General features: G+C 40.4%; 2 protein-coding genes and 1 long non-coding RNA gene across 3 annotated transcripts; 1 reads left to right on the top strand and 2 right to left on the bottom strand.

Annotated features, from left to right (window-relative positions):
* The first annotated feature begins 24,229 nt into the window (after window positions 1–24,229).
* LOC124253943 lies at window positions 24,230–35,102 on the top strand. Its single transcript, XM_046687790.1, has 6 exons — window positions 24,230–24,249; window positions 25,541–25,610; window positions 26,942–29,276; window positions 29,445–29,665; window positions 32,122–32,170; window positions 34,382–35,102. Exons 1-6 carry the CDS (start codon window positions 24,230–24,232, stop codon window positions 34,969–34,971), a joined length of 3,285 nt encoding a protein of 1,094 aa, XP_046543746.1. The 3' UTR covers window positions 34,972–35,102.
* A 16,199-nt stretch (window positions 35,103–51,301) lies between these two features.
* LOC124253904 lies at window positions 51,302–59,365 on the bottom strand. The gene is made up of 3 exons (XR_006892328.1): window positions 59,307–59,365; window positions 52,330–52,458; window positions 51,302–51,401 (listed from the first exon to the last, which is right to left on the bottom strand). It is a non-coding gene; the product is annotated as an uncharacterized LOC124253904 (long non-coding RNA).
* A 3,524-nt stretch (window positions 59,366–62,889) lies between these two features.
* LOC124253930 (sodium-dependent proline transporter-like) lies at window positions 62,890–68,664 on the bottom strand. The gene is made up of 5 exons (XM_046687780.1): window positions 68,661–68,664; window positions 68,324–68,456; window positions 64,906–65,053; window positions 63,988–64,122; window positions 62,890–62,997 (listed from the first exon to the last, which is right to left on the bottom strand). Exons 1-5 carry the CDS (start codon window positions 68,662–68,664, stop codon window positions 62,890–62,892), a joined length of 528 nt encoding a protein of 175 aa, XP_046543736.1.
* Window positions 68,665–72,089: the final 3,425 nt, after the last annotated feature.

Raw genomic sequence — 72,089 nt, 5'->3', positions numbered from 1 at the left:
CTAGTTAAGCTTGAAATATATCTAACAAAGTTGTAAAAAGGGTATTCACAATTTAAACCTACTAACGTGAAGGTATTGATCTCTGGATCACATAACCTACCCCTTCCTCACTTTGGAATGCCTCAGAGACTCCCCCTCTGATTCTGCAATTTGAAGATCACATTTCTCCTCTGCCAAGCTCAACGTGTCTTGGTCCCGTTCGTAGTTGTCTGCATTATGTAACATTAAAATGTTAACAATATTATTCTCCAAATGATTGTATTCTTAAATTCAAAACTGAGCTTAAGAAATAATATTTTTTCTTCTGAACTGATAAAGTATTTAAAATTCTACTAGATTTAGTTATCACCCTAACAACACACATAAATTATTAATTTACAATATTTCATATGCAGAAACTTTTGTAAAATAAAATTAACTTACCAGGCATAAACTGGATTGGATAGGATTTCCACGTCTAACATGACCATCTGAGACTAACACTTCTGAGTCTCTGAATATATATAATATTGATAAAATCAAACAATTCCTTTTAAACTGAGAAGGAGCTCCAGTGAGATGGGAGATTCCTGAACCTAAGTAAATCTAGACTTGCTTAAATTGGTCTTTATCATTGCAGAAAAGCATAGACGGAAGTAAAAATAATGCAGTTCAGGAACTATGAGACAGGCTAGACCTTTTCTGACTTTTTTAACGGTCTTTGTCAACTTGAACTTGAGTTGAAGGGAAAAACTTGTGCCATCAAGTCAATTTGAATGGAATTTAAGAATACCCATAATATCATAGTTTCAATTTATTCACACAATATACAAAGTTATGTCTTTATTCATGGGTTTCCTCTAATTCATGTTCAGGATTTTGTTAGTCATAAATGCATAAATGTCAAAACTCACCAGTTTTTCAGGGTTCTTTTTAATTTTTGTTCTAAGTTACTATTCATAATAACGATCATCGATCCTATGATTTATATCATTACTGTCTGCTCAGTGCTGTTCAGAGATGTTGATATTAGTCAACAGTGCAAACTATTAGCCGATGATGGGCCAATGATGAATAGCACACTACCTGAATAGATGCATCAAAGAGGCATTTCTGAAACTGTTGTTATGGCTTTGTAAAGGTAACTTACATCAGGAAGAGGCTTTCATTCTTACTGTTTGTATTGAAAGAAATGTTAAACTTCACCTCCATTTTTAAAAAAAGAAAATGTTTGTTTAAGAAACCCCTGCTTTGAACAAATTTACCCTTTTATGCAATTTGACCGCTAAGGTAACCTAACAAAACATAAAAGACTAATAACATATCCCTGCATAGAAACAGTTGGTCTATTGACCAACCAATAAGTTATAACATGTCTTAATGTCTTTAGTGAGATTCATCCTTGCTTTTTCAGTTAATCTTTTTCTGTCCACTGTTGTTTACCCTCTTTCCTTATGTTACACAATGTACAGGATTTACACTTTAGAAATGTTCCTGCATTAAACATACAAAGATATATCTGCAATGGAATTACGAAAGCTCAAAAAGGGAACTCTGACAGTATTCATGCTCAATATTCAATTAACAGATTCAAGTGCATCAGTACATGTATTTGTTTGTCAAATTGAAATGGAAAATCTCTAGCATTTGAAACTATATCAAGTTTGGACCAAGTGCAGAAAAATACAACGAAACCAACATTTATGGTTGTCAGTTGAGTCACGCTCTGAGTAGGAGGATGTATTGGTCATAATTATGCTGGCTGAGTGGCAGTGGCATGTAGACAGACAAGGTTATAGTCCTGGGCCAAATGCAAGAAAAGTTTTTATCTTTTAGCATCTCTCAGCAGCAGTTAATGTGTTATCTGGTTATTAGAAATTCTTGTCATAACCAGCCACAAAATGTTTCAGGTTACTAAAAACAAACAAGGTTTGGCCCAGACAGCCTTTACTTGTAGGTAATAAGGTGGTAGGCTACAATCTTTGTATTCATATGGAGATAATTATTATTATTAGCATGAAAATGGTCCAAAATATACATTTCATCACTATACACTGATATTTTCACTCTGATAGACCAGTGGAGGAGATACAAAGCACATAAACACCCAAAGGGACAGGGTTGAAAGCAGGAGTACAAAAAGCTATATTTGAAAGTTACAAAACTCTTGATATAAATAATGTAACTGAAACATATTATGGTCAAGAGAGCCAATGCATATTTCCTTTGCATGAACAATTTAGGAAATGTGTAGCTTATAAAAAATTGTGTAGCTCAGCTATCAGAGGAAACAGCAAAGAGCAACAATGGAGAGTGCCATTATGAAACTATAACTACAAGTCTTCCCCAACACTGCAGTATCAGCTCATTATTTGAGCAAACCCAAGTCAATGAGTATTAACCCCATGGTCTAACAGAGGGTGACAAGCACTGATGCAGTCAAAATATGCAGTGTGGGTGATAAAACCGATTGTAATGCGTTATGCTATCTCTACATTTGGCCTATAAGTAATTTTACTGAATTCAAGTCTTACAGATTTGGTTAGTTCCTGAAATGAGTAATGGTTATTGACTGGTTTCTGGGTTTTATTTATCTATTAGATGGTAGATATATATTTAAAATAATAATTTAATGATGACTCACTTATGGCCTTATAGTCTGTCTCACAGTCCCTGAACCACAATATTATTTCCCCGGAGCACCTTTAGAATACAGCACCACAACTTCTCGTGAGGACGATCTCTGCCGTAGGTCACATGTCATTAAGACAAGCAACCAGTTTGTGAGAACCCGTCGGACGCGAACCCGCGACCTTCGGATTGTTAGCTCGACAGCTAACCGACTGAGCTACGTCCACACTGTTACACAATGTGCAAATTTATCGAGTCATTCCTGTGACGTCACGGAAATGAACGGAAAGGGTCGAATAGGTCACGGACAATTACGAATGCTACGGGTAGACTTGGTGTCTCGTGATTTTATTCTTCGGACAATTGCCGAATGGATCCGATGCAATTTGGCACACTCGTCCGATTCCGTAATCTACAAATTAACGTGTGGCGTGGAATGAGCCGATATGCCTCAAACTGAAAAGGGTTGTTGGCGTCGAAGCGTCAGGCGTAGATTTCACGGTGCATGCATGAATTGCGGCTTTTATATAAATCGGTGATTTTGTGACAGAAAAGTGATGTAGGGAGCACTGTAAGGATAATGTGGATCGCACTAAGGAGCGAGGTAGACATGAGCATGTGTAGTGGCGGCACGAGGGTGAGTTAGCCTTGAATCATTACTGAACAAAATTTATGTTGCGTGTGAAAGAGGCTTGAGTGGAAATTCCAGGCCAATTTCCAATAGCCCAAAATTTCTACATTAACCCATTTCAGAATGTACTTTCGACGTTTTTGGTTTCCCGTTTTTGTGTGAAAAAAAAGTATTACAATGCAAAAAGGAAAAACAACAAATGGTACTCACGTATTACACCGGACATGTACCTGCTATATTGGATTAGGTCCCTAAACCTAACCCTAACCCTAACCCTAACCCTAAACCCTAAACCCTAAGCCCTAACCTCAACCCCAACCCCTTGAAATAATCTTAATAAATAGAATGCATTGACCGAACCACCGGACATGTACCTATTATATTCCATTAGGTCCCCAACCCCAACCCTAACCCGAAACCCTAAACCCTAAGCCCTTACTCTAACCCTAGTCCTTGCCCTAGCCCTAGCCCTAACCCTAACCCCAATCCCATGAATTAATCCTAATAAATAGAATGCATTGACCGAACCGGCACAAACACGACTGACGTGTCTAGTGTAGATCTAATGCATTATTACCACTTCGAAAAATAAAATAATAATAAAACACTTTTCTATGTAATGGTGTAAATTACTGAATGACAAAAATATATATGTAAATAAAAAAAATTAAAAAATACAAAATACACAAAACATAACACCTCAGCAGTCCGTAATACAAATAAATATGAGCGTATTTGTGAAAAAAGAAAATATTTCAAACTGGTGCTTGCAAAATATTGCGCATCCTCCGGTAGACAACTACTGGAAACTCTCAACATCGTTGGGCTTATGCAATGACATAGCTCGTAGAGATGAAACACCAGTGAGCGGAGCTTATACGCACTCGCTGAGCCAGACAACCGTGTTGCCATGCAGGCGTCATAGGGCATTGTTTCGAGAACGTGCTTTCGAACAAAATCACATTACATTACGTAAAAGGGTATTATGACGTATTTTTAAAGTTTGTGGTGCTGTATTCTAAAGGTAGGCCATTTCCCCTACTGCCTTGCCCGTAAATGAAGCAAGTCTAGATTTCCTCAGGTTCTGGTTTCCCCGGGGCTCCTTTTCAATTTATAATGCGTTTGTTTGTTAATATCATTTTTTTTATATTCAGAGACTAAGCGATAGTCTAGGTGTGGATCAAGCGACAACATGATACGAGACCTCAGAATCGCGATCAAGTTGCTAGCAAACAGTTTCTTCCAGTTGCGAAATCTTGAAATAGATTGTGTCATGGGACAGGCCTCGCCTTTGATACAATTTAACATGCAGCTGTTTTCAACAAAATACTCCGATTACGATACATACCATGCATTTTCCATAGCTTTGTGTTGCCAAGTCACCTCCTGTAGTGCGCGAAAACTGTAGCATACGGGATCCGATTTGACACAAAACGTGAACGGGCCTTCGTGTGAAACATGAATTCAATTTATTTACAGATTATTACATTGTTATTTTGATTGAAGTATCAAATGTTTTAAGTATTTAACCGTGTTCTTGGTGGCATATTAGTCTTGTCTGTCAGCTCCCACAATATCTACAGACATTATTGAATTATTAGCTAAGTGCTCATTTCGACGTTGCCGCTTTTGAACTTTCACGTTTTTGACGCACAGGAGCGTGAAGGCAAATCGCCGAAAGGTTCTGCGAGCGAAAGAGTGATGTTATGGCGAACACTTAACGATGTGTATATTTGAAAAAACTGTACAAAACCTAATAGCATATATCTAGACAATAATTTCTCCATTGACTATTACTGAACATATATCCAGGTTTTAGAGAATTTTATAGAAAACCCCGTGTCGCCGAAAGGTCGCAGACGTTATATATCTACATATTTTTTTTGTTTTCTCAATAACAGCACTGAAGTTTTATAAAAAATACAAAAGAAGCACACCCGAAGGTCCTGAGACCAACTTCTATCCAACCATCCACTTTGGGATAGTTATTAATGAAAATGAACATAGTTGTGACATGCAGATATTTAGGCGACACAAATATATCATTAGGGCGACAGCTGTCGCCTAAAGGTCGCACAAATGTCGCCCAAAAGTCGACATTGTCTATATATATATATATATATATATATACACACACACACACTTCAAACGTCGTTTGCTGAAACATATACTTTAGTGTAAATGCAAGCCGCAGGTACGTTGTTTGAAAACAGTATGGTTGATGTGAAATAAGCATATATATAGGGGATGGCCTAAAAGTCGGGCCGGGACGGGCCAAGGCGGGCCAAATCTATTATTGGCTAATATACAAATTAACGAAAACCATGCCTACAATTAATCAATGCAATATGCACTCGGGATAATAATGATCAATCGGAAGCCACAAACGCGTACCATAATAACTTTATTACGAGTAAATCGGCTAAAACCCAGGAAGACGAGAGGCCTGTGAACTGGCTGACCGAGGTTACGTCTAAAAGTGGAATCGTTAAACGAAACGGGATTTAAAACGTATAAATACTTCAGCCAATTCCGATACACATTTCCGTCTGCCCGAAAATGTTTAAACATGTATATCCAATCACATACCACCCCATAAATTCACTATTCATCGTATTTAAAGCATGACCACATTTAAATCATACGATCTCTTCCCCACACTCTCAACATTATCTCGGCCACAATTTTCCGCCCGGCTTGGCTCGAGCCGTCAAAAGCAACTTAAACGTAACGCACGTATCTTAAATTGTGTTTAAATCCATAGACTGGTATTATATCTACCTGAATATCGCTTTGTACTGTTATAAAATGCAACATGTAAAGAAAACTGCTCCGTTAAAGCAGGGAGACTCTATAAGAGTTGTAGAGTATCCCTGGTTAAAGTGAAGCCCTTGTCTCTCCCCAAACACAACATAGCCTCAATCAAAAGTGTTTAGTCTCTGTTCAGCTCGGCTTGGCCCGTGCTGTCAAAAACACCTTAAACCTCACACATATATCCTGATTTGTGTTTAAATCCATAGATTAGTGTTATATATACCTACATATCACTTCACAGAGTCTCAAAGCGTTGTATTTGAAGCAAAAACGTTGCTGAAAGTGAAGCCCTATTTTCTATACATTCTCAACAAAGACACAGTATCACAAGCTTTCGGTCCGGCTTGGCCCGGGCGCTCAAACGCACCTTATACCTAACAGATGTATCTTGAAATGGGTTTAAATCCATAGATTAGTATTATATCTACCTAAATATCACTTTATAATGTTATCAAATGCAACATGTAAAGATAACTGGTTCGTTAAAGTTAGCCCTTTTCTCTCTCCATTCACAATATAGTCTCAATCAAAAGTGTTTAGTCTCTGTTCAGCCCGGCTTGGCCCGTGCTGTCAAAAACACATTAAAACCTCACACATGTATCTTTAAATGGGTTTATATCCATAGATTAGTATTATATCTACCTACATATCACTTCACAGAGTCTCAAAGCGTTGTATTTGAAGCAAACACCTTGCTCAAAGTGAAGCTATCTTTTCTACATATTCTCAACAAACAGTATCACAAGCGTTCGGTACGCCTTGGCTCGGTCTCTCAAAAACAACTTAAACCCCACACATGTATTCTGATTTGTGTTTAAATCCATAGGCTGGTATTATATCTACCTGAATATCAATGTGTGATGTAAAAAAATGCCACATGTAAAGATAACTGGTTCGTTAAAGTTAACCCTTTTCTCTCTCCATTCACAATATAGTCTCAATCAAAAGTGTTTAGTCTCTGTTCAGCCGGGCGTGGCCCGTGCTGTCAAAATCTACTTAAACCTCACACATGTATCCTGATGTGTGTTTAGATCCATAGGCTGGTATTATATCTACCTGAATATCGCTTTGTACTGTTATAAAATGCAACATGTACAGAAAACTGCTCCGTTAAAGTGAAGCCCTTGTCTCTCCCCAAACACAACATAGCCTCAATCAAAAGTGTTTAGTCACTGTTCAGCCCGGCTTGGCCCGTGCTGTCAAAAACACATTAAAACCTCACACATATATCCTGATTTGTGTTTAAATCCATAGATTAGTATTATATATACCTACATATCACTTCACAGAGTCTCAAAGCGTTGTATTTGAAGCAAAAACGTTGCTGAAAGTGAAGCTATTCTCAACAAAGACACAGTATCACAAGCTTTCGGTCCGGCTTGGCCCGGGCGCTCAAACGCACCTTATACCTAACAGATGTATCTTGAAATGGGTTTAAATCCATAGATTAGTATTATATCTACCTAAATATCACTTTATAATGTTATCAAATGCAACATGTAAAGATAACTGGTTCGTTAAAGTTAGCCCTTTTCTCTCTCCATTCACAATATAGTCTCAATCAAAAGTGTTTAGTCTCTGTTCACTCCGGCTTGGCCCGTGCTGTCAAAAACAACTTAAAACCTCACACATGTATCTTTAAATGTGTTAATATGCATAGATTATTATTATATCTACCTACATATCACTTCACATTCTGTGCACAATCCGACATTCTTCGACTGTTTCCTACCTTAAAGTTCTCCATGTCCCACAAGAGATCGGGAATGTCAGCCACCTTGGCTCCGGACAGAGACCTTGTCACGATCCCTTGTTTCTGCGTATAACGTCCAACATACTTCAGCAACGAGTCGCCAACAAGTAATGCAGACGTTTTCAGATCAGATGATTTGAATATAGGCTGCTACTGCCCAGCTTGGCCAGTTTTATATGGATGCATTTGGAGAAAGCTACGCGAGACACTGTGGATTTAATGAAAACATACTTCTCCCACTGCTCTCTCTAATACTTCTATTGTCTGTATGCGTGTTCAGGAAAACAGGATTATCTGAAACGCTTGAAGTTTACAACATCAGGAAACGGCATCTCAGAGTAACCTTTGGCAAAGCTCTCACAGTGAAAACAATGTTCTCCCGAGCCTGAGCTGGGCAAGACAGTGTCATTGCCGTGGATGTGTTTTCATACTTTCGTATGTTCAAATTATATAACCATAACATCTCATACGGCAAGTCATTTTAGCTGATACCTTCTGATATTTATTAAATAACTGATATGTTCAAATCATGTCATGAATAGCTTCAGCCGGCTATCTATATCTGTACTAGTATGAATTGATGTTTATACTGTGGAAACTGTACGGAGAACATCCTGTATTCTGAAACCACTAAAAAAAAAACCTCTTTCAAGCATTTCATGTCATATAATTGGGTATAATATCTTCTGATATTTATTAAGTTAATTATATGTGTAAATCATATCACGAATAGCTTCAGCCTGCCATCTGTATCGGAACTAGTATTCATTAATGTTTATACTCTGGAACATAACACGAGTGGAAGCATAAATAATTATATATATATATATATATATATATATTTATTTATGCTTCGTCAGCCTATATATATAACAGAACAAATGTCTCATTTTTAGCATTACTAATTTAGTAAGTGATTACATGCCCCTCTGTGATAAACGTTATGAAGAAACGGTGGAGTAATAATAAATAACACTGTAGGCCCCTGAACGGTAATTAAGGGCAACAATGGAGTATGTTAATTGAATCACAACACCTAGCTGATTGCAATTAGTCAAGGGGCAATTAAGCAAGCTGGATACAGGTGTAATTAACAGGTGTATTAATTTCATTAGCCCGCACAGAGCCAGATTGAACACTTGGCTTCACTTTAAGCAACGTGTTAGATTCAAATACATGTACAAAGCTTTGAGCCTCAATAAAGAGGTATTTAGGTAGATATAATACCAATCTATGGATTTAAACACAAATCAGGATACATGTGTCTGGTTTAAGGTGTTTTGGAGAGCCCGGGCCAAGCCGGACCGAAAGCATGTTATACTATGTGGTTGTATAGAAATTAGGGCTTAACTTTAAGCAACGTGTTTGCTTCAAATACTACGCTTTGAGACTCTATAAAGACGGACTTACGTAGATATAACACTAATCTATGGATATAAACACATTCCAAGATACATGTGTGAGGTTTAGTTTGTTTTTGACAACACGGGCCAAGTCGGGCTGAACAGAGACTAAACACTTTTGATTGAGGCTATGTTGTGAATGGAGAGAGAAAAGGGCTTCACTTCAACGGAGCAGTTTTCTTTACATGTTGCATTTTGTAACATCACACAGTGATAATTAGGTAGATATAATACTAATCTATGGAATTAAACACAAATCAGGACACATGTGTGAGGTTTAAGGTGTTTTTGAGAGTCCGGGCCAACCGGACCGAACGCTGTGATACAGTGTCTTTGGTGAGAATATGTAGAAAAGAGAGCTTCACTTTCAGCAACGTTTTTGCTTCACATACTACGCTTTGAGACTCTATGAAGTGATATTTAGGTTGATCTAACACTAATCTATGGATATAAACACATTTCAAAATACATGTGTGAGGTTAAAGGTGTTTTTGACAGCCCGGACCAAGTCGGGCCGAACAGCGACTTAACACTTTTGATTGAGGCTATGTTGTGAATGGAGCGAGAAAAGGGCTTCACTTTAACGGAGCAGCTTTCTTTACATGTGGCATTTTGTAACATCACACAGTGATAATTAGGTAGATATAATACTAATCTACGGAATTAAACACAAATCAGGATACATGTGTGAGGTTTAAGGTGTTTTGGAGAGCCCGGGCCAAGCCGGACCGAAAGCATGTTATACTATGTGGTTGTTGAGAATGTATAGAAATTAGGGCTTCACTTTAAGCAACGTTTTTGCTTCACATACTACGCTTTGAGACTCTGTGAAGTGATATTTAGGTAGATCTAACACTAATCTATGGATTTAAACACATTTCAAAATACATGTGTGAGGTTAAAGGTGTTTTTGACAACACGGGCCAAGTCGGGCTGAACAGAGACTAAACACTTTTGATTGAGGCTATGTTGTGTTAGGGAAGAGAAAAGGGCTTCACTTTACCGAACCAGTTATCTTTACATGTGGCATTTTGTAACATCACACATTGATATTTAGGTAGATATAATACTAATCTATGGAATTAAACACAAATCAGGATACATGTGTGAGGTTTAAGGTGTTTTGGAGAGCCCGGGCCAAGCCGGACCGAAAGCATGTTATACTATGTGGTTGTTGAGAATGTATAGAAATTAGGGCTTCACTTTAAGCAACGTGTTTGCTTCAAATAGAACTCTTTGAGACTTTATAAAGACGTATTTAGGTACATTCTATTCTAGAGATATAGACACAAATCAGTATACATGTGTGAGGTTAAAGGTGTTTCTGACAGCCCGGAGTCGAGCCGAGCAGCGACTTAACACTTTTGATTGAGGCTATGTTGTGTTAGGGAAGAGAAAAGGGCTTCACTTTACCGAACCAGTTATCTTTACATGTTGCATTTGATAACATTATAAAGTGATATTTAGGTAGATATAATACTAATCTATGGAATTAAACACAAATCAGGATACATGTGTTGGGTGAAAGTTATTTTTGAGAGCCCGAGCCAAGGCTGACCGAACGCTTGTGATACAGTGTCTTTGTTGAGAATATGTAGAAAAGAGAGCTTCACTTTCAGCAACGTTTTTGCTTCAAATACTACGCTTTGAGACTCTGTAAAGTGGTATGTAGGTACATATATTACTAATCTATGGATATAAACACATTCCAAGATACATGTGTGAGGTTTAGGTTGTTCTTGACACCACGGGCCAAGTTTCCCCTAAATTGTTGGGAATGGAGAGAGAAAGGGGCTTCACTTTTACTTTACTTTATGAAGTGGTATTTAAGTAGATATAATACCATTTCGTGTTTCATGTGTATTAGTAAATATAAGCATATGCATACGCGCTAGCTATCTGATTTGGACTGGTATTGTTTACAATGAAAACACATACGAATTTTTGTGTTTGTGAATGCATACTTTGTTTGATCCTTAATAACATATAACAAAATGTTGTGATTTCAAATATTTCTTTTAATATACATAATCATGTCATATTTGCCCATTGACACTCGCCGATATCCACGTCTCTTTAACATAAACATCCTGTGCTCATTCAGCATGAGACAATAAAGGTTAATTAGGGAACCCCAATATCTTAATTAAGGAAAGAAAAGCAGTCAAAACACTGTCACTTCCTACCCAGGACCCCAGGATGTCACACGCTAAGAGAAGTAAGCAACCTTCCCTCATAGACATATCAAGGAAAACACATAACAACAAGACGGTGTCTTTTCTACAGGAATCTCGGTATGTAGTCATTGTTGTTGTTTGGGTTTTTTCACCATTAACTATATATTTTCAATCAAACTATGCATTTGTGAAGGCAAGAAAAGTATCGACCCAAATGTGCAGGTTTCGTTTTAATATTCTGCAATCCATTTTTAGTATTACCCGGTGGCCCGGCCAGTCTGCGCTGGCACTTTCTTAGACCCAGTCGATCAATTCTCGCTACACCGCATCCTGCGAAGCAGCTCCTAACAAATGACTTTGCTGGCACTGTTTGGAATTTGCACATGACGCACATCCGGTTGTGGTTTGGCGCCAAGTGCAGACTACATAAAGACTGAAAACGTTCGATTAAGGACGATAAAATGGATGAAGAAGTGTCAGAGGTAAGTCTTTTTATGTAATAGATGTCTTAAAAGCTATCTTCCTTGAGAAGAAATGCTACATAGTCTTGTTTGCGGAGCACCTTTAGAATACAGCACCACAACTTCTCGTGAGGACGATCTCTGCCGTAGGTCACGTGTCATTAAGACAAGCAACCAGTTTGTGAGAACCCGTCGGACGCGAACCCGCGACCTTCGAATTGTTAGCTCGACAGCTAACCGACTGAGCTACGTCCACACTGTTGCACAATGTGCAAATTTATCGAGTCATTCCTGTGACGTCACAGAAATGAACGGAAAGAGTCGAATAGGTCACGGACAATTACGAATGCTACGGGTAGACTTGAGGCGTGTTCAGAACCGCGAGCGCCCGCGAACGCTAGCGAGCGCTCGATCCTGAACGCCTGTGCCCGTTCGAGCGCCCGCGTGCGCACGCGAACCATCTCACAGCTGCCTCGCCAAGCGAACTAAGATGGCGATCATGTTTAATGTCATTCGTCACCACTCGCCCCTTTCCGTTACCTCCAAAAAGAAGGCATGGAGGATATTTTATTAATGTTGTCAGATTACATGTATATTTCATCGAGAGGTCTGACAAAGTTGATATGTTCACGAGTGGCGTAACGATTGACAACATCAACAAAATATATTCTATTTAATATATTTTGATCATTGTTTATAAATGATCGAGACATCTTTTTTCGTAGTTCGCATTTCGTAGTTCCAGGCAACAGTGATATATTCTACTCAGTGAAAATTAAAATACCATTTTTTTCTTTTCACCAATCTTTACAGTATTTCACCCTTAAGAATATAATAAAAGAAGCTATTCGGCTTGTCCCGGAACAACACGACTTGGTCACGAATGGTTTATTGTAACCAAGCGCTCGCGTCCGTTCAGGGCCGATGCGAGCGCTCGCGGGAGGCAATCGCGCGGGCGCTCGCGGTTCTGAACACGCCTCTGGTGTCTCGTGATTTTATTCTCCGGACAATTGCCGAATGGATCCGATGCCATTTGGCACACTCGTCCCATTCCGTAATCTACAAATTAACGTGTGGCGTGGAATGAGCCGATATGCCTCAAACTGAAAAAGGGCATTCGTAACTACTCGTGTCATTCCGGCAAGCAGGTCACGGAAAGAGGCGAGTAGTTACGAATGTGAAAAGGGTTGTTGACGTCAGGCGTCAGACGTAGATTTCACGGTGCATGCATGAATTGCGCGCTTTTATATAAATCGGTGATTTTGTGACAGAAAAGTGATGTAGGGAACACTGTAAGGATAATGTGGATCGCACTAAGGAACGAGGGAGACATGAGCATGTGTAGTGACGGCACGAGGGTGAGTTAGCCTTCGAATCATTACTTTACAAAATTTATGTTGCGTGTGAAAGAGGCTTGAGTGCAAATTCCAGACCAATTTCCATTAGCCCAAAATGTCTACATTAACCCATTTCATAATGTACTTTCGACGTTTTTGGTTTCCCGTTTTTGTGTGAAATAAAAGTATTAAAATGCAAAAAGGAAAAACAACAAATGGTACTCACGTATTACACCGGTGATGTACCTGCTATATTGGATTAGGTCCCTAACCCTAACCCTAACCCTAACCCTAAACCCTAAACCCTCAGCCCTAACCCTAACCCTAACCACTTGAAATAATCCTAATAAATAGAATGCATTGACCGAACCACCGGACATGTACCTACTATATATTGCATTAGGTCCCCAACCCCAACCCCAACCCTAACCCTAAACCCTAAACCTAACCCTAGTCCTAGTCCTAGTCCTAGTCCTAGTCCTAGCCCTAGCCCTAGCCCTAGCCCTAACCCCAATCCCTTGAATTAATCCTAATAAATAGAATGCATTGACCGAACCGGCGCAAACACGACTGACGTGTCTAGTGTAATGCATTATTACCGCTTCGAAAAATAAAATACTAATAAAACACTTTTCTATGTAATGGTGCAAATTACTGAATGACAAATATATATATGTAAATTTAAAAAATTAAAAAATACAAAATACACAAAACATAACACCTCAGCAGCCCGTAATACAAATAAATATGAGCGTATTAGTGAAAAAGGAAAAATATTTCAAACTGGTGCTTGCAAAATATTGCGCATCCGCCGGTATACAACTACTGGAAACTCTCAACATCGTTGGGCTTATGCAATGACATAGCTCGTAGAGATGAAACACCAGTGAGCGGAGCTTATACGCACTCGCTGAGCCAGACAACGGTGTTGCCATGCAGGCGTCATAAGGCATTGTTTCGAGAACGTGCTTTCGAACAAAATCACATTACATTACGTAAAAGGGTATTATGACGTATTTTTAAAGTTTGTGGTGCTGTATTCTAAAGGTAGGCCTTGTTTGCTACTCGATATTGCGATATATTCTTAGAAGACATGTATACTCGGACCTCGTTGTATCGCGGCATTCATGGTATCGCGGTCAAACGGTATTTCGGGTTTTCCGCGCGAGACACGCCTCCTAGCGGTGATTTGCATATGTAAATCGACAGCCAGACGTCAGTCGCTTGTTTACTTTTTAGAAACCAGCAGGATGTGTCGAATCTTCGTAAGCATTATGCAGCAGAAATATTAACATTAAACTCTTGAATCTAATGGAATCTGTCTGAACCCCATTCATCAAATACACGCTATAATATGTACGTGTCGTATATGACCCTTCCCACTCGATCTGAACTAGGTCGTCTGCATCTCATTGTTGCCATATAAGGTAGCGGAAGTGACGTCATGAGCTATATTTATCTACCGGTGAATACCAAAATATGTAAATGAAATAAGGACACAAAACGTAAATATGATCCCTGTTCACTGAAAACGATTTTGCACACTCTAACAAACTAGAAATTTAGAAAGGATTTTATTATACTGATGTTCACATAATTTTTTATTCATATTATAACATTATTTCAAATAATATTTTGCATTGAAATATTGTTGAAATCATGCCTGAAATAAAACAAAAAACAACAGCATGAACAAATATTAAGAAAATCATGATGAAAATGATGTATTTTGGAAGTTTGGTAATTTCCTGGAATAAAATTTCATAATGGATACAGTTTTGTGCACAAAAAATACCTCAACTGATTTCACATTAAGGTGAGTTAAACAATTTCATTTTTTGTTCCCTTCTTCGCCTTGCAATCCGAGTTTTAGTGTTTACCGCGATACGATGGAGTTCTATCCTTTGGTAGATATTAACCGGCTTCGTTCGTTTAATGGCTCTCGCTGACACACTATCAAAGTTAAATTAATATTCTTTTCACAAATGTGTTGATTAAATGTGATGTTAATCGGATTTAATAATAGAATAGGCCTTAAAAGTGTTTAATTTCATTTACGATTACGGATATGTCAAGTACCGCGATACAGCGAGGTCGCAGGCTACATTTCGATGTTGTTATGATGTGGCAGCCTCGGATTCTACGAGCTCTTGAATATATTTGGACACGTTATAATATATACATGTATATTCTGTCCGTCCTATCTCCCACGATTCTTCTTCCAATAGGACTTTCATAGTAACCAGATAATAGTTACACAAGCTAAATCATAAATTTGAAAGACATGTCTCACTCTCACACGATCCGTCCTCATTCGTGAATATACACCACATTTTCTTCTTGCCTGTCCAAGCTATGCTACAGCAGTTGGCCATAAGTGAGTCATATTCACATAGACTTGCTTGTTGATTAACTCTTGCAAGAATAATTTTCATATGAATTTAGTTTTGAATTGCTTTCAATACTTATCTACCAGCTGGGAAATCATAGCTACATACACATAATTTACATTGTATTTTCCGATGATTATTAAGAAAACTGCAACTATATTATACAACATATATTAGACATACCAATCAGGTATAACATGGCTGTCTATGGGATAGATTAAAAGTTGTACTTACATATGGTGCTTAATCAAGTGTCATTCGATAACTAATCAACAGAAAGATGAAAATTTGAAAGAAATTATGCACATGCACATAGCTGAAGATGATTTCCAAGATGTTTGCAAAATATCAAAATAGAATGCCTTCTACTCAATTTGTGAATATTATTCTTGCAATTGTTAATTAAGATGTAAATCTATGGAAATTTCACTAATGGTGGCTCACTTATGGCCAACTATGTGTTAAGAAATGATGCGTTATATTACAAAAATGGGCATAGCCTCAAGACAGTTCTATATGAAATATCTGATCTTGATAGATTAGCCATCTTACAATCAGTGTTTACCTCTTCATAACAACTTCTGGTAGATTTGATGCCAAATCTGGTGAAGAATTGCATTTTACCTTTTAAAGATATATAAGTTGTTATCATGAAAATGCTCTTGAATTATTAATTATCTTTTGATTGTACATTACCCTTTGGTTTTTCATGTGATTATTTTGTATGGAAAGTTTGGTTTGTTTACCTTTGTAAATTGTATTGGAGCGCCATAATATAAGTTTCTAATTCTAGCTTGTTTGCCAATAGTTTTGACAAAAAAATATGTATAAACCACGTAAGCAAAATGAATAGGCGTTCATGTTATGTTATATGACCCTATATATGATGTCATGAATATTGTTGTACAGGTAGACAGTTTCTTCACTGAAGCAGAAATTGAAGAATGTTGCAGGGGGACCTCAGTATGGATCTGTCCTGTTTGTCACAAAAGTTTGTCAAGGAAACAGACTCTGAAAGCGCATCTTAATTCTGTGCATTCAGTGAGAGGTATGAGCATGTAAACTTTATCATAATGTTCCACTTGGTTCTAAATTATGAAGAACTTAAAAATAGAGGGGGAAATGATAATATAATACTTGGCATTGATTATTACTTGAAACAATAATGAGTCACTACAGAATAGTTGATAATAAGTTAATTAAGAGTAAGTGAGTTAATTTAGTTTTACGCAGCACTCAGCAATATTCCAGCTATATGGTAGTGGTCTGTAAATAATTGTGTCTGGATCAGACAATCCAGTGATCAACAACATGAGCATCGATCTATGCAATCGGGATACGATGACACGATGACCACCTGACCCCGTTAGTCATCTAGTTGGGAAGTACAATACAGAGTATGACAGTGGTACAAGAATCATTATCGAAATGTCGCTCTCACGAATAAAGGAAGTTGTTATCCATAAAGTTGGTTCTATATCATAATAGTTACACAGGGATGCCAACTATACGATTTTATTGTAGTCGCTACAAATTTTAGCCTCAGACTACACCACTACGATTGTACTAGAAATTCTATGAAATTTGAAGAAACGTCATCAAAATTTAGATACATGGACAAAAACATACATTTTCGTCAATTAAATACATTTTTACCTAAAAGAAACGACATGACTGACTGACTGAGTTTGGTTTTACGCCGCTTTTAGCAATATTCCAGCAACATCACGGCGGGGGACACCAGAAATGGGCTTCACACATTGTACCCATGTTGGGATTCGAACCCGGTTGTTCATGGTGACGAGCCAACGCTTTAACCATTAGGCTATCCCACCGCCCCGAAACGACATGAAGAAATGTAATGCTGATAATTTGGAAATCTGCTGTTGGACATACATGTATATGCAATGAAAGTTTCACTCTTGATTATTATCTTTCTCAGAATCCATCATGATTTTAAGTATTTAGTTGACTACTAAATTTATGGTCAAACTACCAATTTTGCTCCTTGAAACTTTGAAACACTTTGGGGTTGGCATGTCTGGTTATACTTCTCTCCCATTTTATGATATTTAGCAATGACAAATAGGCTCTATTTTGTATGCACAATTCAATCATTCAAAAGATAGGAGTATAATAAGGTATGTGTTGCCCTTTCATTATGAAGTTAGTTTGTAAACAACTGCAGTTTCGGAAAGAGCTATCTAAATTGTTCAGTTGTTTCTGTTCAATTTGTTTTAGCTGGAACTGCATCGAAAAGATACAAGCTGTATGATTATTGTCCTACTGCCAGGATTCCAAGATCAACGCAATCAAGATGGTAAGTTGAGATTCAGCGGATTTCATGCAATGTGTGAGCTATATGTATCAGCAGTGTTGCATATAGGGCTACAGACTTTCAAGGCAGGCTTTCTATATAAATATATATAATATATTCCAGGGTTCGAAATACCCTATGTATTAGAGTGCCATGGCACGGTAAATATCGAAATGGCACAGATAAAAAATGTACTTGGTGCCCTTATGGCATGCCTAATTTTTAGAGACATAGCACACCTGTTGTCATTTAATCCCCAAACAAAACACTTAAGCAAATGACAAACAAGCAAATACATTTATTGACTTTTACGCCTAGGAAATCACTGGAATTATGATGGATAATGTAAAGAAATCTGGTTGTTTTTCCATTGAGAGTGTTGGGAGTACTGATAGTTCGGTTAGTGAAGAGTAACTTGTGTATGTTAGATATATTGAAAAAAGTGAACCTCTCACACGATTCTTAGCTATTAAAGGTGTTGGGAAAGCAGAACAAATGTAACATAAGAAAGCCATCTTAAGCAGAAGACATATCAGTGATAATCGAAAACTGGTTGCGTTACATTTGTTGTTTTCTGACAATAAATTTCAACAGATCATCATCCTTGCTACAGTCATTGATTCTAAAAACATGTGGGCACACTTGATTTCTGAAAGGCACACCTAAAATATTTGCCTGGTGCCCTAAGGCACACTTAGAAAAAAGAGTATTTCTATCCCTGTATTCTATTAATATAAAAAAAGACTGTTTTCCCATGAAAGACCAATTTTTGAAATTACATGTAGTGAATGGATGTAGTTTTATATCTTATAAGCAAACATATGTCAATAGTGTAAGACTGAAAACAAAAAACATCAGAGAGCATGATAGTTTTTGCCAAAATCTTACCTTCAATGTAGATTTTAACACTGTGGGCCTATGAGGATTCATAAATTGCATATCTTAGTATTTGCAATAAAGGAATGTGCTTCAAAGGGAATACTGTTTTTCTTCAGGGTACAAAATGTTCACAATGTGAAATAACTTTGCTTGGGTGTTGGGGGGGGGGGGTAAATCAATACTTCCCTGTCAGTTGTATGTTATTGACTTTATTGGTATCAAACAGTGCCTACTTCATTGGACAAGTAATTAATTGCAGTGTATAAGACCATTTTTTAATATATTGCAATACCAGAGTTCATTCTAGGCCCTTTTGCTATTCACGCACTAATATTTAACATGGTGCACTGTTAGGGTACGGGCAGAACGCCTGGCACCTCAAGCAAAACTCAAGAACATGTTTGGTTTCTCTTGTTGATTTAACCTCTATTGAAAGTTTTAAAAAAGGAAGTAAATTCATAGTAGTAACTAGTAGTGTGTTGCTTTAAGTCACAGCAATTTGACATGACCCACAATATTGTCGAAATTGCCCACATAATTGAGGACTGCTGGGCCATGGGCTCACTTTATAGAAATGCTTGAATGAACACTGCAATACAATTATTTGGTCAGTACTCATCTTGATTGAATGGCATATCATGGAATTGCTTCAGGAGATAAGCATCTTTCATAGTTTTTTTTACTTCCAGGAACCTGAAAGAGAAGGAAGTTGAACAAGAAAAGGATTGTGCAGAGAATGAAACCATCATGACCCCAAGCAGTACTCAATCCATGTATGGATGTGATCACTCTCTAATTAGTAATCAGGATGCAGCAATAAGTTCATGTAAAGATAAAGAGGAAGAAGATCGTCCAGTGTTTTCTAATCAGAATGTACCAGGTTATGACGCAAAGCAACATTATTCCCACATCAGCATCATATCAAGATGGATCAGAAACTTCAGCAGCTACTGTAATTCAAGAGGAATTGGAAGAAAACTTGCATGACAATGCTATTTCGTTGGCGGATGATGGTGTAAGCAATTCCTATTATGCAGAAGATAAAGATGCTGAAGGAGACAATTTTCTGCTTGTGGATATGGACTGTAGTGATGACTGTTCCCGATGCTGAAAGTTCTTCAGATGAGTCTGCTGTCTCATCAGAGGAGGATCCATCTTTAGACAATAGCTCACTACTAGGTCCACCTTTGTATGTGTTTCCTCCATCAGATACTTTGCAAAGGTCACCGATATCACATCAACAACATATGCTATTACTGTGTGCCTATGCTATTTCACAAAAATTGTCAGGTGTGGCATTTCAGCAGCTGTTGAATGTAATAAAACTACATTTGCCAGAAAATAGCATTTGTGAAGGAAATGTTTTGGAACTGAAAGAGAAACTGGCAAATGAAGAGATAATTTTTCATGACATTTGTAGGGTTTGTGGAGCTTTATTTAAAGATGTCTTGATGTGTAGAACCCCAGGTTGTGGAGCAAGAAAGATTACAGACACCGACAGGAAACGTGTATGTTTTGCAACAAGCAATTGTGAGGAACAGCTCCGCAATATTCTTCAGAGACATGGAAACTTTGAAAAAATTCAAGAAGAAATTGAAAAGAGGGTCACCGATGCTGACAATGCATGTATTTGTGATGTCACTTCAGGTAGTATGTACAAAGAGTTGTGTGAGCCTGGCAATTTCCTGGACAATGTCAATAATACCCTAAACATCACATTAACCTGGAATACTGATGGAATTCCGTTATTCAAATCCTCAAGTGTTTCTCTTTGGCCAGTGTATCTGGCTATAAATGAACTTCCCCAAAAGGAACGTTTCTTGAAGAAGAACTTTGTTGTTTGGGGAATATGGCAGGGAGACTGTAAGCCATCAATGAACACGTTTCTTTCACCCTTTGTCAAAGATATGATGAAGTTATACAGAACAGGTTTCCCTGTGAATGGAAAGATTTGTCGAGCAATGCTGCTTCTTGGCTCGATGGATCTTCAAGCCCGAGCATATGCCATGAATTTTGTGCAGCACAATGGAGCGAGTAGCTGCCTTTACTGTGAGGAACCTGGCAAAGTTGTCACATCAGGGAAAGGGCATTGTCGGTGTTTTCCATACAGTGATGAAGTAACCATGAGGACAAAAAGTTCAGTGTGCGAAGCTGCTTCTGAGGCAGTGTCAAGTGGGAAGGCTACCCATGGTTTCCATGGGAAAAGTGTACTGTTGTGCTTGCCTTTCTTCCAGCCACAGCAGCATATTGTTATTGACTATATGCATGGAGTTTTACTTGGAATTAACAAGAAACTTTTTTCACTCTGGTTTGATGCCAAGTTCTACAAAGAAGTTTTCTTCATTGGAAACCAAATTGAAGACATAGACCATCTCCTGAAAAGAATCAGACCTCCGTATTTAATAAACAGACTGCCTAGAAAACTGAAGAACAACTATCATCGCTGGAAAGCATCTGAAATTCGTTCTTGGTTTCTGTTCTACAGTATTCCTTGTTTACAGGGCATCCTACCTCATACATACCTTAAACACTTTGCTTGTTTAGTGGAAGGAATCCATCTTCTCTTGATGGAATGCATATCACCGCAGAATCTGGTCAGAGCAAAGACCTTACTTCATGCATTCTACAAGAATTCAACAGATTTGTATGGAGAAAACTTTGCTGGACTAAATGTTCACAATCTATGGCACTATGCAGACTGTGTGAAGATGTGGGGGCCATTATGGGCATGGTCGTGCTTTGGATTTGAATCCTGCAATGGAGAAATCTTGCAGTCCGTGCATGGGAGAGGAAATGTTTGTACGAAATATTTTGGTCACTCCATGCAGAAAAGCAAATAGAACTTGGAATGAAAAGCATGCCAAAAGGACAAGTGAAATCTTACTTCCAGAAGGTGTTGCTTAGTAGCAAAAGAAAACCGCCCAAAACTGCACAAGCATATCAATGCGAGTATATTCCACCCCTCCAAGATCTTGTGGTTGAAGATGACTTGCTGAGGGATATGGATGTCAATAAAACAGAGGTGACAACTGCAACTGAAGCATCCCAAGCCAAGGTTTTGAAGATTGTTCGACATGGTTTTGTCTTCTACAGCAAAGCATGCACAAGAGTAAGGAAAAGAAATTCCTACACAGCTCTGCTCGAAACTCCAGCTGCAGATGGAGGAAGGGCCATCATCATTGACTACTTCCTTGTGAATAAGATGACATATTAAGTGATTTGCAGTTGGACATACAATGCGGTAGTGGGACCAGCATTGTCACGTCAATGTTGTCATATACAGAAAGTGGAACAGATACGTAGGTAAGTTATCTTAACATAATTCATTCAAGAATAGCATGGCCTATGATGTTGGGTGTCCAAGCCACAAAGTGTGAGTTATCTAGGAGGGTCATCTCTGCGGGCAACAAAGTTAATTAAATCTAGATGTTATCTGTGTGCTTTTCAGGGTCTCCAACATCATATAACAGAAAGTTGTTATAATAGTTAATGACTGTTTCTTGCAACATTGGTTTTTAAAAAAAAATGATCAATTGTAAGCTTTTTAATGACACACAATACATCTTGCTGTAGCACCAGTAGACATTTTACACCAAACACTCTGGCAACCCGTCTAATAGTTGTGTAACCGTTTTAATATTTCCTTCCGTACCATTATCAGATGATCAGATCCAAGTAAGTTTTCACAATTGTACTTAAATTATTCCCATGACAAAAAAATATGTACCAGTACATATTCCAACAGTATTTCATTGTGAAATGAAACTGTACCAGAGGCCCAGACAAGATGCGTATCCGGGTAAAATACGTATACAAACTTTCCAATTATGCACTGAAAAATAATTGTTGCCTACCAACTACGCATTTAAACTGTTAGATACGCAGAGAGTTTAAAACAAATGCATATGGAATATACTTATAAAAATCGCTTTCGTAATGAAAAAGACATTGATTGCTATCAATTTTTTTTTGAGCAGGGAAAATTAATTTATTTTTTCTCTTATTCTTGAAGAAATACCTCTGGCAGATCTGTAGGGATGGTGTAAATCCAGCTACGGAAATGTACTGCAAATCCCTATGGTCCCAGTGTGTCCTCCCAAAAGTTAGACGTCCCAGAAGTTAGATGTCCCAAAAGTTAGATGCGTTAAAACAACAAAGGTAATGGTTGGTTGCACTGAGGTTCATTACACTGTTACCTTCGTTAATTACTAGTCCAAATGTACTTATCCAAACACAAAGAGAAGAGATTATGGACAATGACAATAACTCTATTTTATATTGTTTATGTTGGAAAAACAATCTTAGGAAGGAAGTAACTCCATTAGGTTAATGAAAACTCAAAAACAAAAAATCTATGATCCTGTTTTGATCAGAGTGAACATCGTAAAAACAAGCATACAAAATCTCTGATCCTAGTAAGATGCATTTCTGTGTTTCTTATTTGTTAACATAGTTAAACATTTTTCTGGCTCTAATAGGCTTTTGAAATGTCTGTACAGGTTATACCTTGAATTTTCTTCAATTGAACTATTCCATGACATTTAAACATTTGAAGAAACTGGGATTCATTAGCAACACCTTGAAATAACCAAACATAACCAAACCCATATGAAATCAATAAATGACGCACAGATGAAACATAGTTATCATAACCACAATTATCGTAATACATTAGCATATCATAAGCTTTTGTTGGAATTCTTTGTTGATGCATATTTACTAGTTTAAGCCAGTATTTTATGAAACGCTAATGTGCATTTATACACATTGGGTAACGTCAACATTCACCATAAACAATTACATTTGGTGTTCGGGGACCAACATTTAAGAACTTATTACATGCAGTTAAATGTACATTTTAAATCTTATAAAATTTATTAATATCCCATACTTCGGCACCATACAAAAGGATTGGTTAAATTTGGGTATCAAATATTTTGAAAAATACAGAATAGTCAACATTGTCTAATTTATATAAATGGTGTAGTGCTTCTAGAAGTGCCCTTTTAAGATGAATAAGGAATACCTACATATCTATTTGAATCAACTGTTCTCTTTTATAAAACCAGTTTTCATTTCTAGCTATCGGTCCACCTCTTCTGAAAACAACAACTTGAGTTTTCTCTACATTAACTGTCAACATAGTATTCTGATCAAAGTATTTCTGTACCAACCATCTCGTTAGTGTATGGGACAGGTTCATTATATCAGTAGGTGAGACTAGGTTGTAATCAGAGTCACACCTGATTGATTTGTCTGATTTGGATGTATAATTTTTGGGAGTAAACCATCCCTAGTATGGTGATCTACCTTCAGTTGTTGGTGATATCTAATGTGTTTTTATATTGTATTGTCTTCTATAGTTAAAATGTTCCAGAATCACATACTGTGATAATTTAGTTGTTGTCATAATTTAACATTATGTATTATGAGTGTATAACTTGTTTCAGTCATGACATGGCTGAAATTCTGCTGATGTGGCTTGATATGCCTACTCAATCACTGGTCTTGCACTGGTGAATATACAGTGGATGCCCTCTAAACCGGCAGCCTTCCAATCCGGCATGCTCTCAATATCGGCACTAGAATTTGGTCTAGAATTTGTTTAATTTATGATCATTCTCTAAACCGGCACTCCCTTTATACCAGCATTTTTTGTCGCTCCCAATGAGTGCCGGTTTAGAGGGCTTCCACTGTATACTACCCATCAAAAATTTAGACTCCCTAGTGTAAATGTAACAAAATTTTACACCAAAATGCATCTGTTCAAGTGCACGATATTTGCACATGCTTTTAAACAATTTGGTGCACGATCCTCTTACAATTCATCTGCATAAAGTTTGCAGTTGGTTCGCTCTAGTTAGTTGAGAAATTCATCTTGCAGAAGGTAACGGCTTACGAAAAGACGTTAAAATATGGTACTTGTTGGTCCCTGCCTGGCGCTCGGCATTAACAGGTACAACAAGGACTGGTCGGCTGGGAGTCAGTTTAATGTGTCTGAGTGGGGTATTCATGCTTCACTGCGGCATGGTATCTCAGTGGGCTAGCACTATAAAACCAGCTTCAGTCTGGGCTAGTACAAGCAGCCGCAAATACACATACACACGCATGCACATCGTCATATGAGCGAAATATTCTCAAGCACAACGCTAAACCCAATTTCACCTCACGTCACCTTTAAGTGAGTCTACAGTTTTGATGGGTAGTATGTGTCTTAGAATGGTCTTCAGCAAGCCACACTTGTCTTAAGAGACAACTTAAAGGGTGGCCAGGCTCGCTGACTTGGTTGACAAATGTCATCATATCCCGATTAGGTAGATCAATGCCCATGCTGTTCATCACTGGATTGTCTGGTCCAGACTCAACACCACGATCATAAAGCTGTGAAATTGCTGAGTGTGGCCTTAACAAACAAATAATCTTGCTGATCTTGATGGGTCAAGTTGGATCTGTCATATAGCTGGAGTATTACTCCAGTTATACGGAAACTCAAGTTATACGGCAGCAATCTGTAAATAATCGAGTCTGGACCAGACAATCCAGTGATCAACATCATTAGCATCAATTGATAAACGATGACATGTGTCAACGAAGTCTGTCAACTTGACCACCTGATCCCATTATGCTCTAATGACAAGCATGCATTGTCGAAGATCAATTCTAACCCGGATCTTCACAAATCCAACTGTATGGCTACTGTCCAAAATAAAAAGACATATTCCAGTGAAGTTGCTGTGTGAAGATGCAGATGGACATTTTCTGTTTCAGCTGCTGCATTGGCGAGTCTGATCTAAAAACCACGACCTTGAGATCTACCCTGGGGAAGAACACTTTAAAGGTGAGGCATGTTTTTGCTTATTGAAATAGTTTCATGTTAGTTCTGAAAGTTAATATCTTGTTTAAATGCATGCTTCAATGCTTGTGCTGTTGATCAATGGATGGTTTTGTCCAAACTCAATGATTTACAGACAGCTGTGATGTAAAGCTGGGAAATTCCTGCATAGCCTCAAATAACTCAAAGTATTTGGCAGGTCCCTTCAACTTAGATTTACTGGGTCCTTTGTCGACAGGTTTTTATAATATACATCTATTCCATTTCAATGTCACATATGTTCTCTCACGATATGGCTGAAATATTGCCGATGTGACGTTAAATAATAACTCACTCACTCCCTAGATTGACTGGATTGTCTGCTTCATACTAGAATATTACAATATATGACCGTAGATAAGCCGACCTCATAGATAAGCCGACCGTAGATAAGCCGACCTCATAGATAAGTCTGGATCCTAACTTGAACCTTAAAATCAGCATCAAAATGGTAATCATAATCCCTGCACATAACACTGCCCCCAAAATGTAAGTAGAACTGAAAAGGTAAATAATCTTGTTTAGTAATGTTTAATTCCAAGTTTGACATCTTGACCAACAAAAGTAATTTATCTTGTTCTTTCACACAAAGAGATACAATAACATTTTCTTACCACAAGAAATACTAGTTTGATGAAAGTGTGATCCATATATAAGCTGACCCCTTTCTACAGACACCTTTTTTTTGGTCATCAAAATTTTGCTCATCTCCAATCATATACAGTATACTAAATCAGGGTGATTTCATTATTTACTAATAGCACTGGTGGAAAATGGCTGGTGCAGGTTGCCTTAAGTAACAGGTTGCACCTGGTGCAGGTAACAATTAATCCTCATACATCTTGGAGCTGTCATTGTGTGTTTTAATTGGGAAGTAAGTGACTGTAATTAATATGTTTCTCTTTGTCTATTGGATGAGTTTACAAATACAAACATTTGTGTATTCATAAATCAGTAATGCAGCAGTAATGATTTGTGAGTACAACATGTTTATTTCGAGATGTTCAGATTTTTAAATTAAGGTAATGTCATGGGGTCAGGTTCTGAATGTATCTGATACTGAGTACGTCTTATGAAACTTTAGGCATTTATGTTACTTATTATATAACGAGTGGCATTATTCTATTGTCCAACCAAAATTTTGATGGTGCAGCCAAACCCATAAGCCAGGTTGTACTCGGTGCAGATACTGTAAAAAGACAAAACCGTACCCTGCAAATATACCAACCTGCATGAAATAGCTTGTATATTGCTGAGCGTAGCTTAACATAATTGACAAAACTATGATTATTTCCCAGGGAGTGTGGGTGTTCCTGGCCCTAGTTGGCCAGGTGGTGGCACCAGCTGCTCTTTCCAGTGGGCAAATAACAGTTCAAGTGGTTGAGGAACCCACAAACAGGGTGCTGAATGAGTATGACGTCTTCATGATACAAATCTTGATGAGTCGAAGTCTAACAAGTCTGGAGCAGGATGTACCACAAAGCTGGTCCAAAATCACCAGCTATGAAGAAGTATCCTCATCATTACTGACTCTTCAGAGGAAACTTCAGGAACATGATGTGCTGCTGACACTGATTGTACTTGACACACTACCCGAGTTCCTGAATGACGACCTCGTACAGAGAGCCGTGTTAAAGGCTTGGACTACATTAGAAGATGAAGAAGAATTACTGGAAAATCACTTTGAAGAGAAAACATCTCGAAATAAACATGTTGTCCTCACAAATGGTTCTTTTCAAAGCCTCCTGACACAGCTTAAAGGTGAGCCATTTGACAGTGATGAGGTTCATAGTCAACTCCATTCAGCAGATTCCCCAAGCAAACTGGTCATCATTGATGGTGAACCACAAGTTCTGAGGTTTCAAGAATTCCAAATCCTGTTTGGAATTTATGTACAACATACATTGCTGAACCAACAACAACTGATGAAACGAAAACCTCAGCTACCAAGAAGGGCAAATGGACAATCTGGATCAAGTGGTGCAGATATCAGAAAAGAAGCAGCAGCAAAAAGCAAGGTTGTGTTGACAAAAGATGCATTCCAAAGCCTTCTAAAACAGGTCAAACTTGACACATTACAGGATGAAGATCATGAGCCATCTCATAGTCAAGATGTGGAAGTATCTGCAAGCAAAGTAGGATTATCTAAAGGCAGAACTACATCACCTCTCATGCTCCAGAAAGAGTTCCTCAGTAAACTGGTATCGCAGACTATGAACACACTTCACAGACAGTCCACATTGCACGACCAGCTGATGTTCCTTGATGGAGCACTGGACCAGGACTTGCCAGAGAGCCTTGAAGAGACTGAATCACCAAGCAAATTAGTTACCCCTGTGATGTACCAAAGGGAATTCCTCAGTAAAATACTGTCACAAACAATGAACACAATTTACGGAGAGTCAGGATTGCAAGATAAACTGAAGATGTGGGATGCAATGCTGGAGTTAGCATTTCGGAAACGTCTTGAGAACACAGAATCACCAAGCAAACTAATTAACCCTGTGATGTACCAACGAGAGTTCCTCAGTAAAATACTGTCACAAACAATGAACACACTTTACGGAGATTCAGGATTCCTGGACCAAGTGGAGTTGTTTGATGGAGTGCTTGCCTTTGCTTTTCAGGAACATCTAGCAAAGACAGAATTACCAAACAAACTAACTACGCCCATTATGTATCAAAGAGAGTTCATAGCTAAAATACTATCGCAAACAATGAGCACACTTTATGGAGAGTCAGGATTGGGAGATGAACTGAATTTCTTTGATCGAGTACTGGACAAAGACTTACCAGAGAGCCTAGAAGAGACTGAGTCACCAAGCAAACCAATTACCCCTGTGATGCACCAAAGAGAGCTCCTCAGTAAAGAATTATTGCTTACAATGAGCACACTTTATAGAGAGTCAGGATTACAGGACAAACTGAAGGTACTTGATGGAGAAGACTTGACATCAATGGAGCATCCCGATAAGACAGAATCGCTAAGCAAATATAATACCCTTGTGATGCACCAAAGAGAGTTTCTCAGTAAAATACTATCACAAACAATGAGCACACTTTATGGAGAGGCAGGATTACAGGACCAACTGAAGGTACTTGATGGAGAGGCCTTGGCATCATTGGAACGTCCAGATAAGACAGAATCACCAAGCAAACTAATTAGCCCCGTGGTGCACCAAAGAGAGTTACTCAGTAAAGAACTATTTTTAACAATGAGCAAACTTTATGTAGAGTCAGGATTGCAGGAAAAACTGAGGGTGTTTAATGGAATACTGGACTTGGCATCGCTGGATCATCCAGAGAAGACAGAGTCACCGAGCAAATTTATTACCCCTGTGATGTACGAAAGAGAGTCCCTCAGTAAAGAACTATTGCAAACAATGAGCACACTTTATGGAGAGTCAGGATTACAGGACCAACTGAAGTTGCTTGATGGAGAGGACTTGACATCAATGGAGCATTCCGATGAAACAGAATCACTAAGCAAATTAATTACCCTGGTGATGCACCAAAGAGAGACCCTCAGTAAAGAACTATTTTTAACAATGAGCACACTTTATGGAGAGTCAGGATTACAGGACCAACTGAAGGTACTTGATGGAGAGGACTTGGCATCACTGGAACGTCCAGATAAAACAGAATCACTAAGCAAAGTAATTAGCCCCGTGGTGCACCAAAGAGAGTTCCTCGGTAAAGAACTATTTTTAACAATGAGCACACTTTATGGAGAGTCAGGATTACAGGACCAACTGAAGTTGCTTGATGGAGAGGACTTGGCATCACTGGAACGTAGATTAAATAAGTCAGAATCACCAAGCAAACTAATTAGCCCTGTGATGTACCAAAGAGAGTTTCTCAGTAAAATACCATCGCAAACAATGAAGACACTTTATGGAGAGTCCGGATTGCAGGACCAACTGAAGATGTGGGATGGAGTGATGGATCAGACAAAATACACAGTTGCAGCTTCATCTCAAAGCTTCGATGGTCTGAAGCAGGATGCCTGGTTGAGTCAAGAGGTAAGACTTCTCTTATATTCATTGACATTCAAATACTTCCCTTAGAAATGGTTTAGTGGTCAAATAATTATCGAAGAATTTATGTACATTTGTCATGATATCGATAGTTTGAAAGGACAACCAAAGTCAAATGAAAAACAATTACAAATTTCTCTTAAATGCAAAAATGTAGATTTGCTGCAATATGGGTTGTGATCAGCTAATTCACAGAGCAAGCATTTGAACCATGGCTAATTAGTAATACACAATCCCATTTGGATAGTGGCCAAATGTAACATGTTATATTTGGGATAACACTTTCCTAGTAAAGAACAGATTCTCGTACTTTATTGGGTTGAGTCCCATCCAGGATTCGAACCCACATCCTCAAGAGTCAGGGACCTCATTGCCAGCACACAAAGTCACCCGCCTATCCCACCCAGTCGACACAGTGGCTGAGTGGGTTAGACTGCTGACTATGTTACAAATGACTAAATGTGTTAACAAATAGCGCAACAATAAGGTCAGACTTTTAAAAAAATGAATTGAAAAGCAGTGAGGTTTAGATTCAGCCAACCTTTGTAAAATGCTTAAGAAAATGTGATTTAATGGTGCTGTCAACATAAGTAAATTGTATATATGTTGTATTTAAACCTGCTGAAAGTTTATCATAAAAGTTAAAACACAACTAACAAAGATGTATCAATAATTCATGTTGGGTGGGAGGTAACTCTTAACTTGCTTCTTTTTGCATTTCTTCAATCCCACTGGCTTAAGATTTTAGAAAACTTATCAAATAAACCTGAAATCGAATTTTCTTACATGTGTTTTGACCAACTAATCTGAAATTTGGAACCGAAAAGTGGTAACAACCTTCCCCCCAAAATGTCATAACCTAGTCAGTGTCTCTCTGATTATATCTGGGGGCGGTGGGGTAGCCTAGTGGTTAAAGCGTTGGCTCACTCTCTGATTATATCCCTCACATGGGTACAATGTGTGATATACATTTCTGGTGTCCCCTGCCGTGATTTTTCTGGAATATTGCTAAAACCATACTCTTTCACTGTGATCAAGCTTTTTTAAAAAAAAGTAGGGTAACTTCATTTTCAATATACGATTGAACAAATTGTGAGGTATAGATATACTTTTTGAAGAGTAGATACATTTAAGACAACCCCACATGGGAAGTTTAGTATATTTTGGTCCAAATCTAATAGCAAGGTAATGAAAATAGTCCACTCTCAACCTTGCCAAACAAAGCTATGGTAGCAAAATGGGCCTCTGGTAATAATGATGATCAAATATAATAGCTTTATAATGGAGCATGGTGTAATTCATGCTTTTGAAATAAAAATCCTTTTATGAATACAGAGGTACAGATAAGCTGCGTATCTGTGTAAATTACGCAAATATTTATGTGAAAACTCAATTCCTATTAAGTCTATTGTGTACAAGTACGCTTGAATATTTGTAAATACTCAATAAATGTGATCTTACATGCGTACACAAATGTCAAATCTTTGGTGGATTAGATAGAAAAACTAAGGTATATTGAGAGATTCAATTTCAGGACATGAACTTTTAGCAAATTGCAGTCTTTCTTATCGTTTCTCATATCACAGATCAAATTTAGGTAACAAACACTAACATTTAAACTTTATTATGTTTTTAAAATTAAGGGAAAATGGCAAAATACCCAATCGAGGTGAGTACAGTTTATTTGGTTACTCAAAGGAAAATTTGGATACCCAATTGAGATGAAGAAAAGGGAGTACATAACTCAATGACCCAAAAAAGTTATCTGTAGCTCTGTGAACAGCCAAAGGTAGAGATGAAATTATTCCTAATCTGCTACAGCGTTCCCACAAGACCTGGAAAACCTTGAAATTTCACTACCCATTTGTTAGTCTTAGAAAAATCATGGAATTTGAAAAATAGATGAAATCATGGGAAAATCATGAAATAATCATGGGTTTTTTATCTAACAAAACTTTATATCTTAACAGTAATCCGAGGGCTATGGCAGCCATTAACATCTTGGTTATATGTCGATAATGATAGTTAAAGAGTGAAAGAAAAATTGTTACCATTGATATTTCATTTTTATTATGTCATCTTATAAAGAGGTGTGAATGGACCACTGTAAGGGGAGATGGGAGGCCATATTTAAGATACTGTTTTATTTCAGACACAGAAATATATGTTTAAAGGTATCAAATACCCTAGGACATATATTGTTGTGTCTGGAAAAATCAGTATGTGTTTTGAAAAATCATGGAAAATTTTCACAAAAATGTGGAACCCTGTGTAATTTTAAAAGGTCATATCAAAGAAGCCTTTTACAATTTAACAAAAATGTCATTGTTAAAGTAATAAATAATTATTGTGTTCTGGAAAGTATAAGTGAGTTCAGCAAGTTGAAAAAATATTTGCCAGTGTACACAATGTTAGCCGAACCATTGTTTGATTTTCTCCAGGCACTAAGGGGAGGACTGAGGTCAGCTGTTGGGGTCAAGGCAAGTGCTTGTATTATTTCCCAGGGAGTGCGCATGTTCCTGGTCCTAGTAGGGCAGGTAGTGGCACCAGCTGCACTTTCCAGAGGGCAAGTAACACTGCAAGTGGTGGAGGAACCCACAAGGGAAGGACTGAGTTCAGCTGCTGTGGTCAAGTCAAGTGCTTGTAAGTACTGCAGATATCTCTGTCCAGTGTGAATTGTGAGTCAAAATTTTACGTCACTTCAGCAGTTTTCCACACATATCGTGACAACAAAACATTTTATGCTGAAAATAAATACATTAATATTTTTTAAGAAGCTGTTAGCAAAGGAGAGAATAACAACTACATTATCACAGTTTGATTAAAACTAATATGAGATCACTTCAAAATGCTAAATCAGTTGTCAACAGTGTTTCCGGTCTCTGGTATATACCTGAAAATCGCCGGTAAAATTCGTTTGGGACCGGTAAATTGAAAGCCAGCCGGATGCTGGGTCCAGTAAATAATCATGTATTAAAATAAAAAATTCATGGGTAAGCAAAATCACAGTCTTGACTGTGCTTTCATGGTCGCACAAATTGTAATATTTCGGAAATACCAAGGCTAAAAATAACTTTAAAATGAGTACTTACAGTATGGCAATAAGACATGTCCGGCAAATTTAATTCATGACCGGTAAAATGTTAGGTTGCCAGACACAGTGTCCGATAAATAATTTAGTCAGCGAAAACACTGTGTCAACAATACAATATAAAAACAGGCTGTAGATCTCCATCAACTGAAGGTAGATCACCATACTGGGGACTTACAGGACTTTTGCTTCCTGCATGGACCCTAGCTGGATTAACACCACAGGATTAACTGCTAGATGTCCTGTAAGTCCCCATGGTCCCTAGTATGGTGATCAGTTTGTTAGCAATCTACACCCAGTTTTTGTATTCAATGTCTTCTATAGTTCTGTGTTTCAGATTTATATACTGGTTTTATATTGTAATCTGTGTTTACTGTCCTTCATTGACAGGACTTTAAAATTGAAAAATATTTACTGTGTATTTAGGTATTGTTTTAGTACAATATGGCTGAAATACTGCTAATGTTAATTTCAATTTTAACTCACTCTCACTACCAACACAAACAGAAAATACAACACAAGCAGATGTAGTATTTGAAACAGTGTTGACCAAGCTTTCTGCCAAATATTGACCTGGTTATTGACCTGGCAACTAAAACCTGACTGGATATCATTGCCTGGGTTTTTGTTTTCACCATGTGATCAGAACTCAATCTTTATTACCAGAAAAGTGGATATTTCAGGGTTCGAAATACCCCATATATTAGTGTGCCATGGCACGGTAATTATTGAAATGGCACGGCTAAAAAAATGTTCTCGGTGCCCTTTTGACACGCCTGATTTTTCAGAGACATAACTCACATTTAGTCATTTAATCCCCAAAACAATTATTTTTTTCCAAATTAAATAATACCATACATATTTGAATGCTCATAAACCAATTTCTTTATTTAACAATAAATTTCAAATGATCATCATCATTGTCATTTATTCTAAAAACATGTGGACATACTCAATTTCTGAAAGGCATTGCTAAAAAAATATTTGTCTGGTGCCCTAAGGCACACTTAGAAAAAAAAGTATTTCTATCCCTGATATTTTGAAAAATGCATATTATGCTGTTTTCCTCACCACTATAAGGAGCATTCCTTGTTATGGACATTTTTATCTCTTTTTTTTTTATTTATTAAATTAGCATGATGTTGAACGCAAGATGTATTGTTTAAATACTTTTACAATTTTGACCATGGTTAGTGATTTCCCTTTGACCATGCTAATCAGTTATATAAAAAGGCATATATATATACTGCTCTGTAAACTCTGTTAAGTCATTGACCCGTAAAGGACCGGGTTAGAATATTGGCCTTCAGTAACCCATGCTTGTCGTAAGAGGTGACTAACGGGATCGGGTGGTAAGGCCCCCTGACTTGGTTGACACATGTCATCTCATCCCACTTGTGCAGATAGGTGCTCATGACGTCAGTCACCGAATATTTTCACACATGCCTGATTATATACAGACCGTGATACGGCTGTAACATTGCTCTCACCACCCCACACCAAACCACCATTTGAATTCACATCTTTCTATTATTTTCAGCTCCCTACAACTGTAATTATAAAAAACCTGCATACTTCACGTTGAAATGCGTTTTTTTTTTAATTTCCAGCCTGTAATTATAAAGAAACCCACCAAGTAGTCCAGCTGTACACAGACTCGTGTTACAGGAGGTCAGGCAGCTTCACACAACGGATGGCAGGGTTGGGGGGTTTATGGTATGACAAACTGAAGTATCATGTATTTAGTACTGCTTATTCCAACCCCCATAAACTCCATAATAACGACCTGGAAATGTTGGCCATTTTAGTTGCTTTAAACCTACATGGTAGAGACTGGCAAGGTATGAATGTTGAAGCGTATTGTGATAACGAGTCGACAGTTAAATTACTTAATGCATATTGTGACGATACATCCTTAAACGTGTTAAAATGTAAGAGTAGGAATCGAAAACAGAGGAGTAGTAAAATTCAAACTTTTATTATTAATGAAATTAATGAAGAAGTATGTAGGTATAAATTTAGGTTATCTACCATCCAAATTGGTGGGAAACAAAATTGTCGAGCCGATATGTTGTCAAGACGTGGGATTGAGGAGTTTTCATCTCATCTCCCTCGGGGTGCGCGATATTGTGAATATAATGTTATGGCTGAACTACATTCCTTCGATCGAAGTCTGGAAAGTTGGATGAAAACATTTTGATGATGTATGTGGATGTGTATGTGTATGGATGAATGTTTGATGCAGCAATCTGGAGTATTGCAGCTGTGGTATGTTGTGAGTGGGTGGGTGTAGTGAACGTGTGAGTTTAGTTTTACGCCGCACTCAGCAATATTCCAGCTATATGGCGGCGGTCTGTAAATAATCCAGACAATCCAGTGATCAACAGCATGAGCATCAATCTGCGCAGTTGGGAACCAATGACATGTGTCAACCAAGCCAGCGAACCTGACCACCCAATCCCGTTAGTCGCCTCTTACGACAAGCATGGGTTACTGAAGGTTCATTCTTGGGTTGGATGGGTGTAATATTGGCACCGTAACGTTGGTGAGTATATTGTGAGTAGGTGGATGTATCTTTTGTGAGTAGATGGGTATACTGTTTATGAGCAGGTGGGTGTATCATTTGTGAATTGATGAGTGTATTGTTTGTGAGTTGGTGGGTGTACTGTTTGTGAATTGATGAGTGTATTGTTTGTGAGTTAGTGGGTGTACTGTTTGTGAGTTGGTGGGTGTACTGTTTGTGAGTTGGTGGATGTATCATTAGTGAGTTAATGGGTGTGAGTGAGTGAGTGAGTATGGTTTTACGCCGCTTTTTAGCAATATTCCAGCAATATCAGGGCGGGGGACACCAGAAATGGCCTTCACACATTGTACCCTTGTGGAGTTAATGGGTGTATGGTGAGTGGGTGGGTATATCGTTAGTGAGTTGATGGGTATTTGGTGAGTGAGGAATGTATTGTTTGTGAGTCTTATTTTTCTTTTCTTTACTCTATAATTATTCTGGATAAGAACTTGATATTTTTATACATAAAGTATTGCAAGTCATTGCAGTGAGTAAATTTAGTCTTACGCCACTTTTAGCAATATTCCAGCAATATCACGGCGATGGACACCAAAAATGGGCTCTACACACTGTACCCATGTGGTGTGAGGAGTGAACGCTTTAACCACTATGTTAACCAACCGCCCTGCAAGTCAATGCAAAAATAATACCCAGTCATGACTATCCTGAGAAACAAATTCCATTGGTGCACAGGGAAAAGTAGCCATGAAAATTATATGAATGGATCACTGACAATCTGGGACGACACCAGGTGTTCGCAAAAAGGGTAAGCATGTCATGCCCTATCGGTAGCACCTGTCATTCACAAAATTTGCTTTTAAAGCTTTTTTGCCTGCTATTTGAAAGTGGCCTATAAACAAACCAGACATTCTAGCACGACATTGTGTGATAGTCGATTCTGATTGGCTGAGAGCTTATCAAGACCGTACTTAAATGGCAGTTTAAGACCGCTAATTAAAGTGACCGATTTACCGCGTATGAATACAACGAACTCGTTGACCCTGTAGTGATCAGTGCTTCCACACTCGTACATCGGGTAACATTGGATTGGCCATTTGATGCTGCTCGTATGTTTCCGGGTGTGATCGAGGCACGTGATCAACTTACCCGCCAAATCTGACAGGTGACAATTAGCAGATCAAGACGAGACACAGAACCGAACGGACGATAATCACACTATACCTACAGAACCCTTGATCTCCCCATCATCTACGCTTACTAAGCAAGGTAAGCGCCTTTCCCTAGCACTAGGCTTTCACAACAATGGCGCTGTGAACAGGATTAAGCCTTTGTGAAATTTGTGACAAGAAAGATATGTCGCACGACAATGGGAAAGGACTGATGAATGGGTCACGTGATGTCCTTATATAGAGCAAAACTTCGCTGTATGGAGCGTTTTAAGCTTTTTCAATGGCTAATAGAGTAAAAACCCCAATGCTCTTTAGTTATATATTTATCACTTTTCGGCCGTAAACAAATTCATCGCAATTTAAAATACATGGTAATATCAAAGGGTGTTGATGTATCCACTATCCATGTGCTTGTTCATGTCAACCGCTGGAAGCTGCATGCCTCGCGACCCGCGTATTACGTGTAAATTTCATGGTGTTGATTGCAGTGTTGCGATGTACCTAGCTGTCAATCACTGTCGCTGGATACATGGCAACGCTGTAGCAACGTTCACATGGCTTTGCGTGGTTTGTATTTAATCAAATTTCTGTCAACATATTTATATATGTGTAGTGTTACCAATATGTATCCATTTATATTAGTATTGTATATATTACATGTATTTACATTAATGCACGTTATAAAGTGGGTAAATATTCTGCAGGTCTTTTCATTGATGAATGGGTTAGCAGGTATGTATTCACTGTGCATTATTGTTTAATACAAGGCTTTAGGTTGACACTTCTGCACTCAGTTATTCTGATGACTGACAGCGGTCAACTGTCACCTAAGTCTGGGGTTATAAGTTATGTGTATTAGGTTTTTATTATTATACAAGGTTTTAGGTTGACACTTCTGCACTCACTCACTCTTGTCAAGACTGACTGACAGCGGTTAACTGTCACCTAGGCCTGGTGTGTATATTATTTGTTTATTATTTACGTCCATTTGGTAAGTGTGGTAGCTTGTTCAATATGTTAGTGTTTATTTATTTGTCATTTTTATAATCATGTTTATGCCATGCATGAAATATGATTGTGTTATATTAGCTTAGGTCAAACGTTAGATTGTGCAAGTGTTTCACCCTAATGTGGCCAGGTTGCATTTCAGCATTGGACTACTGACCGCATACAGATTATTCTTAGGTATGCCATTTGCCATAGTTTACAGCTGGTACAGTTCTGTTATCTTGCCTGCAATGTTGTGTGTGTGCATCTGTAAGTCTGGTAGTGTTAGGTAAGGGTAGCTTACGCTTAGCGGCTGAGTTGTTTGTCCTCCGGGGAACGATATCGTTCACTTGGTTCTGGTTTGTGAAGCCTGTAAGTCCATCTGTAAGTCTGGTAGTGTTAGGTAAGGGTAGCTTACGCCAAGGGCTGAGTTGTTTGTCCTCCGGGGAACGATATCGTTTACTTGGTTCTGGTTTGTGAAGCCTGTAAGTCCGGTTGCTGACAATATGCCGTCCCACTTTAATGCTCTGTCCTTCATACTAACGGCAACATTCTACTGGTCCGCAGTCAGTATATTCGCAACGTGGGAGCATTCTTCACGATCAACTGGCTCTATCCTTCTTCGGACAATGGGCATCGCAGTCTGCTGCCATTGCCTCGCCCTGTCAGCAACGTGTAGCACAGTGTTGTTTGGGTTGGTATCAGTTCTCTATCGGTGGTAGCTGTGGTTGATCGTATGTCTCGGTCTTCTGCCGCCATGGTCTCTTTTGCTCAGGTGTAGACTCGTCACATGGGCTGTAACCTCCACCTTCTATCCTTTGACATATATAGAGTTTGTCTTATCCATAATATTGGCAACTCTTTAGCTAGGTTAGTTTAAGGGTACACAGCTACCATATAAGTACCCATAGGTCAGCTTGGTCTTACCTCAGGTTGTAGTATAAGAGCAAGAATACTGCAGGGAAGGCTCGACACTTATGTTCCTTTCCAACTGTATTCGCTCCAAAAATGGGGTTATTTATAACTTGTACTAACTTATCATATATTAAGTATGGTTGTTGGATTATTTCAGATAATCCAATCATGCCACCAGTATTTGTTAATCTGTGCTCTGAGGAGGAACTCAGGCTTATTCCGAATAGGGATGAAACTGGCCCGAAAATTGTGGAACTCAGAGAGACCCTCGGTGTACTGGACGGAGGAGGATTTCCGTGATCTCCCTCTATCAGGAACCCTGAGCAGGCTCTTAGCCCATCTCCTTCGCTGTGGAATATCCTGGTATCTCAACTGCAGGCTCTTGGTATCCGAGGATGGTGGAGCAACAGGCTTCAGGGCAAGCTGCACCATCCACATCCAAATCTAAATCAGTTTTGGACAGTTTACCCCTGTCACCGGCTGGTACACCAGGTAGATTGTCCGATACTGATCCAAGGTTCCAGAAACCAGTCACCAGTACTGACGCTGATGCTATTCAGTCCAACTTAAGACAGTTGGAATATGCGGAAACCAACTTGCAGGCCAGGGCGTAGAGGACTTACTCCACAGAGTCATAGTGCTCTCTATGACCAGTGGCAGGCGGCCTCTCATGATTTCAACAGGGAAATGGAAGCTTTTACTGATGTTCTTGCCAATCTGGGAGCCAGTGGCCCTAAAGATCCGGTATCTGGCCGCCTTGCCAAGGCACCCATGCTTAACCCTCATTCTGTGGTACATGGTATGGACGTGTCACGGCAGAGTTCAAGGACAAAGCCCAATACTGAGGAGATCGACCCTCGGTCCTCCAAGGTGCTGATGGGAATGTCCATCAGAGACATGCTCTAACCCCTGGGTATAGGGAACGGAGGGGGACAGGCCAAACAAAAAAAGAATGGCCCCTCAACCAATCCTATTTAACTCAGCCCAGGGGAAAAACACACGTGAAACCCCATCCACCCAAGGGACAGCTAGATCCAAGTCCCATCATCCTCAAGCTGTACGAGATGACAGTCTACTTAGAGAGGGCATCGAGAAGCAGGGAAATCTCGATAGAGAATCAGAAGGAGATGAATATCTGTTTAAGCTGAACGGAGCGACCCCGCTGGGCCTCCGACTTCCAGTACCCCTGCTGGGCCTAGAGAGGAAATGTATCTGGAATCTGGGACAGAAGATGGTTTGTCAAGATATACAGAGGGGGTACCCTAGGATTAACCATGCCTTAAGGGATTATCCTGTATATGGAGACACACATGACCATTCGTATGGTAGCCATCAACGTTCCCGCTCCCAAAGGTCTCAAAGATATGGAGACTATATCGACCATGAGCCAAGGGAGTATTATTCCATAGAAGGTCCTAATCGATGCCGGGTGGATGCTACACATCCTGTGGCCCGCAAGCCAATCAGTTGCGGGGAACTCCAGCCACTCCGAGATCATTCTGGATATTTTGCTGATGGTCTCGCACCTGTCCCCAGAGATAGGCAGAGGATGTGTAAACCTCTACGTAACGCAGAGGGTAGACAGGATTCAAAGAGCTCCTCATCGCCATCAAGCCGCCTGGAGAGAACCGTTAGGCTACTCTTCGGATAGCGACTTGGATGAGGTTCAGCCTAAACATATTGGGAGGAAACATCGAGCAGATGGGGATAAACCAACAGCTTCACTGCCGCGGATGTTATATGACGGTAGTACAAGATGGTCCTCCTTTTATATGAAATTTCAACGTTTTGCTCGCTCTCAGTCATGGAAGGATGAAGAAAAGTTAGATCAGTTGTGTTACTGCCTAACCGGTAAAGCAGCTGACTTCTTTGCCCTATTGATAGAGAGAGATGAGTTTATCTCCTTCCAAGGAATGGTGAAGAAACTGGATAGGCGGTTTGGGAAACAGTGTCATGCAGAGACTGCCCAACTGCAGTTTCCGAACCTTCGTCAAAACTCGGACGAGTCCTTGGAAGAATGGGCGGAGCGCGGTACTTCAAGTGCGCATTGCTGCCTTCCGGATTTACCAGATGACTTTGTGGAACAACAAGTGGTGCGGAGATTCTGCCAAGGATGTGCTAATAAAGAATCTGCCCACTATGTTTCAAACCTGGGATTGAGAACTCTGGAATCAGCCATGAATGCTGTACAGAAATACTTCCAGAACACCCAGGCAGTATATGGTAGACCAGTCATTAGACGAGATGTGAAGCAATCAAACTTGGCCAATGATTCCGAGGAAGATGAATATTCGTGTCGCAAATGACTTCTCAGTCGAATCACACTCCTTCTCAGGATAAGCGGCAAACTCCATCACAACCCGTAAGGTACAATGTGGTGGAACGTTTGACCCACCTGGAAGCTCGGGTTGAGGAGATGTCAGCAGACATACGGAAGTTGACAGTCATCTTGAGTCGACGGTTTAGAAGCCCCTCATCATCACCAACGAGATCGGGAGTGCTTCAAGCGCGGAAAACAGGCCATTTTCGCAGAGATTGTCCAGTCAATTCTATTGAAGATAGTATGTGAAGGGAGATACCTGCTTAGTCCATTCAAGTGAGTTCTGACAATAAAGTCACCCAAGAATACTGACACAGGAATGCATGAGTGAGAGGTCTATATCTGGTTGTCCTCAGTCTCCCAGTGTTACCAAGAGGGTGAAGGTCACCATCAGAGGGTGTCCCCACAAGAGTATATCACTGACATCCTGAGTACCAGTGCACCCTGCAGTGGTGTGGTGTCACCTGAGATCATAACATCCAGGTCATGGGTCTTCTACAAGAAGCCGGATTATGTGCAACAGCCAATCAGCAATGGAGGTCGACATCTCATCACACCACAGGGCAGTCTCATCATCACTGGAATTGCTGGTCAGGACTTCAGTCGCTACAAGTGTCGGGTCATCTCACCAGGGGGGCAACGACAACAGAGTAGCAATGTTTATAGGCATTGAACTTCCCTGTCACCCTGTAGTTCTCTCTGTTGTGATGCATGCAACCAAAGCAAACACTGCACCATGCAATGGCGACCAGTGAAGGACGGTAACAGCCCCATACAGCGATATATCATCCGCCACAGAGATGAAGTCTAAAATGGCAACAATGAGAATTCCATATAGGTGTTGTATCCAGTCAATGTGTCTCCTTACAGAACAAGTCCCGACGTATGAGGTCTTCAAGCTGTCAGATCCTACAATCTCAGGATCAGTGCAGTTGACAATGTTTAGGTGGGCAATTCCAGTCAGCCTAAACCAGATCCAGTTCTACCGAGTGTAAGACAAACATTCATAGAAATAGGATTCCATAATCTGACTTGTTCAGGACTAACTGAGTCCACCGATCTGGTCTAGATTCCAAGTGAAGCATTGTCCTAAATCTAACTTGATCAGGACTGTAAATGAGTCCATCGATCCGGTTTAGATAATTGGACTATTAGACTAATCAATTCATCTATTAAGTTATGCGAACCGACTTGGTTGCCACCAAACAACCTGGTTGGGGATTTTCTTATTCAGATGTATAACCTACTTTAATCATGAGTTACGTGAACTGTCTCGGGTGATAGCACAACACTGCTGCCCAACCCTGCAGGGATTTTCTCATGTCTTTGTGAGGTCACCTGTTAGATCCTCCCTTAGCCATACTCACTGCAGTCCTAGTTGGGGGCAAGTCCAGAAAAGAGGGAGGAATGTAGTGATCAGTGCTTCCACACTCGTACATCGGGTAACATTGGATTGGCCATCTGATGCTGCTCGTATGTTTCCGGGTGTGATCGAGGCACGTGATCAACTTACCCGCCAAATCTGACAGGTGACAATTAGCAGATCAAGACGAGACACAGAACCGAACGGACGATAATCACACTATACCTACAGAACCCTTGATCTCCCCATCATCTACGCTTACTAAGCAAGGTAAGCGCCTTTCCCTAGCACTAGGCTTTCACAACAACCCTATTGTTTGTAAACAAACATGTCGGACATCGGCAATTTCTACCTCGGCTGCATCTTTGGTGTTTTTGAAGTAAAAAGCGAATGGTTTGAAGAAGAATTTCTTGACCCTAATCCCAGTGAAGAAACCTCAAAGCTGGAAAATCCGTCAGCAGCGCAAAAGCGTCAGTATATTCAAACCGGGTCCAAATCTAGCGGGCATGACGTCGACAACACACATCCTAACCTGACCGCTTCCGTCCCGGCCGTAATGCCCAGTTCTCCCACTTCAACTGTCCATGTATCCCACATAAAACGTGGCATATCAGGTCTTTTCCAAATTGGGAATAGTAGGGTGGTTATCAACAATTATTTCTGTGAATAAAGTTAACGGCGACTAAACTGAGCAAATTCACGGCTTGAATTGAGTCGAGTCGATTGTCATACAGTAGGGGAGATCAATAACTCGCTTGAGAAAAATCAAATAATTGTACTTGCTCACAGTATAAACTGTATTTTTTTTAATTTATGTATGCTACTTGTTACAAATACAAGCATACTTGTTCCTGAAATATAGCATTTATGTTGTTGAAAATGTCTTATTTTGTTCATTACACAACCTATCCCTCAACGGGACGATTCCAAGCGATTTCCAGGAAAAAGGCCCCTTCACGCCTTGCGTTCTTGGGCGCCAAACAGTTCGGTTTAAAACGGTTATCAGTCGTGCTAGAATGAAGATAAAGCTACACTGTTTTCAATTTTGCGGTCCTTTATCGTTGATTTAAGACTGCTAAATGTAATTTAAAAACCGAACGCGTAAACAGAGTAGCTTTATCTTCTAAATCAAGTGAATGATGAACTGGAAATCCTGTTAAATAATTTGGAATTACGACTGCAACAAATGAATGGTACCACCGGTAACTTATTGAATAAAAAAAGACTACAACTGACAAGTTTTGTGAAGTTTATGAAGCAGGGTGTGGATTCATCCCACAGATGACATCCTTACCTTGTCAGCTGGCTGACCTCTTTGGTCCTGTGGTCAAGGCATCCAACTTCGGATCAGAAAGACCGCCTGCGTGGTGTAGTGGTTAGAGCGTCCGCCCGGAGAGCGGAAGGTCGCAGGATACCAACGACGTTAAAATATGGTACTTGTTGGTCCCTGCCTGGTGGTTGGCATTAATGGGTACATCAAGGACTGGTCGGCTCCGAGTCAGTATAATGTGTCTGAGTGGGGTATTCATGCTTCACTGCGGCATGGTATCTCAGTGGGCCAGCACTATAAAACCAGCTTCAGTCTGGGCTAGTACAAGCAGCCGCACATACACATATACGCGCGCGTGCACGTCGTCATATGAGCGAAATATTCTCAAGCACAACGTTAAACCCAATTTCACCTCACCTCGGATCAGAAAGTCTGTGGTTCCTGGCTCTACACTGGCACCCAACATGGGACTGAGCACATTCATGTTGAATTTGAGCAAAATAAATCTCAGTACCCTATCATGCGGCCTGGGACGTGCATTCAGTTGACTGGGGAGTAGGTAGCAGGGCGTGGATTCATCCATTCTCTTCCCACAGAGGTTACTTGTCATATCTTCCTACGAACCTCTGTTCTAATTCGTTGGTTTCACATTAATTTTAGACTCGCTGTGCGCATGCGCAGAGCGTGTAAAAATATCCTCAGGCCATATCCGGTTTGGTCGTAAGCTTTACCGATAGTGTAAACGCACTCTAAAGGAAGCAAAAATCAAAACAAATATATGGTTTTATGTCGAATTTAACTAATCTCAATTCATTTATGAATGGAAGGGACCGGAATCAGTTAAATAAATAGCTTAACGTTTGTTAACAAGCTCTTGTATAAACACATCTCACCACCACCCGTCCACCGTCCTTCATGCACATCCCCTTCTCTAGCCGAGAGCCGCCGGCTACCCCTTCTCACAAGTAAAAAAACACATTTCTGATGCAATGCCACCAAAATAGGACATCAAATATTGAAAAGCATAGGCAAATTGATGTATGTACTCAACTATGAACAGTTGTCACGCCTAAATAATTTTTATACAGCATTTATTTAGAGCGTGTTTACAATATCGCTAATACGACCAAACCGGATATGGCCGGAGGATATTTTTACACGCTCTACGCATGCGCACAGCGAGTCGAAAATTAATGTGAAACCAACGAATACGGCCCTTTCTTGGTGCGAGTGTTCAGGATTCGTGATTGGTTGCAATCAGATTTAGTTGTGCAATCAGCGACGTTGTTTCAAAAGTGATCATTCGCAAGGTCTCGGTAATTTCCGTATGCTTCGGGAAAACTAGAACCTCTTACCCTGCGCGATGCGCAAACGTTTCTTCTAGACAGAACTCAGTCATGTAATAGCGCTTCAATGGCGTCTCCCTCGCCCTCGTTGACAACGGATAAGCTAGCCATTAAATGCCTTGTGTGTCACATCAACACAAGTACCCGGCAGAGGAGGGATATTTGTGGCCCCATATTTGCTTGTATTAGTCAGGTTGGATCTAAGTCGATGTTACACGTGTTCTGATTGGATAGACAGAAGGGAGATAACTCGTGTTGCGATTTTTTGCCGCTAGGGGATTTTACGAGAACTGAGAAATATGGCCATATTAGAACAGAGGTTCGTAGGAAGATATGACAAGTAACCTCTGGGAGTCATCCGACAGATGACATTCTTACATTGTCAGCTTGGTGATGGGGTTAACTTCGGATCAGAAGATCTGTGGTATAGAAGGTCAGTAGTTCTGCTTAGATCCATGCTCATGCTGTTGATCACAAGATTGTCTGGTCCAGACTCGATTCGTACAGACCGCCATATAGCTGGAATATTGCTGAGTGCGCTGTAAAACTAAACTCACTCACTCACTGTGGGTCAAATCCTAGCACAGGATTCTGAAAGTTTATGGTTGCTACATTTAGATCACGCTTCTGGGACAACTGATTAGCCATGTTAGTGCGCTTCCTGCAGCACTATGCAGTCCTCAGGCTGCTCATGATTCTAGCTGTTTTGTTATAGCCATATACAAGAAGCAAAAGCTGCTGATGAACTTGTAGTGCTTGTGTCACAAAAAAGGTCAAGGTAGTCTTACTACACACCTGACTGACTGACTGAATTTGGTTTTACGCAGCTTTTAGCAATATTCCAGCAACATCACGGCGGATGGACACCAGAAATTGGCTTCACACATTGTGCCCATGTGGGGATTCGAACCCAGGTCTTCGGCGTGACGAGCCAACGCTTTAACCATTAGGCTACCCCACCGCCCCCTTACTACACAAGTTGAAGGTAGCTATGCTACACACAAAGTCAAGGTAGTTTTGCCACGCACACAAGGTAAAGGTAGTCTTGCCACAGACAAGGTCAAGGTAGTATTGCCACACACAAGGTCAAGGTAGTTTTGCCACACACAAGGTCAAGGTAGCTTTGCCACACACAAGGTCAACGTAGCTTTGTCATACACAAGGTCAAGGTAGCTTTGCACACCCACAATCAAGGTAGTCTTGCCACACAGGATAAAGCTAGTCTTGCCACAACCCCAAGTGTCTTAGACGGGTATGAGTAGCTATAATGCAGTAAAGTGCGAGTACTTTGGGGTGTATTGGCTGGTATTTTGATGTTTTGAACTTGTTACTCGGAGTTCATAAACGTGGGTGAGCGAGTAATATATCCACGAGACCCAGTTCACAGATACACACGTCCATTAGGAACAACGCCACACTCGAAAGCAATTTTATATACAAATATTCAGGCGTTACAATATTATTTATAATTCAAAACCTGGGCTATACAATTATTGCATACAATTTTAAGATGGGTTATAACAATATTACGTGCAAAATAAATAAAAAAATAATTTGATTACGGATACACATGTATATTTACCCTTCAGCAAACATGGATTTCAAATTGTCATCTTGTGTCGTTATCAAACATCAGCAGATGTGCTTCAAATAATTACCTCATAAATAGTTGTTCTGTTTTGTACACAAAGTTCCACACTTACTCTAAGCAAAAGCAATTTCAATTTATTGATTATCTCATAATTACTAACAAGTTTGAATATATTTACAAACAGAGTTAAACGCTGTTTGATGTGGAACATACAGTTGTCTGGAAGTAAATGCTTGGTCTTTGTGTATACCAAATGTAGTCACAAATTGTGGTTGTGTCGAACCTTGAAGTATCCCTCAAATTATTACGATGTTAGTCTTTAGTAGTGTGGGTGTGTGAGTTTTAATGTTACCCCGCTTGAAGCAATATTCCAGCAGTATCACGGCGGGGAACACCAGAAATGGGCTTCACATATTGTGCCCATGCGGATAATCGAACCAGGGTCTTCGGTGTGACGACCGAACGCTTTAACGACTAGGCTACCCCGCCGCCTCTTGTCTTTAATATCACCATTTCATTATCAGAGAGATAAATATGAGCGCAACTCAGAAGACAAAAACTAATTAACCATGCTCAGTATTTGTCGTGTACACATGTCAAGGACAGCCTCCGTGGTGTAGTGGTTAGAGCGTCCGCCCGGAGTGCGGAAGGTGGCGGGTTCGATCCCCGACTGCGTCATACCAAAAGACGTTAAAATATGGTACTTGTTGGTCCCTGTCTGGAGCTCGGCATTAATGGGTACAGCAAGGACTGGTCGGCTCCGAGTCAGTATAATGTGTCTGAGTGGGGTATTCATGCTTCACTGCGGCATGGTATCACAGTGGGCTAGCATTATAAAACCAGCTTAAGTCTGGGCTAGTACAAGCAGCCGCACATACACATACACACGCATGCACGTCGTCATATGAGTGAAATATTCTCAAGCACGACGTTAAACCCAATTCCACCACCACCACACATGTCAGGGATGGGTCAAGCTAGTAAACAATATGTCCAGTTGAGCAGGTTATGTCCATAATAATTGCCGAAACGTGTATTCAAGAACAGAAAGACTCTCTGGTGAAGTGGGGTTAGAGCGCCGCCCAGAGAGCGGAAGGTCGTAGATTAGATCCCCGGCCGCGTCATACCAAGAGACGTTAAAATATGGTACTTGTTGGCTCCTGCCTGGCGCATTAATGGGTACAACAAGGACTGGTCGGCTCGGAGTCAGTATAATGTGTCTGATAATGTATGATTAATGCATTAATGCTTAAATGCGGCATTGTATCCGACTAAGCTAGCTCTACAAAACCAGCTTAAGCCTAGGCTAGTACAAGCAGCCACACATACACACACATGCATGTCGTCATGTGATCGAAATATTCTTAAGTGCAACGTTGAACCCAATTTCACATCACTTAAAAACAGGAGTATAGGCAAGAAGGAAAGTCGACAGATAGTGGGAAGACGGCAGAGAGACCAACAGAAGGCAAATCCAGAGACAAGATTAGCCACAGAGCTAAAAACTTAAATATTTTGCTGTTAAACACAGAAGAGTGTCAGAGGTGATACAATACTAAGAGAGCTTGAGGTGAAACAATACTACTGATAAGATATCAAGGGAGGTAAGGAAACTCTGAAGGAGTCAGTCGTGTTGTTTCTGTCATGATACAGTTCCCGATATGATGGGTAGGCTGGTCCCCAGGATTCAGCTGGCCTCAGAGACTGGATGATTCTCTGTGAAGTACAGGTCCCGATATAATGGTTTGGCTGGTCCCCAAGATTTAGCTGGCCTCAGAGACTGGATGATTCTCTGTGAAATACAGTTCCCGATACGATGGGTGGGCCGGTCCCCAGGAATCAGCTGGCCTGAGAGACTGGATGATTCTCTGTGAAATACAGCTCCCGATATGATGAGTGGGCTGGTCCCCAGGATTCAGCTGGCCTCAGAGATTGAATGATTCTCTGTGAAATACGGGAAACGTCGTTTATAACGAACTATAAGATATAACGTTTGAACACTGGTTCTTGCGTATTTTGGATGAGATCTAGTTCATCTATATCTGGGGTGATGGGGTAGCCTTGTGGTTAAAGCGTTCCGACCTCACGCCGAAGACCTGGTTCGATTCCCCTAATAGGTACAATGTGTGAAGCCTATTTCTGGTATCACCCACCGTCATATTAGTGAAAGTGACGTAAAACTTAAACTGACTCACTCACTCATCTATATCTCCAGTAATTATTTTGGCATACATTAAAAATCAAACACATATTATATTACCTGTAATAAGGTACCGTCTTCTTTGTAAATGGTCACAAACATCATGACAACAAATGGGATGCACGGAATGACTGCAATGGACCAACCGATGGAGGCAGCATAGGCAGGATACACATAGTGGCCATACGTCGGAGGCACGTATTTTGTCAGAGTGGAAATGAAAACGATCTGAAACGGTCAAGAAAATACGTACGTGCGTGAGTTGGATTTTACACCGCTTTTAGCAATATTCCAGCAATATCACGGTGGGGACACCAGAAATGGGCTGCACACATTGTACCCATGTGGGGAATCGAACCCGGGTCTTCGGCATGACGAACGAACGCTTTAACCACTAAGCTACCCCACCGCCCCAGTCAAGAAAATCTGTTTATAGACCACATTCACATTTACCTTTTTGTTTGTTTGTTTGTTGTTAAACGTCGCACTCAGCAATATTCCAGCTATTTGGCGGCGGCCTGGGCCAGATAATCCAGTGATCAAAAGCATGGGCATCGATATTCGCAATTGGGATGCGATGTCAGTGAGCCTGGTCATCCAATCCCATTACTCGCCTCTTACGAATGAGTCAGTGAGTTTAGCAATATTCCAGCAATATCACGGCGGGTGACACCAGAAATGGGCTTCACACATGGGGAATCGAAACTACATCGTCGGCATGATGAGCGAACGCTTTGATCACATGGCTCCCCACGGCCCGCCTCTTACGACAAGATAGGAAGGCCAGTTCTTCCCTAGACAGGTCCGTCTGAGGACATTTGTGAGTACAATTCGGATTTGACGTTTGAAAAACAAGTGTCCTCATCATAATTTCAATCAACTATTTTATTTTATAAAACATCATATCTTTGGTGAAGATCACTCAGATTTCAAAAGAAAATGGTTATGTCTCTTTCAAAATGATTAAACTAACAAATTGACATAGTGAGGTTTTCTAGGCCGCACTCTGCACTCTTTCATCTTTTCTTATCTCTCTTTCCTTATTTCTCCTTTCTTTCCCATCTTTATAACAAAAATTGCATATGTTGTGCATGTAACGCGAGGTAAAGAAAAGAAAAGAAAACAGCAGAATACAGGCTTCCACCATAAATTTCAAAAAATGTTTGAATCCGGAAAATGTATACTGTAAATACTCGTGAAATGCGTTTTCTGTAATATTTGACTAATAAAAAAAATTTTATTTTTTTTTTAAAAAGTGTCCTCATCATGCTGGGTCCCGTTTCACAAACCGATCCCAGTGCTGTACCTGTCGTAAGAATATGTTAAAGTTTAACGTTACGATCGCCTCGTGAGACGGGGCCCAGATCAAACCGTACCAGGAGCATTGCTGGTGTGACGTAACGCCACGTGACTCTGAAGAACCACGGAGTCGGCCGACCAGTCATCAGTTCGATATCTGCGCTCAGCCGATTCACTCCTGTTACAAAAGCAAATACTAATCACGAAACTAAAAAAATTGTAAATACACGTACTGCAACGTGGTTCGACACAACCGCAAAATCTGGCAAAATTAGGAATACACAGGGATCAAGGTTTTACTTCGAGGAACGGTAAGTTCGAGTTAAAGGTGCTTGAGTTTATATAAAAATGAGTGAGTGAGATTAGTTGATCAATATCCCTGCCATATGGCGGCGGTCTGTAAATAATCGAGTCTGGACCAGACAATCCTGTGATCAACAGCATTAGCATCGATCTACGCAATTGGGATACGATGACATGTGTCAACCAAGCCAGCGAGCCTCTTATGACAATCCTGGGTTGCTGAAAACCAATTCTAACCCGGACTTTTAGGGGTCCAGAGAATCACTGGTTGTTGATATGAGTTCTCTTACTTTACACTGAGTGAGTGAGTGAGTTTAGTTTTACGCCGCACTCAGCAATATTCCAGCTATATGGCGGACTTTACACTGAGAGTGAAGCTGAAGTTCTAAAGGCAGCCTGATATATTTAGCCAAAAAGGTGTTACACAGCAGAAAACACTCCCTCATACGTCATGCGGCGTAAAACTAAACTCACTCACTCTCATACGTCAGCCAGCAGGGTTTAGTGTTGGGAATTGGTGTAAATCTCATAATTGATGATTGGTTCGTTACAACCGATCAATCATCGAAAATAATTGGTTTGCGTCATTTATCAAATTTTCCTGGTTATTTTTGTTAATGGACAAAAAATAAAGAAAAAGCATGTAGTTCTCTCGGGCTTTTTCGCAAATTGCACAAAATGCATTTGCAAATTTCACATCTTTAAAGGATGACTAGTGTGTTAGGAACATACATTTCCTGGAGTTGTTAAGATAAACTTAATCATGACTTGGAACGAGCTTGTAGTGCTTATACAATGTCGAGACAAAATCAACCTTTTGAAAAATATTGTTATTGCAAACAAGTGGTCCAAAATGGTTTGTGTTCGATTATGAGAAAACATGATCGATTGCTTGGTCGTTTTGTCATTGCGACCAATCTTCGATTATTTCAATTAATCGGACTAACACTAGCAGGGCCACAGAACACAAAGCATAATGTGTGGATGGGATTTAGGACCGCGGGGATAACAGCAATAATATTGTGATATGTGATAACAGCAATAATATTGTGATATGTGATAACAGCAATAATATTGTGATATGTGATAACAGCCATAATATAGTTATATGTGATAACAGCAATAATATTGTGATATGTGATAACAGCAATAATATTGTGATATGTGATAACAGCAATAATATTGTGATATGTGATAACAGCAATAATATTGTGATATGTGATAACAGCAATAATATTAATACCATATATCCATCCCAGTACAATGCATTCAAGAAAACCAGCAAAGAACAGGAAGATGGCGGCCATGTACCAGTCTAGTAGCTGGAAGATGTACATTCCTCCCTGAAACAACATTTGATTTGTTGGGTGAGTGAGTTAACGTTTACAGTGTCACATCGACATTAGGGGCCATTCATAAATTATGGCTAGGGGTGTTCATGATATACTCATGCCAATAATGGTTGTCACCGCCCTCCCCACCCCAACCCCACACCCCACACCCTCGCCAATAAAAATAAAAAATAGAAGGGGGTGACAACCATTATTGGCATGAGTATATTTATGGAAAAGCATGTACAATATGTATGCCCATTTTGACGTCAACTACATTAAAAAAATTAAAAGCATAGACAATACAACATATCAAACAAGCTAAAGATCACCAACAACTGAGGGTAGATCACCACAGTGAGGACCACGGGTCTTACGGTACAAGCGCCGTGTGATTTCCTGCACGGGCCCAAGCTGGGTTTACACCATCAGCGGTTGGCGATTGTGCTATTTATCTATTCACAAAACATATTCATCAAAACTTTTCAAACAATTCTAAATTCAAACATTTCTTAAAAAAACAACCACCCAGCAATTATTAAAAAATCCTTGCCATTATGATGCGATTTTTTTTGTTGGTATACATTATTATGCTGTGGTCATGCAAGTGTTTGTGTCCTTTGGGTTTTTTGGTTTGTTTTTTTTGTTTAGCGCTGTATCGAGCAATATCCTAGCTATATGGCGGCGATCTGTAAATAAATCTCAACCACACAATTCAGTGATGAATATCAATTGGGATACGATGACATGTGTCAACCAATTCAGGAGCCTGACCACCCGATCCCGTTAGTCGCCTCTTACGAAAAGCATAGGTGACTGAAGATCAATTCAATCGGATCTTCACGGGTCAACAAGTAAACTACATTAATTTATCCACGTGGTAAAATATATTCTGCTATGGGAATTCTGAAATAAAAAAAGACATTATTTCAATACAAACCTCTGTGGTTATTACAATTCCCAGCAGAAAGGAACCGAAACAGTAGCCAAACGTCACGGTGTTTCTCCATCTCAGCAGGGAGGGGTATTCATCGAAGATGACAGACGCTACAGTCTCCACCATTGAAAACTACAAACATGATAAGAACCAGATGCTTGATTGGCATTTTAGAAGATGATATTTGATGAACATAGAGATTTTTTCTGGGTTACATCTTCTTTTTATTCTCGAGTACAACGTTTCAGGGCTTGTTCTGGCCCCATCATCAGTAAACGTTTCAGGGCTTGTTCTTGCCCCATCATCAGTGGTAAACTGATGATGGGGCCAGAACAAGCCCTGAAACGTTGTACTCGAGAATAAAAAGAAGATGTAACCCAGAAAAAATCTCTATGTTCATGATAAGAACCATTTAACTCTAGTTGCACTTTGTAGGCACCCCTTGAAGAGCAACCTCCTCGTGGTGGGTGCTGGGTAACGCTAATGGCTCTTCGCCCCCGCGTGTGGACCCGGGTCGAATAGGTCCACAGCACCCCATTGCTGGTCGTAAGAGGCGATCAAATTGGGCAACCCGTTTGCCGTGGGTTGCATCCCTGTGTCGGCAGAGGAAGGGAGTCTGGTGGTTGAGGATGACGGAACCGGCAATAGTGTTCACTAATCCAACACACCACTTCGACCCTAACTTTGCCTAGACGGGTGGTAGAATAGGCCCGATTCTACCAATCGGCTGGTCACGCCTTGCCCTGTGCATGGAATGTCTATACAAAACGTAGTATTACATAACACTTTTGGCCATGTTCAAAATGCTAACAAATATCCTACGGAACAAATTAGCCTCGCAGACCCATGCACAGAAGGCGGTGGCTCATGGGCCAATCTGGTGATGCTGACCTCCGATTTCTGTACGTCTCCAATTGATTGTCATGGACAGAACCATCCTGACCTTTAATCTGGTAGGCAGCTACAGCATTTCATGTCAAATTCGCTGGAGTATAACATCCCTTTATCCCTGGTCTTTGCAGCTTGGAGATCCGCTGCAATATAAGATCGTCCTTGTTGACACTCCACGGTGGGTGGGGAGAGGGGATGCTGAACCACATTACCCACGACATGGCTTCCCAATACCCCGGTTCAAAACGACGACACATGGATACCGACAATTCCTCGTCTGACGAGAGTACGCCCCCCCGACCTGACTACTGGCCACGCTTCCTGATTATTGAGGCTTGTGACAAGCAACCTTTGCAATTGAACCCTTTTGCAATCTCCAAAGGTATCGCTGGTATCTGCGGAGAGGTTGCCAATGTCACAAAGCTCTGATCTGGCTCTCTCCTGATAGAATGTACCCGGAAACAACAATCTTTAAATCTTCTCAAAATACAAGAATTTGTAAATATCAAGGTCGCTGTCTCAGCACACAAAACCCTTAATTCGTGTAGAGGCATTGTACGGGACAGAGCTCGATGCCTGTCTGACATGACCGAAGAACAAATTGTCAAGGAACTCTCTCAGCAATCCGTCACAGCCGTCCAAACGATTTACCTTCAAAAAGGATGGTGCTGTTCAACCAACGAACACCTATCTCTTCACGTTCGCGCGAGCAAACATTCCTGACTCGATTAGAGCTGGTTATTGTAGCATTGGTGTGGAGGTGTATGTCCCCAATCCACTCCGGTGCTACAACTGCCAAAAGTTTGGACATGGATCCAAGTCCTGTCGTTCCTCTGCTGTCTGTTACCGCTGTGGTGACAAGCATGAGGGCAACGACTGTACTAAGGAAGTGAAGTGCACAAACTGCGGTGGTAAACCATATGGCCTCTTCCAAGTTCTGCCCAGTATGGAAACGCGAATCCGAGATACTGAAGATTAAACACAAAGAAAATATCTCCTTTCACGAAGCAAAGAAGAGGGTTGCAAGTCTAACTGCAGCCCCTTCAACCATCACCTACTCTGCCGCTGTCTCCCGTCCTACTATCACTACTGCAACCATCTCATGTCAGACCGACCTGACATGGGTCACGTCTTCTCAGCCAACTGAACTCAACACAACTCAGCCTATCTCAGCCACTCCATCTCCAACGCCAAAAGTCAAAACTTCTGAATCACAAACACCAGAACAAATGCCAAAACCAGAAACAGAATCTACGCGCAGAAAAAAAGGGAAAGAAAGAGGCTAGAGAGACTAAAACAACTTGAACTACCAAACACAAAACCAAAGGCCACCTCTCCTTCAGAGGTCCCCATCGAGGTCCATAACTCCTTTGGCCCTCTGGATATGGAGGTAACTCCAACTCCACCTGACACCAATAAGAGTTCATCAAACGCTTCACGCTCACGTGACATGTCACCAGTGGAAGCACCATGAATCCACAAAACATGATCCAATGGAATTGCAGAGGACTTAAGAATAATTATAATGAATTACAGTTATTGATTCAAGACTTCAAACCATCTGCGTTTTGTCTCCAAGAAACCTACCTAAAAAGGACCGATAAATTTGACATCCGTCGGTACAGTTCCTACCATTCCTTTTCTCCCCGTGTAAAGGCTACAGGAGGCACTTCTATCCTGGTGAGGCAGGGCATCCTTCATAGCCCTGTCCCACTTAAAACCAACCTACAAACTGTTGCTGTCCGCATGACTCTGAACATAGGGTTTACACTATGTTCCTCTATCTCCTCCCACCTCAACTGTTCGCCTATCAGATCTTCAGAACTTATATGATCAACTCCCGAAGCCCTGCATAATCATGGGCGACTTCAACGGCCATAACCCCCTATGGGGGAGTACTGATACAAATAGTAAGGGAAAGATACTTGAAGAGTTTCTCTCAAATAATGATGTCTGCATCTTCAACGATGGATCAAACACCTACCTCCACCCTGCCACCGGAACATACTCTGCTCTCGATCTATCACTTACAGATTCTAATCTTTTAAATGAGTTCGAATGGTCGGTCCATGACGACCTTTGTGGAAGCGACCACTTCCCAACAATTCTTACTCCTATCAACCCCACGGATGAACCACCATCAACAAGATGGAATTTTACTAAGGCCAATTGGCCTTTATTCCAAACCCTATGTTCAGAAAAACTTAAGCCGGACAACTTCAGGAATGTTCCTGACCCCATGGAACTATTTTCAGACGTCCTAAATGCCATCGGAGACAAAAGTATTCCTAAGTCCTCTGCAAACCCGCACATACGCAAAACCATGGTTTGATACAAACTGCAAACAAGCTAGGAAAAATAGGAAGAAGGCGGAAAATATTTCCGACAACATCCTACAGTGCACAACCTGAATGCTGTTAAAATGACAAATGCCAGGGCAAAACGTACCTTCAAACAAACTAAACGCCGCTCATGGAGGAAATATGTGTCCAAAATCAACTCCCGCGACACCCATGTCCAAGGTGTGGAACATGATTCAAAAGATCAAGGGCAAGGGTCAAAATCAGGAGTTCACCACCTGAAAGATGGTGACTCCTTCTAACAAATAAATCTGAGATTGCAAACAAACTCGGTGAAACTTTGGCAAACCACTCCTCCTCATCAAATTATAACCCTCGGTTCCAGAAATATCAAACCCAACAAGAAAAGAAACCAGTCAATTTTAACTCTGATAATGGGGAGGATTACAACGAAATGTTCTCCTCCATGAATTAAGTACTGCCCTAGGACAGGCTCACGACACTGCGGCAGGAGCTGATGAAATCCATTATCAGCTTCTGAAACACCTCCCTGACTCAGGCTTGGAAACACTCCTAAATATATTTGATGACATCTGGACATCCGACACTTTCCCCTTCGTGGCACAATGCCATTATCATCCCTATACTAAAACCTGGCCGCGATCATACTGATCCCTCAAACTACCGTCCTATATCACTAACTAGCTGCGTTTGCAAAACCATGGAGCGCATGGTCAACAATCGATTAATCTGGTACCTGGAGACCAATAACCTCCTCAGTGACCTCCAATGTGGTTTCCGAAAACCGAAGTACCATTGACCATCTGGTGCGTCTAGAATCATTCATCAAAACTCCATTGTCAACAAACAACATGCAGTATCTATCTTTTTCGACTTAGAAAAAGCATATGATACAACATGGAAACATGGTATCCTAAAAGATTTACACGAGTTTGGATTGAGGGGTAGATTACCTCAATTCATATCTCGGTTTTAAATAACAGACATTTTCAAGTTCGGGTGGGTTCCACACTGTCCGACTATTTCCACCAAGATCAGGGCGTCCCCAAGGCAGCATCCTGTCTGTCACACTTTTAGCATCAAAATTAACAGCCTCACTAACGTTCTGAACAGTTGCGTTGATGGGTCCCTTTCGTGGATGACTTCAATATTTCATGTCGTGGTAAGAACATGCACGCAATAGAAAGGCAGCTACAACTCTGCCTTAACAAAATCCAAAATGGGCCAATGAAAATGGTTTTAAGTTTTCAAAATCCAAAACAAATTGTATTCATTTTTGTCGTAAATACAAACCACACAAGGATCCAGACCTAACTTTAGATGGTACTCCCATCAAGGTAGTAGAAGAGGCCAAATTCCTTGGACTCATATTCGACCGCCACCTGACATTCTTACCACACATAAAATATTTGAAAACCAAGTGCTTGAAGGCTCTAGACTTGCTAAAAGTAGTTTCAAATACAGAGTGGGGGAGGGGATCAGACCACCCTACTTCACTTGTACAGATCATTAGTTCGCAGTAAACTAGATTATGGCTCCATTGTCTACGGTGGAGCCTGCAAAAGCAATTTAGAAAAATTAGACTCTATCCACCACCAAGGACTGAGGCTCTGCCTGGGAGCTTTTAGGACCTCTCCGGTAGACAGTCTATATGCAGAGGCCAATGAACCTTCCCTTGAACAACGCCGCATTAAACTCTCACTGCAGTATATCACTAAATTACGTTCAAATGAGCCCAATCCAGCATACAATTGTGTTTTCAACCCGCTCTATGAAAACTTATTTCCTAAACTGCCAAGCCTGGTTCCACCACTTGGAATCAGGATCAAACCACACATATCTGCAGCTAAAATTGATCTCGACATCATTGCACCATACCGACTTCTGTCCTCACCACCATGGCAAATGGTGAAACCACAGGTCGATCTTACCCTCACCAAACTCAAAAAGTCTGAAACAAATCCCTGGTGTTCCAACAGGAATACAACCAGTTACGTACGAAGTATAACACTCACAGATCCATTTTCACAGACGGATCCAAGGACGATGGCCAAGTTGCCAGCGCTACAGTCATCGGAGCCAAGACTGTCTCCTCTAGGATCCCCGACAACAGTTCCATTTTCACCGCTGAAGCCAAAGCTATCTTCTCAGCTTTGACCTACATTCAACAGCAAAATCAGTCCAAAAACTTCATCGTATTTACAGATTCATTATCCTGCCTTCAAGCACTTCTAAACGTGACTTCAAGTCACCCAATCATCCTGGACATATTAGAACTGTACAACGACCTTTCTACTGGCCAATATGACATCGTCCTCTGCTGGTTGCCGGGTCACGTCGGCATAGCAGGTAACACAAAGGCCGATGCTGCAGCAAAAGCAGCTCTTGAAAAGCCCTTATCTCCACTGCTAATCCCGTACAGTGACTTCAAACCCACTATCAAAAGCTATACTCGGGACCTGATGCAAAAGGTGGGACACTCAAGTAGGAAGAAACAAACTCCATGAATTGAAGCCAACAATTGGTTATACCTACTTGGGTTGTCAGTCAAGACGCGATGAGGTAATTCTACGACGATGTCGTATTGGCCACAGTCGATTTACACATGACTATCTGCTGAAAACGGATGGGGATGGACCCCCCATGTGTGTCTCTTTGCAATGAGGTGATCACCGTCAAGCATATTCTGCTTGAATGCGTGGACTTATCGCCTGCAAGGGACTCACATTATGATGCAACAAACCTAAAAGATCTGTTCTCACGCGTGAGCGCCCATCTGATACTGAACTACCTGAGGGAAGTTCATCTGTATCATAAATTGTAACTGTGAAATGTAACAACCATAAATTGTAACTATGAAACGTAACAAACCGCCTGCCTTTAAATTTGATGCTATGACTTTTCTGCTTTTGAATGACAATGTAATAAATAAATGTCTTTGAAATAAAACTCACCCGAGTGTTCTCGTACTTACAATGTTTACTAATGCAAACTTGTTCTCGTCACTATATGGCTGGAAAAATGCCGATGTGACGTAAAGCTCAACTCAACTCAACTCAACTCTTTATTTGATTCATACGATGTATTCGTGACCACTTTCCCCTTTCAAAAGCCGCTTTTCGTCTTCTCCCGGAATATCACAAGTCGGGCACGAATGAACACGATGTTAGCAAATGGTTCAGAACGAAACGGATTTGTGAATGTAATCACTATATGAGTAAGGCATATTTATCAAAGACATAAACTTACAACATAACAACCTACCCAAAGACTGAAGAAGGCAAATAAGACATATGCAAGTAACATAACCGGAAGAGATAGTTTTATCGCATGTAGGAAACATTCAAGCACAGGCAAACTGTAGCAAACAGGGTTGCGCAACAAAGAGAAAATGACCAGTCTTCGTATAGAATCGTTGTTGTTACAGATACTAAAGTTTGAATTATGCTGCAAAACTTTGTTCAAGAAATTTCCTTTTCAACACACGGAGGACACTTTTTCGCAGCTAATAATATGCCAAAAAGGACTTTATAGGTCGTGTTTTCTTGTTCAAATATGCATCAATATGCAAGATATATTTCGCAACGTTATGGGTGTCAATTTGAATATGATGAATAGATTTCATCACAAGTGTTTTAAAATCAATAGGGAAAATAACAACCTTGTGCCGTTAATTGGAATTGGCCTCGCAGACTCGGTTAAAAAAAACACTCGTGACGAATCCTCTATCTTTTAAAAACCTTTTCAAATTCAACAAACTATTCTCACCATTGTATCCAATATCAACAACATTAGAATAATAAAGAAGAGAAAGCTCCATAGTTGAGGAACCGGAAGCTGTGCCAGGGCTTCTGGATAGACAACAAAGCCCAACCCTGGTCCTGGAACAAATATTGTTCTCATGGTTAAGATTTGAAGAAGAATTAAAGGACGCAATAATACACGATGTTTAATAAAAACTACCAGTTATTTCTCAATTAACAAACACATTTTACTCCTTTTTATCCACAAGAATGTAATCCTTTGAAAATGAAATTTGTTTGTTTAAAGCCAAACTCAGCAATATTCCAACTAAATAATCGATCCTGGACCAGGCAATCCAGTGGTCAACAGCATGAGCATCGATCAACGCAAACGTGATCCGATGACATGTGTCAACCAAGTCAGCGAACCTGACCACCCGATCCCGTTAGTCGCCTCTTATGATCAGCATGGGTTTCTGAAGACCAATTCTAACCGGGACCTTCACGGATAATGACAGTAACAATTTGATTGTATTATATTGTCAACTTTAGGGAAATTTCATTGTCAAATTATTAGGAAATGCATATTACCCGAGGATACGACTTCTGTGACCGGTACATCCGCTTCATGAGCCATGAATCCAAGAACAGAGAAGACGACCAATCCGGCAAATAAGCTGGTTCCTCCACAAACGTACGTACAGAGGATTGCATTCCTAGCGACAAAACCCCGAAATGTTCGTATATCATTATAATCAAAATACTGGTTGTACGTCAGTGTTTATACTGTATGAAGAGTGAGTTTAGTTTTACGCCGCACTCAGCAATATTCCAGCTACATATGACGGCCGTATGTAAATAATCGATTCTGGACCAGACAATCCAGTGATCAACAGCATGAGCATCGATTTAAGCAACTGGGATACGATGACATGTGTCAACCAAGTCTTCGAGCCTGACCACCTGATCCCGTTAGTCGCCTCTTACGACGAGCATGGGTTAATACAAAACTAATTCGCATATCAATTGTGAAATCTTAACATATTTTTGTGTTTTCTACATATTTTTCTTACATACATTTAGTTATTACTGCTGAACTATAGGTCTTATTAAGCCCCTGGGGCGGTGGGGTAGCCTAGTGGTTTAGACGGTGGGGTAGCCTTGTGGTTTAGGCGTTTGCTCGTCATGCCGATTCCCCACATGGGCACAATGTGTGAAGCCCATATCTGGTCTCCCCCGCCGTGATATTGCTGGAATATTGCTACAAGCGGCGTAAAACTCACTCACTCACTATTAAGCAAACTTAATATCTCTTCTCTCAAACTTTTTCTCACTGCGCGCTGTGAGGATGCAAACAGCCATGGATATATGCGCATTACAAGTGTTCTAGTATTATTTTTTGCAGTTGATATAACTGACTGACTGAGTTTGGTTTTACGCCGCTTTGCAATATTCCAGCAACATCATGGCGGGGGAACACCAGAAATGGGCTTCACACATTATACCCATGTGGGGATTCGAATCCGGGTCTTCGGCGTGACGAGCCAACGCTTTAACCACTAGGCTACCCCACCGCCCCTGCAGTTGATATAAAGTCAAACACTATGAAATACACAATGCCATTTTAGAAAGTGATCAAATGTTACATATGTTATATTTGGGATTACATTTTCTTAGTAAAGTACAGATTCTAGTACTTTTTGGGGTTGAGTCCCATCCGGGATTCGAACCCATACCCTCAGAGTCAGGCACCTAATCGCCAGCTTGACTCTGTGTGTTGGCGATTAGGTGCCTGACTCTGAGGGTGTGGGTTCGAATCCCGGATGGGACTCAACCCCAAAAGGTACTAGAATCTGTACTTTACTAAGAAAGTGTAATCCCAAATATAGCATATGTTACAGTCTAACACTGTTGTGTTGAACTTGACGTTGTCTCGAAGTAAATGTTTGGTCCCATCGTATTTTTTTATTCATATACCTTTCGATTGTGTTGAATCTCGAATTACTCGGAATAAAGTAAACTACGCCTGTAACGAACTCAAATTTAAGTTTGTAATAACCGTAGTTCGTTACACACATTTCGACTATATATTCAGGAAGTGACGGAACAAAAACGGAACGTTATATACTAGTACTTCGCACATACCTTCACATTTACGTAGATCCCTTCAACTTCGACCGCCTCCGTGGTGTAGTGGTTAGAGCGTCCGCCCGGAGAGCGGAAGGTATCGGGTTCGATCCCCGACCGCGTCATACCAAAAGACGTTAAAATATGGTATTCGTGGTCCCTGCCTGGCGCTCGGCATTAATGGGTACAACAAGGACTGGTCAGCTCGGAGTCAGTATAATGTGTCTGAGTGGGGTATTCATGCTTCACTGCGGCATGGTATCTCAGTGGGCTAGCACTATAAAACCAGCTTAAGTCTGCAGCTGCACCTACACATACACACGCATACACGTCGTCATATGAGCGAAATATTCTCCAGCGCGACGTTAAACCCAATTTCACCTCACCTCACCACCCTTCAACTTCGACATAACAGTGTTTGACTGTATTGGTCCCTTCAACTCGACACAAAAGTGTTTTATCAACATTAAACCCAACAAAACCGTTCCAATGAAATGCAAACAGGTGTAGTCAATCAGATACTCTAAACATGAAATAACATGTTTGATAAATTATACATCACGAGAGAGTGCGTTAAGATTTGAAGTCACATCGGCAATACTTCAGTCATATCGTGACTAAAACAAGTTATCAGTTCATGAGAAACACACTTAAATTGTAATTACCTGTCGACGAAAGACTAGAATATATCACAAAACAATTAAAAAAGCATCTATCTCTAAAACATTTTCATGGGGACTAATGGTACTTTTGCACATGTGAAGGTCCAGGTTAGAATATTGATCTTCAGTAACCCATGCTTGTCGTAAGAGGCGACTAACGGGATCGGGTGGTCAGGTTCGCTGACTTGGTTGACACATGTCATCGTATCCCAATTGCGCAGATAGATGCTCATGCTGTTGATCACTGGATTGTCTGGTCCAGACTCGATTATTTACAGACCGCCGCCATATAGCTGGAATATTGCTCAGTGCGGCGTAAAACTAAACTCACTCACTCACTACGTTACTTTTGCTACCTGCATGGACACAAGATGGATTTACAATCAACCGTTGGTCATTGTACTCTACTTGACCCCAAAACTCATCAGACCGCCTCCGTGGTGTAGTGGTTAGAGTGTCCGCCCGGAGTGCGGAAGGTCGTTGGTTCGATCCCCGACCGCGTCATACCAAAAGACGTTAAAATATGGTACTTGTTGGTCCCTGCCTGGCGCTCGGCATTAATGGGTACAGCAAGGACTGGTCGGCTCGGAGTCAGTATGATGTGTCTGAGTGGGGTGTTCATGCTTCACTGCGGCATGGTATCTCAGTGGGCTAGCACTATAAAACCAGCTTAAGTCTGGGCTAGTACAAGCAGCCGCACATACACATACACACGCATGCACGTCGTCATATGAGCGAAATATTCTCAAGCACGACGTTAAACCCAATTCCACCATCACCACCACCAAAACTCATCATGTCACGACGTCCTTGTTCAAATTACCTGAGACAATCTGCATGGAACGTGTTGTAGCTTGCCAGGGTAATGATTCCTCCCCATGCAGGACCCAGAGAGAAGAACACCTGGGCACAGGCTGCCAGCCACACCTAGCAACAATGTGCTTGTTCAAAAACACAAATTACAAAACACAATAAGAAAGAAAACAAAACCAAGCTGCATCAACGGACCATGAAAGGTGGTACTCGTTGTAATTCTGCCTTGCAGTAGATGGATAAATTAAGTACTTCCAACTCCAAGTCGGTATCCCAGCTTCCTTGGTTGTTGTTTGTGCCAAAAAAATGTTTTTCAGGAACCCATGCTTGTCGTCAGAGGTGACTAAGGAGATCTGGTGGTCAGACTCGCTGACTTTTTGGCACATGTCATCGTGTTCCAATATTCTAAAGATCGATGCATGACCACGATGTCAATCACTGGATTGTTTGGTCCAGACTGAATTATTTACAGGCCGCCGCTATATTGCTGTAATATTGTTGAGTGCGGCGTTGAACAACAAACCAACAAAATCCTATAAAATTCCTTGCACTGCTTGCATAAACATTCAATGTTCCACTAATATGGCATATGTCCCATTGATGTAAACACATAATTAGATCTAATGGCATTTCCTTCCTTCCTTAATCATGACGTATAGTCCGTTTGGCGCAAAAGCGGACCGATGAATTGCAATCTAACTCGAAAACTAATAAACATAAAATACTCAATGAAACGCTGATCATAATCAAAGGAGGAGGAGTGCAGAGAAAGGGACAGCCAGGTGTTCGAGAACGGATGGAGACGGCACAGCACAGGTTAATGAATAAATAACTTTGTCTGTGAACGTGTTTGGCGAACACCTGGCTGTCCTTTTCTCCGCACTCCTCGCTCGTAACAAATAGTGAACTGTGTCAATATTTTAATGATAGTTTGTTAAACAACTTTTTTATTTTTAGGACTAAAATTCTGCAAAAACCTCTCAGTGTGGGTATGATGTTTTGATTATGATCAGCGTTTCATTGAGTATGTTATGTTTATGAGTTTTCGAGTTAGATTGCAATTCATCGGTCCGCTTTTCAAAATTTGAGCCAAACGGACTGTACCTGTATGTCCAGTAGTTTGCTGAAATCTGGTGTGAGGTAGAAGAGAGCCCCGCTTGGTCCCCCTGGCAAAGTCAAACCACGGACAAGCAGGATGAAGAGGAAAATGTATGGAAGTGTCGCTGTGACATAAACAGCCTGCAATAAGAGTGAGAGATTACTGGTCCATTTACAGCTGGAATATTGCTGAGTGCGTTTCAGGCAATAGGAGTGAGTGAGTTTAGTTATACGCCGCTTTTGGCAATATCACGGTGGGGGACACCAGGAATTGACTTCGCACATGTGCCCATGTGGGGAATCCTAACCGGGCTTTCGGCATGACGAGCGAACGCTTTAACCACATGACTACCCCACCGCCCCCTGCAAAAAGATCACCAGGATATTGTTTTGGCTTCAAGTGAAGAGTCACACAATTATCTTCTTTATTTTCTTTTAAGTTTTTGTTTCACAGTAAACATTTCTGACGATCCTTTAGGAGTGATATGAGTTTTGTGCACTATCAGCAATATTCTAGCAATATCATGGCTGGGGACACCAGATGTGTGCTTCAATCATTGTACCCTTTTGCTTGACAAGTAAACCCCTTCACCATAAGGCCCAATTTCCAATTCTGACAAGTGCTCTAGCTCTTGTTAGGCGGTTTATATTGGTTTCGCTTTGCTTTAGGTTGTTTCAAAAGACGTCTTCGTTCATCCATTATATTTGGTCCCACTCTTGTATTTGTGAGTATGATTGTGATTGTGTAGTTGTATATTTTTTCTTTATGTTTTAGATTGTTCCAAATGACATCTTTGTTGAGCCAATGACATCACACACATATACTTTATATTTCAACGTACAATACGTATCTATTTTAAGATTTATAAAAACAAAAACATCACAATACAGTAATGACATAATCTGTCAGCAATTATGTCTTACCTTCCCGACTGATTTGACACCTTTAAACACACATCCAAAGATGATCGCCCATGAGATGAAGAGGCACAGAAGAAGCTCCCACTTGACTCCGCCAACGTCATCTAAGCCTGAGCTACTAAACGTTAGTAGCGCTACGACATTCGTAAGCCTTTGATAAACTATAATAGGCACATAAAGAAACTGTGCATACAAAAATTTAAAATCTAAATTTATCAAACCTGTGTAGACACAAAAGGATTTAAACTCAGAGATTAGTGACATGTATCCAACATGCATGCACGTGCCACGTTCCGTGACGTCAGTGGGTTCGTCCTTGAGACGTGCAATACGTTGTTGCACGAGCAGTCCGGAAAAGAGAAACAGAGCAAATGAATGCCACACAATATTGTCACTTTGGAAAGCTCAACCCCTGCCCTTGCGACCGTTCAAAACATTAAACGGCTATTGAAACATATAGCATGCCAAGGCTCACGTCTGCACAACGTCATGAGGCCATTGGGATGGTCTGTGGGGGAATGTCTCAACGACAAGTGGCTGCACGCTTCCACTGCCACCGGAACACTATTTCTGCACTGGTGAGACGCTACCAGAACACAAATGACGTTATCGATCGGCCACGTTCTGGACGTCCACGTGTAACAACGCCAAAACAGGACAGATGGATAAGGGGAGCCCATCTTCGCCACAGGTTTTAGACTGCAGTGATGACTGCTCGAACCATCACAGGACTTCGCCGTATCCACCCCAACACAGTTCGACAACGTTTACGTCATCACGGGATCAGACCACGACGTCCCGCCATACGGCCTATCCTGACACAACGTCATCGACAAGCTCGCCGAATGTGGTGCCGAAATCATGTCCGCAGACCCTTGTTTTGGTGGAGAAATGTTGTTTTTACAGATGAGTCCAGGTTTAACATTTCCCATAGTGATGGACGTCAACGCGCCTATAGACGCGTGGGAGAACGTTATGCACAAGCCTGTGTCTTGGAGAGGAATCGCTTTGGTGGTGGTTTCGTGATGATTTGGGGGTGGAATAACAGCACGCCAAAGAACTCCTTTGGTGATTGTTCAGGGCAACTTAACTGGTGTGGGCTCGAGGGATCAGATTCTTCGACCTGTTGCAATTCCTTTTCTGCAACGTCATGGCCCTGGGTTAACATTCCAACACGACAATGCCCGCCCTCATACGGCAAGGGTTGCTATGGATTTCTTGCAACACGACAACGTTGATTTACTGCCTTGGCCTGCAAATTCACCGGATCTCTACCCGATAGAGCATGTTTGGGACGAGATGGATCGATGTCTACGCCGTCTTCCTCATCCGCCAGATAACGTCCTTGACCTTGCAACAGAACCTGAGAGAATCTGGCGTGACATCCCACAAGTCTTCCTTGCACGTTTGACAGACTCTATGCGTCGTTGATGCACTGCTGTTCTCAATGCCGATGGTGGACATCTCGTTATTGAGCTTGTGACATGGTCGTTTGACCCCTGTCCCGCTTGTGGACTCGTGACGTCATTGTGATTGGCTTTTCAATTGAAATTCTCCCGACTTGTTATGGTCTCATGATCCCTCCATTAAAGTTTATATGTGCCTTTGACATTGTTATCGTACTTATCAACTGGGATAATATTTTGACAATGCACAGTTTCTTTATGTGGCTAGTTTATATAGTTACGACAGGCCGTAAGGTGACTAACGCCTTTTCGATCGGTACCCAGGACCGTGTTTCACAAACTGATCATAGCGCTACGACAATATCTCCTAACATAGTGTTACGATAGTAGTAGCACTGAGATCGCTTTGTGAAACAGAACCCAGTTCTTTATCTGTCCATTCCCTTAAGCGGTTGTGTGGCTCTGCTCACCCAATGCATTCCATGTCACACACTAATTAGTATTTATTCCATTTTACTTGAATGTGTGGATTTCGCCCATATCAGACACCGTCCTATAATGATGTTCCCACCAAAATGAGCTTTTAGAACAGTTTAGAAACATTTGTTTTTAGCATATTTCAAAGAAATAAACCTCTTCAACAAAATACAGATTTTTATCTCAACAGTCAGTCTTCACCGTTAAATTTGATATTTGATATCTTTCACTCCCAATATCTGATGATGCGTCTTAAAGCAATATTCATTCATTCATTCTCTCTGCTCGGTTCCCATTTGCGAAGATTGATGCTCATACTGTTGATCACTGGATTGTCTGGTCCACACTCGATTATTTACAGACCGCCGCCATATAGCTGGGATATTGCTGAGTGCGGCGTAAAACTAACCTCACTCACTCACTCATTCTCTCTGCTCATCTGATAAGGTAATCACATGTTGACGTTCATCAGTAAGTTACCCAGAATTAGCTAGGTAGTGTTCAACTGGTGGATATCACCCGCTATTGCTGATATGGTATGTCATTCTTCGTTGTTTAACGTCGCACTCAGCAAGATTCCAGCAAGACAACGACGGTCTGTCAATAATCGATCCTGGACCAGACAACCCAGTGATCAACAACATGAGCATCGACCTACGCAGTTGGTATGCAATGACAATATGTCAACCACGTCTGTCAGTCTGACTACCTGAGCCGTTAGTCGCCTCTTACGACAGTTTTCAACTCTTGTTGTTGAAAATCACTTCACAGATAAATAAATCCATACCCACCCATTTACACTAATTATATAATATTGATAATTTGGTAAAACATTTAATAGCTTAACAATTCGGATTAGACTTCTGAAAAATCGTGTCCTAATCACGCTTAGCCGTACCTGATAAATATACTGGACTTGCGTGAGTGAGTTTAGTTTTAGTTTTTGAGTTTCATATAATAGTTGGAGCGGTGGGGTAGCCTAGTGGTTAAGGCGTTCGCTCGTCACGCCGGAGACCCGGACTCGATTCCCCACATGGGTACAATGTGTTAAGCCCATTTCTGGTGTCCCCCGCCGTGATATTGCTGGAATATTGCTAAAAGTGGCGTAAAACCAAACTCACTCACTCATATAATAGCGAAAGTGAAGTCACTGACCCTCATAGGTGTAAAATTATTCAAAAAATATGTCATGTGTTCAGAGCCCCGCCACCTAAACAAAACATCGTAATAAACAAAAACAGCAATACAATGATGATGAAAACAGCAAAGTATATGCATTTTTAAAAAAAAATGTATTTGTTATTTCTGGTGATAACGTTTTATGCCACGTTTAGCAACATTCCAGCAATATCACGGCGAGGAGCACCAGAAATTGGCTTCCTACAGTGTGCCCATGTAAGGAGTCAAACTTGGGTCAAGGGACCAGCGAATGCTCTGATCACTTGGCTACCCCACCGCCCCGATAACTACCGGAATAGTTTAGAATATACATTGTCGTTAATGTTTTCTCAACTTCCATGAAGAAAAAATCTACCCACTGCCAGAATTCTTCAGCAGCCGTGTGAGCTAATGCTGACTTCTCCCATCCTCCGACAGCAAAGCTTCCGGTTCTGTTTTGAGATGTCAGTGTTGAATTAATGTCGCTTCCATTCAACACTGTAGAACTGATATCTGAAAGTTAACAGCGGATTTCGTTAAAACCTTTTCTTTCAAGACGTATTGCTATTTCAGTCTGCACATGAAGGAGAAAACAGCAGTTTGTTAAAAAAAGGCGACAAGAACCTTTACGTGAAATTGTGAGATAATTTTGAAATGATTGCGTGATGTCTGTAGTCAGTGAGTATGGGGTTTGGATTAGAGTGAATCTTCAGTAACCCATGCTTGTCGTAAGAGGCGACTGCATATAGTTTCACGCCGCAGTCACTAATATCCCAGCTATATGGCGGCGGTCTGTAAATAATCAAGTCTGGACCAGGCAATCCAGTGGTCAACAGCATGAGCATCGATATACGCAATGGGGAACCGATGACGTGTCAACCAAGTCAGCGAGCCTGACCACCCGATCACGTTAGTCGCCTCTTACGACAAGCATGGGTGACTGAAGATCAATATTCTAACCCGGATCTTCACGGGTGATCAATTTTCTTGATCCATTAAAAGTTTGATAATGACAGAAACATAATGAACAACAAATATTTCTGGTTTAGATTAAGTTTATTTATTTATTAAATTACAAGTCAGAACTTGGGTTGAGTGGAAGGTGACCCTATATTTCAGTCATCAGATGAAGAGACGGAAGATATATAGGAGATCTTCATCTGCATCGAAGGTCTATCCTTGTGCCTTGGCCTCTAAATAAACCAATGCAACAAACACCCTATGACATGACCACATAAACATCATATACTATCACTGACGGGGTCTTAGTACTATATAAAGGAAAGACCCGTCAGTGATTTTTTGGCAGTTTTAGCGTTAAAGTCGACAAGTCAAGTCATCTATTTTTTTAAATAAACACACATTGGCTGCCTTTTAAAACATCCTTGTCACTGGATCACGGAAGAAAAAATACTCAACTGATTTCAATGTAAATAATGTTTTTTAAAATTAAGTTTTTATTTAGATATTGTCATTCTAGAAGACACTTCAATTATTTTTTGCATCGTGCATGCTTTTTGTATGGAATGACCACTCCTGTATGATCAGTACTTTAAGTGAATATGCTGCCACGAACTGTAAACATCACCTGCACAGAAACCACAAGCTATCACATTCTTAATTAACCAAGTAGATAGATTAACCTAGACTAACAACTAGTTTCTGAAATGAACAGAATTTACTGAAAAACAGTTCATAGTAAAAAAATATATATATAATGAAAAGGAGCCCTGAGAACACCGCTCCCATGCAACGTATAATACAACATGAACTCTGATTTGTCGCAGTGAATAAACGACCAAACAATCGATCATGTTTTCTCATAATCGAACACCCACAATTCTGGAACACTTTTTGCATTTACAATATTTTTCACACGTTGGTTTTGTCTGTTACATTTCATGAGCACTACAAGCTCGTTCCAAGTGACAATTGAATGTATCTTTAAAATCCCACGAAATTTATGTTCCTAAGATACTATTCATCCTTTAAAGATGTGCAATTTGCAAAATCACCCCAAAGAACAACATGTTTTTTCTTCACGTTTTGTGCTTTTACAAAAATAACCAGGAACATTTCATACATGATGCTAACCAATTATTTTCGACGATTGATCGGTTGTAATGAACCAATCATCAATTATGAAATTTTAACCAATTCCCAACACTATTTAGATGTTGGGGAAATTTTTAAAATATGATAGCTTAGATGGTTTCAGAAAATGTCGAAACAATTCAGTCGTTTTAACTAAACACGTTATTCACTTCCATTGAAAACTGCACACATCAGTGATTATCGATAACAATTTTAAGGAGGCAAAAATCAGATTTTTTAGATATGTGTGAATGGTCTGTGGTTACTTAATGCGCAAAATATGAAAGATGAGATACCACCCTTATTTTTGTGTTATTTATAAACTAACAGGATGTTAGTGTCAGATTTTGACAGACATTAGCAACATTTAGGTCCGTCATAAATGTGACATTTGCAACAAAACCGGTACATTAAAAAGTATTAGCTGGAATTGTAAGAAATTATCACAGTGTGGCAGATATGTTGCTAATCTAATTTAATTCACATATATTAATAATACAATTCTATTGTTTCTTTGGGGCGGTGGGGTAGCCTAGTGGTTAAAGCGTTCGCTCGTCACGCCGAAGACCCGGGTTCGCTTCCTCACATGGGTGCAATGTGTAAAGCCCATTTCTGGTGTCCCCGCCGTGATATTGCTGGAATATTGCTAAAAAAGTAAGTAAAACCATACTCACTCACTCACTCACATGATTACTATATAGAACATATTTTATGGATAACAACTTCTTTATTTCGTGATTGCGATTAAGTTGTTATCCATAAAAATTGTTCTATATTGTACGTCTCAACTTTTAAAATGCCACTCAAACATGCCATATGATTACTGTTACTAATGTCACATTTATGACGGACACGTCATTCATTGACAGCGTCACGCCGAAGGCCCGGGTTCGATTCCCCACATCGGTACAACTTGTGAAGCCCATTTCTGGTGTCCCCCGCCGTGATATTGCTGGAATATTGCTAAAACCATACTCAGCCAGCCAGTCATTGACAGACAAAGCTGACATTAGCACTCACAATAAAGTGACATTGTCTAAAGTAAACCCTCATTTTTTTAATTGTTTACAGTTTAGAGTTTATTTACAATAACAATAAAATGGAGAAAAAAAATAACAATGTTTTATTTTCATTTTATTTGTAAACATCAAGTCTGATATGCAGTGTGCACTTTTCAATGGAAGATGTCAAATGCTTGAAATGGAGATAACCACTTAATTAATTCAATCTAATGCGTAACGTTACTCTTAACGGTAGTTTTGAATTGATTAATATTCATAAATAATTCCAATAGATTATGTCACCAATCCCTTGAATTAAAGATAAAAAGAAGCATTTTGTATTAATAAAAAACACTATCGTTTCAAGAAAATAATCATTGATGTTGGTATTTCTGAAAGAACCATGACTGATTTTTTTCGGTGGGCACAGTTCGGACCACACTCCGGCGCAGTGATGACTTAGCATTGAACTCTGGGTAGGAGAGTGAGTTCGGACATAATAAAACCACATCATGAAAGACTCACCGCTATATATTCGAGGAAACCTGTACTCCGATGGCCGAGCTTGTCATCATGTCGCGTCGTCTGCGCGAAGAACCACAGCGCCCTCTAGGAAAAGCTAACAGTTTGGAGTAGCGTCCCTTGAATACGATTTCCGCGATTATACCTGACGTTGGGCAAACGTATGAAATCCGACCGCGACGTTGCCAACCTTTGCCAACCTTGGGTCAACTTGGGAATGCTGTCTGATATTAACTCCAAAACGTCAAAGTAAAGAAAGTCAAATCTAAAAGGTTTTGACACATGTTCATCGCTACTAAATGCCCCTAAAAGAGCGGATATCCGCCTGTTTTTTTACCTTTAAATGATTTTATACTTTGGACACAATATTCAGAGTTCCACGAGTTCCCGCAGTGTGTCCAGGGCAGGACTGTTCTACAGGAGAAGTACATGTAGTAGAGTGCCCAGGCACACAGAACAGTGTATACTGCCATTGCCATGCCAGAGATTGTCAGCATGCCGATTCCAAGACCTGATACATAAATCAGAG

This window comes from Haliotis rubra, unplaced genomic scaffold (genome assembly GCF_003918875.1).
Source record: "Haliotis rubra isolate DU_JTF1 unplaced genomic scaffold, ASM391887v1 Scf1146, whole genome shotgun sequence".
NCBI lineage: Eukaryota > Metazoa > Mollusca > Gastropoda > Lepetellida > Haliotidae > Haliotis > Haliotis rubra.
This window is presented reverse-complemented; position numbering and strand designations above follow the sequence as displayed.

Bases quoted from the DNA above. Each gene is read 5' to 3' on its own strand.
- LOC124253943 (XM_046687790.1), top strand. From the start codon at position 24,230: ATGGCTGAAATTCTGCTGAT. The intron at 29,277-29,444 runs ATAAAACAGAAT...AACGTAGATTAA, and splicing joins GGCATCACTGGAACGTCCAG to ATAAGTCAGAATCACCAAGC. The intron at 32,171-34,381 runs GTATTATTTCCC...TTTAATTTCCAG, and splicing joins TGGGGTCAAGGCAAGTGCTT to CCTGTAATTATAAAGAAACC.
- LOC124253930 (XM_046687780.1), bottom strand. The intron at 65,054-68,323 runs GTGGGTAGATTT...AGTTTATCAAAG, and splicing joins GCTGCTGAAGAATTCTGGCA to GCTTACGAATGTCGTAGCGC. The intron at 62,998-63,987 runs GTACAGTCCGTT...CATTGTTGCTAG, and splicing joins GCAAACTACTGGACATACAG to GTGTGGCTGGCAGCCTGTGC.